This window comes from Ictidomys tridecemlineatus, unplaced genomic scaffold, assembly GCF_052094955.1.
Source record: "Ictidomys tridecemlineatus isolate mIctTri1 unplaced genomic scaffold, mIctTri1.hap1 Scaffold_174, whole genome shotgun sequence".
NCBI classification, from domain to species: domain Eukaryota; kingdom Metazoa; phylum Chordata; class Mammalia; order Rodentia; family Sciuridae; genus Ictidomys; species Ictidomys tridecemlineatus.
In genome coordinates, this window is record NW_027521507.1 from 277,730 (window position 1) to 349,818 (window position 72,089).

A 72,089-nucleotide genomic window follows, 5' to 3' on the forward strand; every position below is an offset into this window, starting at 1 on the left:
CAGGGAACCTCACCTTGTCCTTATTTGACATTTTGACATTTTGTCCATCATGAATTTTTTTCCTGCATTTATTATAATGACCTGGAGCTTGATTGCTAGTGTCTGTGACACCCCTTCACTACTGTGTCTCAAGGAAAGCCCAAGTTTTCTTGCCAATCCCAGCATCTGCTGTTCCCCAGCTGCTGCTGATGAGATGCACTGATCATGAGGCTCAGGGAGAAGCTGCCCAGGGCTGATGCTGGGCCAGGCCTATTCAATGTCCATTTACTCCTCACCATGGTACCTAGCAGGAAGAGCGCAGGCATATCATGTTGAAGATGCAGCAGTTTTAGTCTTAGAGAAGCAAAGTCACTTGCTAAGTGGTAGGAAAACTGGACTTTAAACACAGCCTTTAGGTTCACGCAGAATCCACCCTCCTCTACCCCACTGTCCTGCTGTCCCCACAGCTTTGAATGCAGAAGGACGGTCACCTGGTCCCAGATTGTCTGGGACATTTCTGGCTTTACCACTCAAACATTTTTATCCCAGGGAAGCCCTGAGTCCTGTCAGAGGGGACTGTAGGTCACCTTGTCAACAGGGCACAGGGACAGGGGTTTGCAGACCCAATTCAAGTCCTTGTCTCTGTGGCGAAGTCCCTTCGTGATGGGGCTTTCCTGTCCTCCTGCAAGGATTCTTCCTAGGATAGTCGTCCTTTCAACCCCTGTTTGGCTCTGATGCGGATTCATAAAAGAACAAAACAGGCAGGTTAATGTAACTGGAAAAAATAATCCAGCTTAGAGGAGAGCGACGCGGGGGTAACAAGTTTAGGATTTTTAGTACGAGGCATGTTACTGCTAATATGAAAACCGATGTCTGAGAAGGATGGGTTCTCCCCAGAGGTTCCCAGTCACAGGGGCTGGAAGGGGGAGCAGGGCGAGGAGGCGCTGGGGAGGTAGATGCTGGGCTGGAGCTCAGGCATCCTCTCCCCTGTAGCCAGAAGCCATGCACAGAGGCACGTGCAGAGGCCAGGGCCGGGAGGTAGATGCTGGGCTGGAGCTCAGGCATCCTCTCCCCTGTAGCCAGAAGCCATGCACAGAGGCACGTGCAGAGGCCAGGGCCGTTTAGGAGGAAGATAGGTTTGGTGGCCGTTGAAGACACACAAGATTTACAGGGGAACAGAAAGCACTGGGAATGGAGACAAAGCCTGTAAGGCCCAAGCCCTCGAGAGGAGCAGCACGGAATGGAGAGAGTGGGGCCTGAGCCTTCTGTGAGAATGTTCTGGAAGGTCTCTTGTTCCCATGACCCAAGCCTGACAAACCATCAGATGTTCCCAATATCCCTGCCACTGGCTGATCCCTCCAGTGGTTGTGCTGCTGTTGCCCCTGGGTGGGCCCTTGAGTGCCCACGCTTGTGGGGTCTGATCTTCAGAGCTGGCGAGTCTCGCCCCTCCCCCTTCCTGAGGTCCAGCCCCACCTTCAGGAATCCCTCAGGAGGGCCCATTGATCTACTATGACACAACTCGTTTTGTTCTTCAAAACCTAAGTATCAGGCTGCCCCCCCCCCCAGCCCCATACACTCTGGTTCCTAAGCAAGACCTGCTTCAGAATTCCCTGGTAGGCTGTAAAAACAGGGATTGATGTGTTACCTGTTTACCATCCGAGTAGCACGTGCAGTGCCCTCCTCTCCTGGAGGTTGTCAATTGCACTTTGCAGCATGTGGTGGCTTTGACAAGATGGCCTTTTTTCAGGTGTGGCCACACCTGGCAGGTGGAACCTGAGATGATGGTCAATTGGTACCTTGGGGAACATTCACTATGTTGAATGAAGATATTTTTCTTCTCTGTGTTTTTCCCTGGGGAAAAAAAATGGATTCAGACAGCAGCTCCTCCCCTCATTTAACCTGCCGCCAGCCCCCCTTGGCTGCCTGGTGGAGGGGGCTCCTTCTTGGCACCTGTTATTTGGGAGCCCCTGAGACCAGGAGCTGTAAGTGGAAGAACAGAACAGACCAAGGGAGGACTGTCAGAAAGCGACAGCCCAAGTCCCTGGCTGATGAGAGCTAAGCCTGCCTTCTTAAAAGGCAGAGAATCTGAACAAAAGAGCTCTTTACAAAAAAAATTTAAATGACTTCACAAATTTGGCAAGAAATTCCAAACTCTGTTCGAATGCCTAAGAAGCCATAGCTGCCCAAGGCTGTCCCTAATTACACTTCTGAAGTGGGCTTGAAACAATCCATTTCCATTATCTTTCTTTCTCAGTGGGTTCTGGGAGGGCCTGGGGAATCAATTGCAAAATTCAACTTCAAGTTTTCTTTGCAAGAAACCTGGTGACACGCAATTTAACTGAATTTCACTTGTTAGATACTAATGGAAGATCCGAGCAGGGGCTTGATAGACTGGGGGTTTTCTTTTTGCAGCTAACAAAAGCCAATTCCTGGGAGGTCACGAGTGTGAAGCATGGTTGGCATTCATCATTAGAGCCCTTTCAGTTAATCTTCGGTAAAACCTGGGTAAAACCACAAAGACCTAGAGTCAGCCTTGCAGCCATCATTGCTGGACACAGGAAAGGGGGAAGTGGCGTCTCCTTGGCGTCCAGGGACAAGAAGCCTCTAAGTCAATTATGAAATTGAGAATCCTGAACTTGGATTTACACAGGCAAGTCAGAGCAAGTCTGCTCCAGGCCTGGAGAATTGCCAAGGTGCGGAAGCTCCTGGAAATCACCTTGGAACCATGACCTGGTCCTGCAAGGTCAAGCTCCAAGGTGCCTCACTGGTTGGAAGTTTGGTAGCATGCTCATAATGCAAACCACTCAAGTCAGTATGGTTCAAGCTTATGGGTCTTAAGTCTTTTATTATAAATATATGTTTCATAGTAAATATATGAAATAAAAATTACTCAAGGACCAACTCTCTAAAGTCCACTGCCAAGGGCAACCAATATCATCACTTAGAAAGTATTCTACAGATTTTCTTTTGATCAGCCAAAAACATTTGGTCCTTAGAGCATATACATTTTAAATTACATAAGCATTTTGTTAATATTTATTATTAAATATGTACCACTTGACTCATTATTTCCAGCTCCATTACTATTCCAAATGGTACACTGAATTATAAATTAGAAAAATCTGCCTCTTTGGTAAGATACTTAGCAGTAATCTGCAAGAAAATCACATGATACATGTTGAATGTTGCATGGACTATCAATATGAATGATCATCCCCCAGAGTTGTAAAGTGGGAAACCTGCCCAACTGGACTGTGGTCATCTGCCAATGTGGAACCTGTGTCATGGCCCCCGGTGAAAGTCTCAGGCTTAAAGACCTTGGTGGGCTTCCCTGGGTGAAAATGTTTCTTATGGATTGCTGAAGGTCACGGCTAGATGAGAAAACCACTTCCCATGTGACTCCCTGAGGAAGGGCTCTGGAGGTCTTAGCTCACTCCTCCATGCTTGGTACACCTCTTGCTGTCCCTCCTGTCCACCTGCAGGCATGAACCTTAGCCAGGACAGTGACTTTGAGTCCTTCTAGCAAATCATGGTGAATTGGTCTTGTGAGTCCTTCTAATAAATCCCAAGACTTGAAGGTGGTCATGAGACACACTTCATTTGGAAAATGGAATAAATATCCCCCAAGGTAAGACATTTCTCCCAGAATTATCCATTGTCACACAGCCACCAGCTGAGCACACTGCAGACTTGCTTAACGTGGTGCTCTGTTGTGACACCACAGGAACCAAAGGGAACAAAGCCTGGTGGTGTTACAGCACGGTCCATCCTGACCACAAAGGCAAGTGTTGAAACCAGAGGTGACGGACAGCTGCAGCTTAGGTCCTCGGTGGGCATGACGAGCTGGCCCTTACCTCCTCTTTTTACAGATGAAGTGATGCAGGCGAGGGAGGAGTCCATGTCCCCATGCAGCCTGATCAGACGCAGCTGGAGGGCCCATGGTACACCAGGCTCTGGGCATCACCTGGAGATAGAAGTACCCATCACCAGGACATCCATGCTGTGTCCAATCCATCAGCAGAAGGACCCCAACCTCCCTTCCCTTGAGTGACCACTGACACCTCTTCATAGATGGGTAGCCATGTGCCTTCCTGTCATGTCCTGTAGTCCTATGGACCCAGTCACCTCTTGGGGGACCTCACTGCTGCCCTGTAGTGGCGCCCCCTTCTCCGCCAATGCATCTTAATTAAGCTTTTACAAAGACCCTCACCATAATTGTTCTTTTTTTTTTAAGAGAGAGTGAGAGAGACAGAGAGAGAATTTTTTAAATATTTATGTTTTAGTTTTCGACAGACACAACATCTTTGTTTGTATGTGGTGTTGAGGATCGAACTTGGGCCGCATCCATGCCAGGCCAGCGTGATACCGCTTGAGCCACATCCCCAGCTCACCATAATTGTTCTTGTTAACAAGATGCCAGAAAAGATATCTGCAGAAGAGTTCCATGTGTTTAGAACGATCTATTTCCTGTTTCTCTGTCTTACAAAAAGCTCAGTTTAACCATGGACTTGATGATGTTGCTCCCGCTTTTGTGGTAAAACATGTAAAACCTCTGACGCTTCCAAAAAAAAAAAAAAAATGAGACAAAACTTACTTTCTGAGAATTCAAAGAAAAAAAATTACTCTTATGTAGACTCTGGCAAAAATGTAGACGCATGGTCCAGAGAGTTTTAGGCAAGAGCCCCTCTGACCCGACAGCCTTGGCCATGTCCTTCCTCTCCCGACCTTGGTTTTCTCTGGCTTCCTGATCCTGCGTGATTGCACATCCACGGACCACTTTAAGAACCTGCCACCAGCCGAACACAGCAGGTATGGACATGGATGCTGGGGTAACCACCACGATGGCCTTCTCTCTCCTTCTTTTAATGTGGAAGCACGTCTTTCAGATGCCAACGCAACTTGGGAAAGAGAGCGGAAGGGAACGTCCCCTCCCATCAAGCCTCACCTGCCTCCTAAACAAATGCTCTGCAGAGCCGGCCCTGCGTAGCTCTGCGCCTGGTGAGGCCCTAGGCTTGCTGTGCAGGAAGGAGGCACACTTAACACTCATTGGTCTGTGCAAGACATTCGGCCAGTCCTCCAGCTAGGTGGTCACTGAATGAACAAGGAAGGAGACCAGGTTCCAGGCTTCCAGCTTTCTGTTCTGCTGAGATGGGAGGGTAAACTCTGGGGACAGTGCCTGAGGACAGAACCTCACCCACCACCAGGGCAGCACCAGAGGACGAGGTCTGGATCCCCGCTCTGTTGACAGCCCCAGGAAAACAAGTCCGGGAGCCTGGGCACCCTGTTTCCTGCTCAGCTCCCACCCCATGGTCTGTAGGACATGATGAGGGCTCTGGGCTCTGTTCTGGGTGGATAGAAGGTATTGGAGGGTCTGGAGCAAAGGAGTGAGGCTGTTTGTATGGCATTTAGGAAGCAGCCCTGTGGCTGCTGTAGGGAATAAAGGGGAGATGCAAAAGCAACAGCCAGGGACTGCCAAACCCAACCTTGAATTTTTACAAAAGAAAGAAGATCATATGTTAAGATACACTTAATGAATCTAAAAAAAATTGTATAATCAGTATAAGAATTTAGGATTCTTTTGTAATTTTAGTACTTATGGCATTAGGAATTTTGAAATATAGTCTGTAGTACTTCACTTTCACAGTAATGAAAAAAAGTAAATGTTGTATATAAAATTTAGTATTTGGATGTTTAATTTTTTCTTTTGAAAGTCTGGAAATTTAACCCATAATTTCATGTATTCTAATAACCGTGTGCTTTACCACTGGATTACACCCTCACTCCAACTTAATATTTTTGTCACTTGATTTGAGATAGTTCTCACTTGAAGAAATTAGGAATTAGAACTGTGTAATCATTGAATAATCTTATATTCATTTTTTTATTAGGGATCCTGTTTGCCCTTTTTATAATCATCAATTAAGAAGCAAGCACCTGGCCATCAAAAAAACGAAAGAAATTCAGAAAAACATAGATGGATGGGAAGGCAAAGATATTGGACAGTGCTGCAATGAATTTATAATGGAAGGACCATTGACAAGAACTGGTGCTAAACATGAATGACATATTTTTCTCTTTGATGGCTTAATGATCAGCTGTAAACCTAATCATGGCCAGACCCCGCTTCCAGGTTATAGTAGTGCAGAATATAGATTAAAAGAGAAGTTTATCATGAGGAAAGTACAAATCTGTGATAAGGAAGATACTTGTGAGTGCAGACATGCTTTTGAATTAGTATCCAAAGACAGCATAATATTTGCTGCTAATTCTGCAGAAGAGAAAAATAATTGGATGGCAACCATTATTTCTCTTCATTATCGTAGTACTCTAGATAGAATGCTAGATTCTGTTTTATTGAAAGAAGAAAATGATCAGCCACTGAGATTACCAAGTCCAGATGTGTATCGTTTTGTGGTAAAAGACTCTGAGGAAAACATTGTTTTTGAAGACAACTTGCAAAGTAGAAGTGGAATCCCCATTATTAAATGAGGAACTGTGGTGAAATTAATTGAAAGGTTGACATATCATATGTATGCAGGTATGTGAAACTCATTGTGAGTACTTACCTAGGGCCTAATTCCCAAAAGCTTTTAAATGGTGTTCAAAGATAATGTATAAACCCATTTATCCATCATCCAACTTTAATAATTGTCAACTCATGTTTCATCTGTTTCATTACAGATTTAAATACCTACTCCCAGAATTATTTAGAAGATCTCAGGAAAAAAAAAATGAATTGCCTCCAGAATATTAAAATACTGCAGAATCAAAAGGGATAAATAGCTAATTAAATATTGTTAACTTGATTAGTTATTAAATAAGTGCTCATAAAATTTGCATATTAATGCAAATTTTAAAAATTTGAAAACAATCCTTATTTATCAAGAAAATACCACAGTTGGCAGGAAGAACCAAACTAAAAAGGAAGGGAAATATGGTATTTTGAATTAATTAAACTGAAAAATTGAACATGAAATATGTTTATGCTCTACTTTTTCAGATCCCAATTTTGTTCATACTTTTCTTACTACATATCGTTCGTTTTGTAAACCAGGAATTGCTAAGCTTACTGATTGAACGGTGAGAAAAATGTATATTTTACTTGCATTAATATTTTATAAAAAAAATTAACTGTTCTGTACCTTGCAAAGTGCCTAGTAGCTGGTACCTACTCAGGTAGGTGTTGACATAATTTATTTGGCATTACATTAGATGTATTACCATACTTTTTAAGTAGTGTTTGCTGTTTGTAACATAGTTCTTTTCAGCTATTAGCAATATTCCAAGAGGTAATCTTAAATACCCAATTTAATACAGTTTTTGAAAATATTTTTTAGTTGTAGTTGGACACAATACCTTTATTTTATGTATTTATTTTTACGTGGTGTTGAGGATGGAACCTAGCACCTCACATGTGCTAGGCGAGCGCTCTACTGCTGAGCCACAATCCCAGCCCCTTAAAGACCCAATTTAGAGAGGAAAAAAACAACATTATAGTAAAATTTGTTCTGTTATTTAAGGAAATTTTCCACTTTTTGATTTTAAAACAAATTTGTTATGGAAAATTTCAAACATGTGCAAGAGTAGACAGAAAATATAATGAACCCATTTATCCATTATCTAACTTCAATAATTATCAACACATGTTTTATCTGCTTCCCTACAGATTTAAATATTCTACCCCCAGGATTATTTTGAAGTAGATCTCAGAAAACATATTTCGTCTGTAAATACTTCTATGTGTATCTCTGAAAGTTAAAAATTTTTATTTTAAATAAATCATGTATTATTATTAAGCCTAAAAAACAATTCCTTTATTAATATTTAAACATTTTTTGAATTGAAAAAATTTTTTTAACTGAATGTTTTTACTTAGTGATACTTTAAATGCTTTGTAGTTTAAAAAGAAGAACCTGGCTGGATGTCATGGAATGGGTCTATAATTCTGGTACTTGGGAGACTGAGGCAGAAGGATCATTTCAGACAGCCTGTGCAACATAATGAGATCCAATTTCAAAAAACAAAATGTACTAAAATACATATATACATACACAAATATGTATATGTATATGTATATACACACATGTATATGAATATGTACATATATAATCTGAACTACAAAATGATTTTTGTTTTACGTTTATAAACTTAACTAAAATTTTGTCTTGACCCCTATTTCCATTTTGTTCTATGAAATTAAACTTACAAGACTTAGTATAATATGTTCTGAAAATCTATTGTTCTATTTATGTGTCCAAAATAAGGAAAGTATATTTGCTAGACTTACATTATAGCTATATTTCCTAACTTACATTATAGCTATATTTCCTCTGGTTAGGCAAGGTTTTTGGTTTTTTAATTTTGATTTTTTACCTTACCCACTTAGGTTATGTTCTTAATTTAAAAGTTCATCTTGGGCTTCCTTTTTGAATTTCATACTCACGTATTTAAGGAAATTGATTAGTCCGCTTTCATTTTATGATATAAATATTAAGGATAGATGGTTAGATAAGTCCTTTCTTTCACATTATGGTACTGGGGATTGAATACAGGGACTCGCAGAAGCTAGCTAGAGCTCTACCACTGAGCTACATGCTCAGTCTCTTTTATTTTATTTGAGACAGTCTCACTGAATTGTTGAGTTTGACTTTGAACTTGCAGTCCTCCTGCCTCAACTCCCTAGTAGTTGAGATTACAGGCATACACTAAATCTCCCAGCTCTTTATGATCTTTAAAGAAGTTATATTCCTGTGGATTCTTTTCTTGGATCTTTTCTTGGATCTTTTCCATGAACCCTTTGTTGGTTGATTAATGCTAATCATAAAAAACTTTTTATAAAGATTTGATATAAAATCTTAGGATCATATAGCTGAAGGCAATTTTTGTACTTGTGTAGTATGGAGTACTGCAGGGAAGGCTTAACAGTAATTGCACTTTCTACAAAGTGATAGGAAAGGGGATTCTTTGGTCATTTTTTTTTGTTGTTGTATTTAAAATATCTTTCATTTATTTATGAACAAATTCCTGTCCTTTTGGTTTTCTTCTTAGATTTCAAATTCCAGAGCCAGAACCTACTGAAGCAGACAAATTGGCAATAGAGAAAGGTGAGCAGCCAATCAGTGCAGACCTTAAAAGATTCCGAAAGGAATACGTCCAACCAGTACAACTTAGGTTTGACCTGAATATTACATTTCTTATGTGCCATTTTCAGTATATAGTTAACACAAAATTCTTAGCTCTTAATTAAATATAAATATTATTGTTAATTTATGACTGTTAAATTTCTAAATTTCTTTCACTGTGAAACTATTTTAAATAAATATCCTGAAGAAATTTATATAAGTATACCATGTTATTTACATCAGCTCTCTCTGACATGTGATATATTTACAGATCAAAATAAATGTGTGTTATTATAAGTAAAACTTACATATATAAGCTTGCTTACTGTCAGCTTTCCACTTTATTTCCCTTATGTCCCTTTGTAATGGTACTTGGTCCTTGTTTGTTTTTTTATAATTTTTAATATTTATGGAAGTTCTACTGCTTTTTCTACTCTTTATCCTATGTAAAGTTACCTAAGGAATCATTGCAGTAATTTCTATAATAGATTTAATTATAGAGTTGCCAGTTAGGTACTTTCTGTGCTAGATATTACCCTAAGTGCTTTATCTTTTTTTAATCTCATCCTCAAAACACATTTTTTTTATGGTGCAACACAATGATTATTCTAACTTTGTATATGAAGAAATGGAAAACTTAGTATGATTAAGTAATTTGAACTTGGGTCATGTAAAGGGAGTGACAGGATGGGACCATATATGACCTCTTGAGCCATTGTGTTTTTGTTTCACTAAGCATTAAAAATTGGAAGCTCCTTTAACCTTCTTATAATCCAAATGAAAACTAAAGTATTATCTACCCCTTATCATTGGATATTGAGTTATCATATTAACTATATATGATGTAAATATTTTTTCTAAATATTGTTTCCTTGATTACTGTTAACTAATAAATTATAGTTTTGAACTGGATTTATTATTTTCCAGGATAATTACCATAAATAAATTTAATTTTAGAGGAATATTGGTGTTCCTAGCTATAAGTCTTTTAGCCAAAACTTTTAACATGTCATTCTTTGTATAAGAAAATGAGATTTTTTACCCATTACATTAGCAAGAAAGAAGAATAATTTTTCTCAAGTAACTGTAATGCATTTGCACTAATCTACTCAAATGAGGCATACATTTATGAGGTCCCTATTATAGGGCAGACAGGAAATAAGATCTTAGATCTCAGTCATGTGAATTCTTTAAATGTTTATATCTAAGCATGTTCTCAGTTGTATACTTGTCAACTTATGGTGAATACAAAAATAATAGACTGTCATGATATGGTTCCAAAATATTATGATTTTATTGGGGTAAAAATATACATGAAATAGTTATACATTATACTACTTTGAATAGTTCAATGGCTCACAAAAATATACCCCTATAAAACTTCAGGAATAGCTAAGATTAGACTCCAGTAGTTAGGGAAGACATCTTAGAAGAGGTAAAATCTGAGATTGTCCCGAAGGGATGTGTAGAATTTAGATATGCAGAAAGGTGATTGAAGGTATGGAGGGTACCTAGAAGTAGTATGAACAAAGGTTAAAAGACAGGATTGAGAATGGTGTGCAGAGGAAATAGGTAAGGAAATTGAACTTAGAGGAATGAAGACATTGTATTGTAAGTTGTAATAGAGGAGATTAACTATATTGGGGTAGAGTTGAAGATGGCTTTGAAATTCAAGCCAGTTTGTTAAACTTTTTCTGTGAGCATTGAAGGAATTTTAGTAAAATGTAAGCTAATATATTTTATTTAGCAATTTATTCTGACATTTTAAAAAAGAGAAAAATTGAGAGATTTCATAGTGAACAATGATAAACCCACCAGATCAACTGTTAACATTTTATTTTACTTACTTTTATCACATATATTTACTTTTCATTTTTCACTCAGTTCATTAATCACCTAATCTTTTGAATGTGTTTCAAAATACACTATTTCTTAAATGCTTCAACTTATATATCAATAACATTTCAGTATTTATTATTCATTTGTTCTAAAATGTTCATAACATGAAATACACACATTTTAAGTGTACTTTGGTTAAATTTTAATGTCTTTGTAATTCAAACTCCTTTCAAGATACAGAATGATAGACCACAACCCAGAAAGTTCCCTTGTGCTCCTTCTAGTCAATTTTTGTTGCTACTGCCCAAAGGCAGTATTCTGATTTATCCTGCTATTGACTCTTTTACTTGTCTTAGAATTTTGTATAAATTGATTTTTACACTTTTTTGTTTTTGTTTTGAGGAAAAGGAGAGAGAAGTTTTATTGCTTTGCTAGCAAAAAGGAAACACAGGGGACTCCAGTCCCAGAGGCTTTGATTCTGCTGATCAGGGGGAACAAGGGTTTTAAAGAAGCGTTCAAAGGCTACATTCCTTGCTCTCTGTTCAGGAGTTGTAATTCACTTGTTAATTTAGAAGATAATAATTTCTGAGATCTTTTGGTGCCATCCCCAAGTCTGAATTACTTCATTCCTGTTGTGGGTGTGACTCTGACTAGTATGGGAAAGAAAGGTATGGATTCTATAACTTTCATGCCTGACTCAACATGCTTTTAAGGTTCATCCATGTTGCTTGAATCAATGTTTTTTTTAAATTTTATTACTAAGATAGTTATTTCCTTATATGAATACACCACAGTTAATGTATTTTTTCCCATTGAAGGATACCTGGGCATTTTTTCCAGTCTTTGATTATGAGTAAATTTGCTATGAACTTTATCTTAGAAGTCTTAGTGTAAATGTGGGTGTGGGTGGGTGTGTGTATTTCTTTTTTTCCCACTTGGGTAAATAACTCAGAGTAGAATAGCTAGGACATAATGTAGATGTGTGTTTTCTTTTAAAAAGAAACTGTCAAAACTTCTTCTGAACATTCTCACCAGCAATATATGAGCATTCCATTGCTGCATATCTTCACCATTGTTTAGTGATGTTATTCTTCATACCTTAGCCATACTGTTGGGTGTATAGTGGTATCTCATTGTGGTTTTAATTTGTTCTTCCCTATTGACTAATGATGTTGAGAACATTTTACTGTCTCTTATTGGCTAGTCATTCTTCATCTTTGAAGAATAGGTTTGACTCATGTCTATCATTTGTTGAGTTATCTTTTTATTACTAAGTTGTATAAGTATATCGAGTAGGACTGGATATAGTCCTTTGTCAGAAAAAGGTTTTGTAAATATTTTCTCCCAGATTGTGGTTTGCCTGTTAGTTTTCTTAATGATACTTTGATGAGATGAAGTTTTTAAGTTTGATGAAGTCTGATTAGACTTTTTTCTTTTATCTGATTGTAATTTTAAAATTACATCAATACTATAGAAACTAGAAAGAAAATATAAGCAGAACTGTTTGAACTGATATAAGTGGAAATTAGAAGCTAACAATTTATGATCTTTTGATATATTTTCTAAGCTCCTGAACTTACCAGACCATAATGACTTAACGTTGTTTTAATATAAATAGCATGATGAAGACTGGTAATTAAATGTACTTGCATAGTCTGAGAGAAATATAGTTGTCTGTGGTAGGGAAATAAAAATCTAACCTGCAAATGGCCATTTGTTGAAGTAATGAAGAAAAGTAATATTATTAGGATGTCTCTGGTAGAGAGCATTTTATATTTGTATAGATAATTAAATACTTGCAAGATCAGGAGTAATCATTTTTGTGATATGCAAAACAAAATCACTCTCTTGACAAAAATATTTTTGTCTTTTAAAATGAAATAAGGTTATAGGCATATTTGTAGGTTACAGGGAAATTTGATGATAGCATTTGAATTTATTTATTTATTTATTTATTTGGGGGGGTACTGGGAATTGAACAGAGGGGTGCTTTACCAATGAGCTACATACCCAGCCCTATTTATTTATTTATTTATTTATTTATTAATTATTTTGAGACAGGGTCTCACTCAGTTGCTTAGGGCCTTGCTAAATTGCTTAGTCTAGCCTTGAAGTTCAGTCTTCCTCCTGTAGTCTCCCAAGTCACTAGGATTATAGACATGTGCAACGACACTAGGCTAGCACTTGAATTTAGAAATACAATAAATCTTAGTTAATTTTCCATTTTATATGAAAAATACATTAAAAATTTACAGCTTAAAATACTTTTTCAATTTAAAAACTTAAAATAGCTTTTCTATTATAGAGCATGTATTTTCTACATATGAATAAATAAAAGACACTTTTCCTTAACATTAATTGGTGATTAAGCACAGAAACCATAATCTTTATACAAATACATATTTTAAAGTATAACTTTTATGTTTATTTTTATTTTTTTGCAGTACTGGGGATTGAACCCAGGGGCACTTTGCCACTGAGCTACATCCTCAGCCCTTTATTTTTTATTTTGAGATAGGGTCTCACTAAGTTGCCCAGTCTGGCTTTGAACTTGCAATCCTCCTGCCTCGGTCTCCCAAGTAGCTGGGATTACAGGTGTTAGCCACCACTCCTGGCTAAAGTATAATTTAAAAATAATGTACAGTTTGGAGATTGATTTTCTTCTTCTTATTGAAGCACTTAAGGTATTCATTAAAAATGGAGACTCTAAGTATTATATTGATTGTTGCATATAAAACTATCGCCATGGCATTAGAAAAATGAAAGAAGTATAATGAAGAAGTATAGAAGTAAAAAATGTATAATTGAAGATTTCACTAAAATGTGATTCTTTTATTTTACCAGGATTTTAAATGTATTTCACCATTGGGTTGAACACCATTTTTATGACTTTGAAAGAGATGTGGAATTGCTTAAAAGACTGGAATCCTTCATTTCAAGTGTAAGAGGTATATTATTTAAAGTTTTGATTGGCTCTTATGTTGCATTTGAGCTTATTTTCAAAATTGTATGACTAAGAATGTAAATTGCTTTCCATTTTTAAAAAGCTGAAATAACATTTGGAATGATCTTTATAAACTCCAGTAAGCTCACATATATTTAGAACCATATAAAGTCTTAGAACCTTGTCTTCTCATATTTTTATTTGTCTGTGATGCTGAGGATCAAACCAAGGCCCTTGCACGTGCTAGGCAAGTGCTATACCATCGAGTTATACTCTTAACCCCCTTTTAAGTTTTTTTTTTTTAATTTATTTTTTAGGTGTAAATGAACACAACACAACACCTTTATTTCTATGTGGTGCTGAGGATTGAACCTGGGTCCCGCCCGTGCTAGGCGAGCGCTCTACCACTGAGCCACAATCCTAGCCCCCCCCTTTTAAGTTTTTAAGGAGAATATTGCTTTTAAAAATGTCAAAAGTCCTTTTTAATAAATTAAAGCTATTTAATTTTATGTCCCCTCAAGTTTGCCATTTGTTTCCATTAAATAAATAATATATATATATAATTTTATGCTTTTTGTTGTTGTTGTTTTGGTACTGGGGATTAAACTCAGGGGAAGGGCACTTGACTACTGAGCCTAATTCCCAGCCCTTTGTTTATATTTTATTTAGAAACAGGGTCTCGCTGAGTTGCTTAGGGTCTTGCTAAGTTGCTGAGGCTTGACTTTGAACTCATGATCCTCCTGCCTCAGCCTCCCCAGCCACTGGGATTATAGGTGTGCATCACCACACCCAGCAATTTTATGCTTTTTTATTCTCCTTAATCTGGTACTTTAATTTTAGATGATTATCAGCTTTTTAAAATAATATTTCCTCTCTTAGAAACATATTCCAGAGGAATACATTTTTTAAAAATATTGTTTTTTTTAGTTTTAGGTGGACATATATCTTTATTTTACATTTATGTGGTGCTAAGATCAAATCCAGCACCTGCGATGCTGAGGATCAAACCAAGGCCCTTGCACGTGCTACCTCTGAGCCACAACCCCAGCCCCCAGAGGAATACATTTTTGTGTCTAAAAGATAGGAATTTCCAACTTGAAGTTTCAAACATGGCCTATGTGATAAAATTCCAGGCTATAATATGTGTCATCAAACATATGTTATATTAAGAACATTTGTGTTTTATCTAACAGTATAAGATATTGGTTAAGAATCCTATTAAAGTATTCTTGGCAAGTATTCATGTAAAAACATTGATCTTGCTGGGCACAGTGGCACAAGCCTATAATTCCAGCACCTTGGGAGGTTGAGGCAGGAGGATCAAAAATCAGCCTCAGTAACTTGGCAAGTCTCCAAGTAACTTAAGAAGACCCTGTCTCAAAATAAAATATAAAAAGAGAAGAGCCAGGGATGAAGTTCAGTGGTTAAGTGCTCCTGGGTTCAGTCCCCAATACTAAAACAAACAAAAACATCAATCTCTATGTCTCTGGTTTTCAGAAAATAGGGGGGATAGAGAAACATGGCAGATGATACCACAGGGGTACAGTTGGCAAGACAGACTTGAGAATCACCACAATACAAGCAATTCCATTTCTTCAACAAATAAATTGCAAGCAAAAATGAGACATAAAGGGAGAACCTGTAGTCCTAAGGAAACTTAGGACATATGGACTAAATATAATTAAGTAAATGTTATTTATGTCCTTTTAAAAAATTAACTATAAGAAAAATATTTAAGAGATAGAAATTTGAGTATTAACCAAGTATTTGAAGATTTTAAGATCTCACTTTTTGACAAAGAAATTTAGCAGCTCAATTCAAAATAGCTAAGCTATGGAACCGACCTAGGTGCCCTTCAAAAGATTAATAGATAAAGAAAATGTGGTGTATATACACAATGGAGTATTACTCAGCCATAAAGAAGAATGAAAGTATGGCATTTGCCAGTAAATGGATGGAACTGGAGATCATTATGCTAAGTGAAATAAGCCAAAAAATCAAAGGCCAAATGTTCTCTCTTATATGTGGATGCCAACACACAATAACAGGGATGGAGAATAAAAGTTCATTTGATTAGATAAAGGGGAATGAAGGAGAGGGAGTGGAGATGGGAATAGGAAACAAAGTTGAATGAATCAGACATAACTTTCTTATGTTCATATATGAATGAATACATGACCAGTGTAACTCCACCTCATGTACAACCACAAGAATGGGAATTTATATTCCATCTAGTATGTCAAAATATATTCTGTTATGTATAACTAAAAACAAATTTTAAAAAAGAAAAAAATGATTCATTTTTTATATGTCATAATGACCTAATGATTATTTTTAAAAAGACTTAAATATAGACAAAATGATATGATTTTTGAATTTGTTTAAAGAATAACTAGAGCTGGGTATAATGGTGTATGCCTATAATACCAGCAACTCAGGAGACTGAGACAGGAGAATCACAAGTTCAAGACTAGCCTTAACAATTTAGTGAGATCCTCAACAACTTAGCAAGACCCTGTCTGAAAATGAAAAACAAAAAAGGTCTGGAGATGTAGTGCAGTGAGAAAACATCCATGGGTTCAGTTCTTAGTACCAAAAAAACAAACAACAGAGTGAAGAAATGGCATGATTTGGGTTAGATGAAGCAAAAATTTGCCATGAGTTGATAATTGTTGAAGTTGAGTGAACGTTAAAAATTATATGAAGATCTACAGTTATGTCTGTCAAGTAAAAGACATTCTAATTATGTGTTTTTTCTAGGGAAAGCTATGAAGAAATGGGTAGAGTCAATTGCTAAGATCATCAAGAGGAAGAAGCAAGCTCAGGCAAATGGAATAATCCATAATATTACCTTTGAAAGTCCACCTTCACCAATTGAATGGCATATCAGTAAACCAGGGCAGTTTGAAACATTTGATCTTATGACACTTCACCCAATAGAAATTGCTCATCAGCTAACACTTTTGGAATCTTATCTCTACAGGTAGGTAATTGTTATTTCTTGGTCTATTTTCAAAAACCTTGAGCATACCTCTTACCTATTTTTAAACATTTTGCTACATATCATGACAGCTTAAAAATATCTCATCTATTTTCCTGGGTTTGGAGGGAAGCTCATAGCAGTTTTAATCACAGTATGTCCTGTAGGTAAGTCTTCTAACATGTTGCTATAAAGACCTAGATTAAGGATGAGCAATCCTTCACAAGAGGAATGGTAGGAAGACTAATGCACTACAATAGTAACAACTATTCAACAGTAAGCCCCTGCCACTATCATTCCATTAAAATCTTTTCTGTATCCAGGAGCCCTCATTTGAAATATAAATATCTAGAGAAGTTATCCTAATGATAAGCAGCCATGTAATGAGTGCTCATGTATAACAAAAACATTACAAATGAAATTGAAATTCTATAATTCTCCCTAATTCATTGCTCTCCTTTCCCCGCAAGAAATAACAACTACCAACCAACAATAAAAAAAAAATAACAGCTACCCAGAATTTGATGCTTACTCTGTTTGTCTCTCTCTATATACACACACACATTTTCCTAAATAATATATAGTATTGGCTTGTACATTTTAAACATACTTATTCTGCATCATGTTTTTACTTATATTCTTTTTGATATCTGTTAAAGTCCATGAATATAGTTCTAGTTCACTTATTTTAGCCATTCTATGAGTATTCCACAGTTTATTCAGTCTCTTTTTGGTGAACTGGTAGATTGTTTGGCATTTTACCTTCTGTAAATAGTGCTTCAGTGAACAGTCTTGTGAATGAGTACTTGTAACTTTCTGTAAGAGTTTACATAGGAATGTACTTAGCAATAGAATTGTTGGGTCAGCTAGTATGTATATCTTTAGTAATGGAAGATCCTGCTGAATTGTTTTATAAAGTGATTGTATCAATTTTTACTTGCATATTGGAGTTGGAGATTATTTTATCATTTCTTACCAATTTGATATTATTAAGGTTTTGTGGCTTTGGCAATAATAAAATGGAATTTTATTGCAGTTTTTTTTTTCCTGAGAGAAAATATTTTTTCATGTTTGTCATTATCAGTTTTTAAATTAAGTTTAGCAGATCTTTAAATAATCTTGATACTAATCCTTTATAGATAGATTAGGTTGTACTGATTTTTTAAAATTTATTTCTAGGAAAGTCCAGCCTTCTGAACTTGTAGGGAGTGTGTGGACCAAAGAAGATAAAGAGATAAATTCTCCAAATTTATTAAAACTGATTCGCCATACCAGAAACCTCACCCTGTGGTTTTAAAAGTAAGTTTTGTTTATTCTTTATTATTGCTTCTTAATCATCATCATAATAAGTCCTATTTAAGCTTGAATTCTGGCTCTAAAGAAGTTTCTTATTTCTTAAGTTAGGTGGAGAAACTTTTCTAAGCCATGGATTTTTTGTTGTTGTTATTAGATGCATTGTGGAAGCAGAAAATTTTGAAGAACGGGTGGCAGTACTAAGTAGAATTATAGAAATTCTGCAAGTTTTTCAAGACTTGAATAATTTCAGTGGTGTACTGGAGATAGTCAGTGCAGTAAATTCAGTGTCAGTGTACAGACTAGACCATACCTTTGAGGTAAGTTTTAGGCTTAAATATTTCATCCTTTTGGGGAAAGATAAAATGAATATCAAAGAGATTGCTCCTACTGCCTGTCTTTTTGGTACCAGGGATTGAACTTAGGGGCACTCAACTACTGAACAACACCCCCAGCCCTTTTTATTTTTTATTTTGAGACAGGGTCACATTACGTTGCTTACAACCTCATTAAGTTGCTGAGGCTCGCCTCAAACTTCTGATTCTCCTGCCTCACCCTCCCAAGTACCTAGGATTACAACCACTCCTGGCTTGAATTTATCTTTGAATGAATCCATATTTTCCACTTAAATATAGAAATTTAAAGGTATTTTTAAAAATATATCAATATATACTAGTAAGTTTAGGATTTGTCAAAGAATATAGGACCTGTACCTCTTTTTAATGTGCTTAACCTAAATATAATAAAGTTTCACATGAATTTCTTCAATGGCACTTTGATAGTCTCCCATAAATGACAAATGATATTAAATATAATCACACAAATAACTTTTTTAAAAAATTTATTTGTTCTAATCAATTATACATGACAGCAGAATGTTCTTTGATTCATTGTACACAAATGTAGCACAATTTTTCATTTCTGGTTGTACACAGAGTAGGATCACACCATTCGTGCAATCATACATGTACCTAGGGTAATGATGATCATCTCATTCTACCATCTTTTCTATTCCCATGCCCCTTCCCCTTTGGCCAATCCAAACTTCCTCCACTCAACCCATCCCCCTGTCCCCATTATGGATTAGTGTCCACTTATCAAAGTAAACAATCGACCTTTGGTTTTGGGGATTGGCTTACTTCGATTAGCATGGTATTCTCTAACTCCATGCATTTACCTGCAAATGCCATAATTTTATTCTCTTTTACTGCTGAGTAATATTCCATTGTGTATATATACCACAGTTTCTTGATCCATTCATCTATTGAAGGGCATCTAGTTTGGTTCTACAGTTTAGCTGTTGTGAATTGTGGTGCTATAAACATTGATGTGGCTTTGTCCCAATACTATGCTGTTTTTAAGTCCTTTGGGAATAGACCGAGGAGTGGGATAGCTGTGTCAAAATGGTGATTCCGTTCTAAGTTTTCTGAGGAATCTCCATACTGTTTTCCAGATTGGCTGTACCAATTGCAGTCCTACCAGCAATGTATGAATGTGCCTTTTCCTCTACATCCTTGCCAACACTAATTTTTGCATGTTTTCTTGATAACTACTCTTCTGACTAGAGTGAAATGAAATCCTAGAGTTGTTTTAATTTGCATTTCTCTGATTATTAGAGATGTTGAACGTTTTTTCATGTTTGTTGATAGATTGTGTATCTTCCTCTGAGAAGTGTCACCTTTAGATATAGTCAAAAAATAATATGGAAAGAACCCTTTCTAAAATTTTATCTTTTAAATTATAAAATAATGTGTTTAGTGTATAGAAAGATTTTATGTCTTTTAATAACAAAATTGAGATTATATTGTAAGTAGATTTTTGTAGCCTACATATTTTTCTCTTTAACACTTTGTTTTAGTTTGTTGTCAAAAACAAGATTGTTAATGCCTACATAGTTTTCTGTCTCACACATAAACCATAATTTATTCCATCATTCTGTTGTGGAACAATTAAGTTATTTTGGATTTTATTGTTGTGACAAATAATTTATCATAGACCACCCATATGTAGATGTATTTTTAAGAATATTATTATTTCCTGGGGCTGGGGATATGGCTCAAGTGGTAGCGCAATCGCCTGGCATGCGCAGGACATTGGATTCGATCCTCAGCACCACATAAAAATAAAAAAAAGATGTTGTGTCCACCGAAAACTAAAAAAAAATAATAATATTAAAACTCTCTCTCTCTCTCTCTCTCTCTCTCTCTCTTTCTTTAAAAAAAAGAATATGATTATTTCCTTAGAAGTTTCTAAAGATGGTACTTTTGCCAAGTGTTTTCTAGCAAAAAATATGATAAATGATTCTGGGTATTACTGTATTGAAAACTTTAAAGACTTTATCAGCCAAAAATAAAAATTCTCATTTTAAACTTGTGTTTTTAAAAAGTGGTGAGATGTTAGCTATTTTCAAATGCATTTATTGGCTACTAGTGATATTGGATATTTTAAAATGTATTTATTGGTCACTTTTATTTTTTTATGATTTATTTAATTCATGTCTTCTTTCATTTTTTTGGATGTTTGCATTTTTACTTATGGACTTTTTAATATATTAAAGATATGAAGACAGTCAAACTATATCTTTTCAGTGTCTCTTTATTTTGACTGCTTTTTAATTTAAACATTTTTATACTGCCTTGATATATAGACTCATAAATCAATCCAAATTTATGGGGTCTTCCTGTGTTTTTACTATGAAAGACTTTTTCTAAGTGAAAGCTAACAAGGTAAAAACTCAACTATATTAATATTGCCTTTGGGAATATAAATTTGTAAAACCTTTGTGGAAAGCAACCCAGCAATGTATGTTAAAATTTAAAGTACACATACTCTCAGACCCAGAATATTAAATAAATAAAATCTTAAAGAAATAAAAGCACCACAGTATAAAGTTATATGTATGAAGATATAGTTATTTTAGCATTATTTTAGTAGCAGAAAACTAGAAATATTCTTCTTTCCATCAGCAGAAGAATGATTAAATACATTATCTTATACCTATAACATGGAATATTGTTCTATAGAAAAAAATGATGTCATTTTTGTACATTATCTTGCAAGAATATATGTGATATTTGTGGGGAAAAAATCATAAGGAAGTTCTGAATGACTATAGTGTGATTCCATATTAGTACAACAAAACAGAACAAACCCTAAACCTCTAAGTGGAGTTGCATGAATATTAAGAATAGTGTGGAAAAATATGTCTTTCTTCATTAATTCTTTTAGTGGGTTGTGATTGGAGGGAGAAGAAGAAAAAATATTTTTATGTTTGAATTTTTCTATTTGGGTATTCACATTTTATTTACTTATGAATTTTATATATTAAAGAAATTAACTATCTGTTCAGATTAATTATTTCAACTCAGATATTGAAAAACTCTGAGGCACTTTATTCATTTTACAGGCTAAGCATTCATTTTAAAAACTATTGGACAACAGTATTTCTTTTTTACTTTTTTTTGAGAGAGAGAGAGAGAGAGAGAGAGAGAGAGAATTTTTAATATTTATTCATTTTATTTTTTAGTTCTCGGTGGACACAACATCTTTTGTTGGTATGTGGTGCTGAGGATCGAACCCGGGCCGCACGCATGCCAGGCGAGCACTCTACTGCTTGAGCCACATCCCCAGCCTGACAGTATTTCTATAATTATATATAAGGTATAAAGAATAAAAATATCTGTGTACCTAGCATTCAGTTTAAGAGCCCCTCCATTCTTTCACTGTAATGAATCTTAGGCTTTTAATTCTCTTGCTTTTATCTAACCTATATTGTTTTATTTTGCATGTTTCTTAATTTTATAATTCTTCAATGACTCTTAGCACTGTATTCCTAAGATTGATCCATGTTGTTTATAGCTATAGTTCATTCTTTTTCATAACTATATCATAATTATAGAAATCAGTTTACCAAAATTTAATCATTTTTTAATTAGTTAATAATCATTTGGAATTGTTATGAACAATATAGCTGTTAACATTCTTTATATATATCCTGATATACCCAAATATATTACTCTAAAAGTAGAATTTAGGATATAGATGTCTTCAACTTTACTAGATAATGCCAAGTTGTTCTCTCAAGTAATTGTACCAATTCACACTCCCATCAGAAATGTATGAAATCCAGTTATTTTATATTCTCATCAATACTTGATATTTTCAGGCCTTTATCTTTTCCATTATTGTGCTTTTGTTTTATGTTTTCCTGATTTTTAATGAGTTTGAACCTCTATTTGGTTCTTCGTTCTTCTTGTGGAAAATTTTTAACTTTAAATTGTTATATACAAATGCTCTTATATTCTGGATTCTAAAATATCATCATTTATTTTTTTCCCAGATAAAAGCTCCCCTTTTCATCTTTTTTGTGGTGTGTTTTGATGAACAAGAATTCTTAATGTAGTCAAATTTACTTATTTTTTTCTTTGTTATTAATGCTTTTGTTCTCCACTTTAATTGCCCCCCCCATTATCCTAATGTTTTATCTTTCTCATTAAATCCTTACTCTAGGTGGAAATGAGTTTTGAATATGGGGTGAGGTTGGAATATTATTTCATTTTTTTTAAATAAAAATTTTAGTTGTAAATGGACCTTTATTTTATTTATTTGTATGCAGTGCTGAGAATTGAACCCACTGCCTCACATATGCTAGGCAAGTACTCTACCACTGAGCCACAACCCCTACTATTACATTTTTTTCCATAAGGCTACCCAGTTGTTTGCATTCATTTATTGTTAATTCATTTTTCCCCATTGACCTATAGTATCAGCCGTCATATATTTAGTATTCTTATGTGTAGTCCTGTTTCTGGTCTTTTTATATTTTTTTCTATTTTTAGTTGTAGATGTATGTGGTGCTGAGGATCAAACCCAGTACCTCAAATGTGCTAGGCAAGTGCTCTGCCACTGGGCTACAACCCCAGCCTACTTGTATACTAATTCTTGAAAAGAAAGTATAGCAGATCTTTTAGCAATCTTTCAAGGTTGACTTGGTCTTAGCCCTTTATTTTCATATATAAATTTTAGAATAATTTTAAGCTTCATTTTTAAAAATTGGATTTTATTATTATTATTGGTACTGAGGATTTAACCAGGGGGCATTTTACCACTGAGTCACATTTGTAGCCCTTTTTATTTTAAGACAGGGTCTTGCTTTGTAGCTGAGGATCTTGCTAAATTGCTGAGGCTGAATTTGCAGTCTTTCTGTCTCAGCCTCCTGTGTTGTAGGGATTACAGGCATGTGCCACCATTGCCAAGTTGAAAATTGGAACTGTAATAGAAGTTGCATTAGATCTGTAAAATCAATTAGTGTCAATTTACAGTCATGAGTCTTCCCAACTGGGAACATGGTATATCTCTCCATTTATTTACCCATTTAATACTGTCTTATGGTTTTCTTGATAGAGACTTCATACTTTTTTTGTTAGATTTATGTTACACTTTTTAAACAAATTATTTTCCTTATTGATGAAAGATTTTCATATCTAGTTGATTTTTGACACAGCAACATTAGTAAATTCTCTTATTAACACTTTGCAGATAGAGTTTTGGAGTTTCCTTGCGGATAGTCATAATCTCTGTAAATAGTGACGTTTTTCTTTCTTTTTTTTTTCCTTTTCTTTGCAATTCCTAGTTATTTATTTTGTTTCTTGTCCCTTTTAGCTAGGACTTTTGGATAGATTTGAATAAAAGCTATGGTGCACTCTTTCTTCATAACTTAAAGGAAATATATTGAATGGTTCTCAAGTATAATGTTTGCTCTTATCAAGTTATAAACTAACATCTAGTAAGAAAATCTAACAATGAAATTTAAAAAGAAATTCCTATGTTTATTACATTAACTAAATTTGTTAATCTTTCTTACCCTCCTGTAGTCATCTCTTTACCAAAACTCCACCCTTGTCCCCAAAAGACCTTTCAGTGGTAAAGTACTTAAATGCTGAACAATTATGATTCTCGCTTCCTACGTCTAAGACTTGAAACTCTGGCTAATCAAAATTATGACTATCAAGGTCCTGAGGATGAAATTTTTTGATTGCTTAATCTTCTAATTTGTTTTAGAAAAATTTAAGGTTTTAGATTTTATATTATAGATAAAAAGAGGAAAAATCACTTTAGGCAAATGCCCAAAGGATAACCTCTCTTATTTTAATTTTTTAAAATATTTAATATCAAATGTTTGCAAAATTTTATAATTTCTAAATTTCTGTATCCATACATTTGATTGAACTATAAACGGAGATTATGCTCATTTTATATGTTTTTAAGGCATTACAGGAAAGAAAATGGAAAATTTTAGATGAAGCTGTGGAATTAAGTCAAGATCACTTTTAAAAATACCTAGTAAAACTGAAGTCAATCAATCCACCTTGTGTGCCTTTTTTTGGTAAGTTACTAAAGATGGATATTGTATTTTGAGGCAAAATGTGTTATAGTCCAAAGAGGCCAGTCTTTAGAGGTCAGTTGTTCATATTTTATATTACCTTGTCTATTTTCATCTGTATTGATAAATAAAACTTAAAACTCTATTATTTATTTTCCTGTAAAATGCAAGTTATAATACTTACCTCATGGAGTTGTAAGAATTAAAAATATTTTATCTATACAACCTAATACAAATTCTATCAGAACAGGCACTCAGAGAGTGGTAACTATTGTTTTTATCTATTTATGTCATATCTACAGTGTTCGTTTTCTCTTTATTAAAGGCTTTTAAGTGATTTGTTAAAACTCAGAATTGGAACAACTTTTAACAAATCATATTATTGTGTGCATGTACAAACATGTAACAACTAATTCCACTACTATGTATAATTTTAATACACTAATAAAAAGTAAACTCAGAATTGTTATATATTAGGCAAAGTTTTATTAAAGTGAACTTTTCTTAAATACATTCATGCATTGCTTAATGACAAGGACATATTCTGAGAAATGCATCAGTAGGCAGCAATTCTGTTCTGCAAACAGTGTATTCACACAATTCTAGATGGTATAAATCAATTACTCAACATTGCCTGTTTGTTTTGTTTTGCTTTGCAATGGGGTCTTGCTATGTATCCCAGGCAGGTCTCAAATTCCTGGGTCAAGCAATCCTCTTGCTTCAGCCTTCTGAGTAGCTGGAACTTTAGGTGTGTGCCTCTGCTTTGATGTGATCTCTTGATGCATTCAACATAGATGATACATGTGAGGCTGCTGGTGGCATAATATTGAATACTGTTTTGTAGTAAACGTTTTTGTTGTAAGTAATGATAAAAAGTGTAGTATAGTAAATGCATAAACCAGTAACAGTCATTTATTACTATTATCAAGTATTAAGTACTGTTCATAGACAAACATGCTATACTTTTCTGACAGGTCTGTTTATGGAGGCTTGAAAAATGTGTTATGTTGGCATCATGACAGCTACATCTCTAGGCAATGAGAATTTTTCAGTTCTATTATAATCTTACGGGACCACTGTCGTATATGTGGTGTGTTTTATGTGCTATACTTTAATATGGTGGGCAGCAACAGTGTGTTTGTTTACAACAGCATCACCACAAACACTTGAGTAGCATATTGTACTATAATGTTACAGCAGTTTTTCAGCTTAATTCTAGTCTGTGTGTGTGTGTGTGTGTGTGTGTATGTGTGTGTGTGTATGTGCGTGCGCACGCGCACGGGCACACACACATTCATGCTGGGGATTTAACCCAGGGCATCTCACATGCTAAGAACCTGTTCTTATCACTAGGCTATATTCCTAGCCCCTCCATTCTAGCCTTATAGATCATTTTTATATAAATATAATAATGTGATGTATGACTAAACTGTTGAAATTGTATAATTTATTTAAATCAAGGTTTTCCAACCTCAGCACTATTGGCATATGAATCAAATAAATGAGTAAATGTCATGTGCTTGTAGGATGTTTAGTAGCCTCCAAGTTTCCTGTTTACTATATGCTGGTAACACCTACATCATGATAACCAGAAATGTCTCCAGACATTTCCAATACACTCTTAGGAACAAAATTATCAATTGATAACTACTAATTTAAATATATTAGTAATTATTCAAAAAAGGAGATTAAAGTTTCTATTGTGAAAGATTAAAATATAATTGGTTTTTAAATCTAAATCATGGGCTCTGAGAAAACAATTTAAGTCTGAACTCTTATTAATCAGCAGTGCTTATGATATTGATGATCACTTAAAGATTATTGAAAATAAATATTTAAAATCAAGCATTATTACAGAGGTAATAAGACCATACTCAATAAAAATTTGAAAGTGTTGTAATGTGAAAATAAATAAATAAAATAAAATAAAATCAAGCATTAAAAATTTTGGTTCGATTTAAAGCTTATAATTTAGACTTTATAAACACGGTTTAGGAAAGCTCAATTTGCTATTTCTTAGACTAGTAGCCTTTATTTTCTTTTTATTTTAAATTTTTTCTATGTTAAAAAAATTAATGGAGAATTAATCATAACCATAAAGTCTATCAGAGCCTTGCCTTATCAACATTATGGAGTGGAATTGCTAGTAAGTCTTTTAGTTTTACAAGATTGTTTTCCCAAATGATTGATTAAATGACCAATTTTAAAATAAATTTTCTTTAAATATTTTTTTCACTAGGAATATATTTAACAAATATTCTGAAGACTGAAGAAGGGAATAATGATTTTTTAAAAAAGAAAGGGAAAGATTTGAACAATTTCAGTAAGAGGAGAAAAGTGGCAGAAATTACTGGAGAGTTTTAAAGTTGTTTTTAAATGTCAGCCAAATCATTGTCCTTTCTTTTATTTTATATTTGGAATCACAGAAAGAAGAATTTGGAAGAATAGCCCTGTGTTTCATTTCAGGAGGCAGCTCATTTATGGGCTTGCTGTCCGTATTCTGCAGCTATATATTAGTGCCCCCAGAATTATGGGAAAGGATACCGAACCCAGAATGACCTACCAAAATTCAAAGAATCTGTTGTTACAATCTAATCCAGTTGTTTTCTCCAAAAATCTTTCCATCAGTTTCACCTTTCAAGGATTGATTTCACATCTCACATCTCAAAATTTTATACTTTGAAACATTCCTGATAAACATTTTTTCTTCCAAGGTATTGCATTACAAAATTGAATATCATTCAGTTTTATAGTCACCAACACATATGAACCCGAGGAACTGTCACAGTATGTAACTCTACATGTTTTCTTCATGAATTCTTTCCAGCAGATTTAGTTTGTATAATTAATGTAAATTTTCACAATGAAATATGGAGACTGCATTGTCATACATACCACTTGTAAACAAACTTCTATGGATACAATAGCTTCTTAAGAAGGAAAATAGAGGGTAATTTTACTTTTTAAAATGTATTCAGATATTAGAAATTCTTATCTTTTAGATACTAGACATCCTAATTCTATCTTATTATGGCTAGCCTGCTAAGAAATATCAAATATCTTTATTTTTTCTTAAGTACTAGAATTCTTCAAAATCAGAACAAATGGAGTTGTTCTGGGCTTTATGATGGACTATTTTTTTTTTTTGGTAAGCAAGTAAAGTGTAAAATCATCAAATAGTAAGTTATAGGGGACAATGCTGGTGAATTGTAATTGTAAATGTAATTGAGTTATAATATTTTTCTGAATTCTGTTCATCCATGAAATTATGGATAGAAAGAGATGTTGAAGGAAAGTACCTGTTGTCTGCATTGTAGAAGGCCCTCCATCAACACACTCAATATTTTTTAGTCTTTTTCTGTATAATTCTCATGGCAACAACCTCATACATGCTAAGGTAGTTCATTACTGTGCCAGAAAACTAAGGTTTTAGAAGGCTTTTCCACATATTAAACCAAATTGCACCTGTAGCTAGTTCTGACCTTTTGAATCATTAAAGCCAATTTATAATTTTGTATGCAACTAATAGATTTTTAGAAATAAAAAGATTGTATTAATGTAGATTACTTCATTTGTTTTAAACTAGATACTAAACTATGAATTAATTATGAATATTCTTTTTAATTTTATTATATTTAACAGAAAAGATCTTGAAACTGTTTTTAGAGAGCGTGTAGTGAAGTTGCTTATTTTATAAACTCTACTGGCAGTCTACAAACTAAAAGCATGAATGATATGACTGATATATTTTTTTTGAGGAATTAAATAGCAAAATCTAGCTATCAATAACCTATGCAAGACACAAGTAATATTTTTCTTTCAAGAATAACTTGTTTACTACTTTACATCTATTTTCAAGTGGGTCCCTTTCTCTCTCATTTTGTTAGTTATAATTTCGCCCTTTCCCTTATGTTTGATCTAAATGTAATCAGAATTATAACATTTCCCTTTACTTTACTCTACATGATGAATTGATAAACACCCAAATGGATTAACTAATAAATGAGGTTTATGAAGGCACATAGAGAGGGTCCTTTTTTCACTTCTCTTCTATTCACTTTTATCCCAGGATAACTTTTTTTTTCTCTCCCAAATATGGTAGTTTGGCAACTCTTACATGTCTTTCCTTTGAAAATCACCAAGCTAGTCTGAATTCACAGTAACAAAGATTCCCAATTTCTCTAGAATCCCCCCTGATAGAAAGCCACTGCTATTTGGTTTTTTAATGTCTTCCCAAAAAGCCCAGTAAGTTGAAGGCTTAGTCTCCAACCCACAGCACCACTGCAAGATAGTGAGTTGGTGCCAAATGGAAGGAAATTAGATAATTGGTGGCAAGTCCTTGAAAGGATATTGGAACCCCCAGACCCTCCTTTTATTATTTTACTTCCCAGCCACAAGGAGGTGAGCAACTTACTCCACCTCATGCTCCCATCAAAATGTATTGTCTTGCCACAGGCCCCAAAGCAATGAGCCATGGACTGCCACATCCAAAACTGTGAGCCAAAATAAAAATTTCCTCATTTTGAGTTCATTTTCTGTATTTTTTTCTTTTGTTTTTGTTTTGTTTTAATAATAATAAAAATGTAGACCAATACAGGCACTCACTTGGATACCATTAAAGCTGAATATTTCCAGAATTTTGACTAAGACTTATGTTCTTGGACACTGACTTCTGTCCAAAATCAGCTTATATAGCTAGGCTGGGTTACTTGACAATATACTAAAAGGCATAAATTCTCTGAGATACTTAATGTGCTTTGTTTTTGTGATGCCACAATCATGAATTTAAATTTTGTAAAGCTATTTGAATCAAGGGAAGAATCCATTAGACTCAAGTATCCTGAATGTTTTTCATTCTTAGTGAATTTCAAGAATCAATAATAGAGGACTATCAGTCTGCCACAATTTATGGTTATTAGATCTTTTTGTATGAAAAAGAAAAGATTATGAACATGAAACTTCTCACTCATTGACTTCAAACTTGTTAGGAGGATATTACCATATTCTAGGTAATATAACATCTCTTAATATAAACTGGATGACATTTTAAAAGTGCTTTCTTTCTAAATAAAATTTCAGATAAAGATGTTACTACTAATGTGAATTTGATCTTTTTTAACATGTGTCTCTTGGTGGTGGTCATTCACTGACACAGTTTTATAAAATATTTTACTGTAACCTTGCATAATATGTTACATTATCAAATTTGAGTCTCCCTTCTGGGTACACAGTCTCCCAAGACATTTTATGCACCCTGTCAAGATTATTAAACACTGACATTCCATATTTATCCTGAAGACTGATGCTTCCATTTCTGCTTATTCTTTTATTTGAGAATTTATTATAGCACACACAGAACAGTTGATTGTCATCAAACATCTTGCAAAAGGATTAATTTGAAAGTTAAAGGAAAGGACACAGGAAAAGATGGATCAATGTGACCATGAAAGACATACTGGGAAAATAACAGCTGTGAAAATCTCTAACATTTTTAATGAAGAAACTACATCTAGCTAAATGTATGTTTTTAGAACTTTTAAAATTACATTTGCAAAAAGAAATGTCATCTTAAAATGCAGACAAGATGTTATTAAAATCCTCAATCCAAAATCCAGTCCTAAAAAATTTTGATCCACTAGTAGCTTAAATTATTTGATATTTTTTGAGAAACACAGACTCTACATGGCATTTAATAACTTTCATGAGTATAGGTCTTAGAATGGAAAATTTTACTAAACCCAAATATTAGGACAAAGGTAGGCAGAGAATAAGGGGGTTTCTGAATTGAAAGACCTACATATAAGACTTTATGCCAATCTTTGTTTTTAATTATAGAAACAACTTATTTATCATTTATCAATTCTATAAAAAATTAAGAGACTTTCCCAACTGTTTGCAATTTAGGACAGCTGAAAGCATTTCCATGTTGGTAAACAGGCATGGACATGCTTAAGATTAAAGATTTATACCTCTTCATAATGTCAATAGACATTTTTTGAATACCCTTAAACATTTTTATAAAATGAACTTATTTAGCATTTCTCCTGGAAATTTTAAAACATTAAAAGTAGACAAAACTATGTAAGAATTCCAGATTCTCAAAACCCAGCTTTATTATTTATCAACTCCTGAACAGTCTTGGCTCATCGTTAGCCCACTTTTTTTTTTTTTGCCCATTTTCAATTGTGTCTCCTTCTGCCAGTTGGATTCTTTTGAAGTAAAATCATGTATAGAGATTTTCTTACCTGTTATTTGGTTGTTATTGTAGAGGACACATTGTTATCCTTTAACAAAGGGCATCATACAAATAACTGATCATTAGAGATTTTAAAATGTGTGTTTCTTGGAGGTAGAAATGAAGAAAAGCAAAGCTTTATGGTTTTCCCACTCTGGTACATCATCACCTACCTACTCAGGAGCCAAATGCAAGAAAAGAGTCATCAGGAGACTTGGTCTTGTGTCTGGTTGAGAAAATATGGGTACATTTTTTAAAAAGGTCAAATATTCCTGGAAAAGTGGGTTAAAAAGTCCCTAAAAGTCCTCCATTTATTTAATTCTAAGAAAATGCTGGGAAATTACACTTAAGATGCACATAATGTTCTAATTGCAGGAATTTTGTAAAGAAACTGGCTTAAACAGCCTGAAATTAAAGGATCTGGTGGGAATCACACTGGATCAAATTCTAACCTTTGGGCTATGACTCAACTGCTGTTTAACCTCAAACCAGGCATGAAGTCTATCCATTCTCCAGTATCAAATAGAGGTGATGATGATGATGAGGAGGAGGAGGAGGAGGAGGAGGAGATGTAATTTATGCATGCTTAAAATGAATTGAGTTATTATATTGAGTAATGATTTCTACTATTATTTATAACTTACAAAATGTGTTTATTTTCTTTTCAAAATCACTGCAAATAAGTAACATATACTTTTTCCCCTCTGTGAGTAAGGTAAATGAGGTCAAAAGATTATATAATTTTTCTAAGGTCAAGAAGGGCAGGGGCTACAGAGCTAGTACTTGAATTCATCTCTCTCAGTCGAGTTCAGGATTTAAGAAAGCACACTACTGCTCTCTCCTCTAACTTCAGAAGGATAGAAAACCTCTGCTTTTCACCTATTTCTCCTGCCATCACTCATCATGCTGTTCTTGTTCAGTCCCAAGACTCCAACTTGAAAGATTTACAGTGATGGCCACACATGTGACCATCATCACTCCACCAAAGTAGGAATCCCCTTTATAGAATGTACAAATAAGAACTCAGTGGGAAGATTTGCAAAAAGGAAAGGAATAAAAACCCTATGTTAGAAGCAGGTTGGAAAATAAAAGTGTCTCTAAGAAATACATTGGGGTTTTGTTGGTGCTCGAATTTGACTGTTACTGGTGCATATAATGCAAGACAGTACCAGATATCTCTGCCCAGGTTATCAAGACTTTTTTAAAAGTCATCACATAAGCCTACATTTTCTTTTGTTGAATAAAAAGTGTTTCTTTATTTTTATTTTTTTAGCTGTAGGTGGACATAATATCTTTATTTTATTTTTATGTGTTACTGAGGATGGAACCCAGTGCCTCACACATGCTAGTCGAGAGCGCTATCACTTGAGCCACACCCTCAGCCCATGTGTTTCTTTAAAATGCATAAAATTCATAAAAAGGATCTCCAATTCTTGGATAAGGGATATGTCTTGTGGGCTCTCAAAGAGAAAAGTGTCAATATACCCATATTCTCTCTTTCCTATCTTTCAAGGAAATTTCCTTATTTTTCAAGAAAATTAGTGGCCATATTCTCAGCAATTTTGTTTGCAGACAGTTCATTCTGTTTATGCAAACAACCCTAGAATAGAAAAGCAAGGCACCCGCCAGATCAAGAGACCATGTATTATTGAAGAGAAAATGTTGGATTAAGAGTCCTATTCTAGTTCTAGTTCGACATTTCTACCTTTATTCACTGTGAAACCCTGAGTTATTCCATTCAAAACTCACATCCCTTTAGTGTCCCAATTCAATCACCCATTAAAAGGGTTAAAACTATGGATAACTATCAACAGAAGGGTGCTAATATTGAGTAAGAAAATTAAGGCATGGACATAAATGACTTTAACATTAGTGAGATAAGGGAAGTACCAGATGAAAGATACTGAGAGAAGAGAGCACTTTGTAATGCAGAAGAGCTTGCTTTGGATGGTTTTCTGCAAAGATAGAATTTTGATCCCCATGACCTTCGACTTCAGTGCTATGTCTATGAATATTTCACATTACATGAACAAAAGAGACTTTGCAGATGCAGTTAAGGTTGTTAATCAACTGCTATAAAATTACAGAGACTATTTTGGATTATTCAGGTGGGCCCAATGAAAACACATGCACTATTAAAACCAGAGCTTTCTTCCAGCTAAGGAGGACATCAAGGGACGCACTGGAGAAGAAAGTCCCGGAGATTCAGTGTGAGAGAGACTAAATTCCCCATTGCTTGAAGGGACCACTGAAAATACTTGAATGCTCTTAAATGTTGGGGGCCTCTGGACAATAATCAGTGACAACTGACATGCATCAAGGAAATAGGGACCTCAGTCCTTACAAAACAAGAAAATGGCCTCTACCAACAACCTTACTGAAATTGGAAATGAATCCTTTCCCAGAGACTAAGTGAGGAACACTGTCCTGCTGACACAATGATCTCAGCCAGCACTTCAGGAGAAGAGAAAACTCTTCCCCTTAACCTCCAAGACCTAGATGAATAGAAACTTTGCTGTCTTCACATGTGATTTTTAAGTCATCCGAAGTCATCATCTCAGAATTCCAGTCAAAGGGACAGGAAAAGAGCATGGAGAAACAACTGTGAGAGCTTTCATGATCCAGGCCAGGAAGTAGCACATAGAGTGTATATGACATTTCATTCAAGAGTGTCATTTCATTTCATTCAAGAGTTGGCTGGGGATGCAGCTCAGTGGTTAAATGCCCCTGGATTCAATCCCCAGTACCAAAAATGATATATTAACTAGGAACATTTATTAATATTTTATTATGTGCCAGCTATTGTGGTGATTTAAATAATTATTTATTTACATCTCACAACAGCTCTACAATAGAAGTTTTATTATATTATTAGCAAAATATTTAGCTCACAAAGGTGCTCTCTTATTATGTGTTTCATAAATAATCAATCACTAAATTCCCATTTTACGAATGAAATCCTGAGCTGTGAAAGAAAAGTTGTATAATATAATTTTACTCATTGTATTGATCATTTAAGTTCCATTAAAAATTATGTTTTGAAATGAAGCTTTAGTTTCATTAAAATAGTTAACATTTAAATTCATTTAACATATACATTGTTGAAAAGACCATAAACTTTTGTTCTGTGAGATAATACCTCATAGGATAATAGCAATAATCTTTAAGAGTAACTCTATTTAAATATATTTTGCATAGAGAAAGAACAATCATAAAACCACTACTTCTTATTTCTCACTTGATTACACCAAAGTGAGTCTGTTGCCAGGGATGATCTAAGCTTATCTACAGAAAAAAAGTAGCATGATGATATTAAAAGCTTGTTTCTATAAGTGTTTGAATACATTAGATCAACCTCAACAGTGTTTTATAAAGCCACTTTTCTGATTCACTTTTCTGATTTGTCTCTTCTTGCTCAATCTCTTTCCCTAAGTCATGTGTCACACTTTTAATTCTTCTTACACAGCTTACTCAAAGCCCAGATCTATCAAGAAGACATTCCTGATTCTTCTGCCCAAAATGGACTTTTTCTTTTTAATGTTTATGACCTTTAAACTCTGATTTGGGGAGGCACACTTCACCATCTACCTTGTTTGCTGGATAATTAATCTTGAAGCCCAAATACAAGTCAACTTAATTTCAAAACCATTTTTCAGAAAGAAAAGCAAATCATACTGAAGAAAGATAATATCATCGAAAACCTCAAAGTAGTTGTTTAATTTTCTTCCTCAATTTCAAGATCTATAGCAAAACAAATAGCCATACAAGAAAGAATTAAAAATTAAGATAAAAAATAGAAAATGAAAAAAAATTCACAAGAAATTCAGGCTTTTAAAACTCAGAATTATATTTTAAAGTGCTTGATGTTTGATACTTTAAATAAGATGGTGAATAATGGGAGGTAAGTGGAAATTCTATATAATGCTTTATTTAAATGATTTAAATATCAATGCATGACTTTAATAATATTTTATGGCCAGATGAAGATAGAAATTTGTGACTTGGAAAATAGATCAGTAAAAAATCAGACAATAAAAAATGTGGAAAGTACAAAAAATAAATAAAATATAAATGGAAAATGAAAAATAAATGTAATATATACATAATTGAAATTTAAGGAAAGATGGAAAAAGAGTCAGAAATCAAGAACATTTCCAAACTGACAAAAGATATATCAAGACAAAATGTAAGCAGTGAAATTTAAGTAGGATAAATGTAGAGATAATAACATTTAGGTATATAATAGTAAATCTTCTGAAAACCAAATACAGGAAAGAATATCATAAAGCAGCCAGAGAGGAAAACTTCCATCAAAAAGAGAGCAAAAATTTACAAATGATTTATTTAAAAAAAGGAAAATAAAAAGACAATGGAATAGTATCTTTAATAGCTAAAAGAAAATACCTAACAAACTGTAACTGCTTTCTTGATAAATATAGCATTTAAAAAATGAAGGCAATATAAAAGATATTTTTCTGACAAGAAATAATTTATTACCAAAAGAGTGTTCTAAAGGAAATGGCAATGGATTTAATAAATCATTGTGAAAATAATAGATTAGTCAATAAATGGTCTGATTTTCTATTCATATAAAAATAATGGGAATATCTCTACTACAAACTCTACACAGAAATAAATTTCAGATGTCTAAAGACTTGTTGAAAAAAAGAAAATTATTTTTAGGAGGAATATGTGGTAGAATATCTCTATGACTAAATGAGAGGGAAAGATATCTTAAGATTCTTTAAAAACTGATAAGTATGATAATATTAAAATTTCTCTGAATAGACATCCCTTATGAACAAGTGAGACTATGGTAAACCTTATACTGGAAGAAAATATTTATATGACATACAATTGATTAAAGGTCATTTTTCAGAACATATGAAAACAATATCTAAAAACTAATAAAGAAAAGAGACAGACTTCCCAAAAGAAAGACCATAATTGAAAACCTAATTAGTTGAAGCAAATAAAAGGAATAGAGTAAAAGATGTCCAACTCTATTAGAAATTAAGCAAATTTACTTAAAAATGATGAGATACCAAAGTCTGCCTGCTTCTAGACAAGATGGAATAATAAGAACTTGATTTATACTTCCCCATAAAACAACCAAAAGAAAAAAAAGACAAAATACATGAAATCATGGCGTTCAAGACACTGAACATGAGCTAAGACAGAGCTCTGAATCCTGAGACATGAGAAACAAAAGGAATAGTCCTCCATTTATTTTAGTTGCTAGATACTTTATATTTTAAAAATAGAAACAATAACAAAGGATCACCCGTTCATTCATCATATCGCACAAAAGATTAAAAATGTAAAATGGACCATTGTTTTGGCTTGGATGGGAGGTGATCCCTGAAAGCTCATGTGTGAGACAATGCAAGAAGGCTTTGAGGTAAAACAATCAGGCCATAAGAACTTTAATCCAATCAGTCAACCATCCCTCTGATAGAAAGGGTTGGGATTAACTGAATGGTAACTGAAGATGGTAGGGTATGGCTGGAAGAGGTGGGTCAATCTAAATCTTTGAGGTTTAGATTTTGTCTCTGGCAAGTGGAGTCTCTGATTTTTGATCTTTGTGTGAGCTGTTTTCCTCTACCACACTCTTCTGCCATGATGGTCTGCCTCATCTGGAGTCCCCAGATGAGAAAAAGTTAAAAGTTCCCTAAATGAACTTTTCCTCCTTAAAATTTTTCTTGTCAGGTCTTTTGGTTGTAGCAACAACAACAAAAAAAGCTGACTAAAACAATCACCAAACTAGTTAAGAAAACTCAAACCATGAAATTTCTAGAAGAAAATATGTGAGAAAATTTTTGTTAGAATATTTTTAACCATGATACAAAAAGCTGTTCCATAAAAATACAAACTAAGGAATTTGAGTTCATCAAAAATAAAAACTGTTCTCTGCAAATCACTGTTAAATAAGAAAAGCCAAGGCAAAATCTAGGAGAAGATACCTACCACTTGTGTTTTTGATAAAACTTACTTTCAATTTGTAAAGTGGTGAAAATCTCTTTGGAAAACAAAATTAAACATAGTTTACCTCACGATCAAGCCATTTCATTCCTACAAGTTTTCTCAAGAAAAAATTAACGTGTATGTCCATACAAAAATTTGTATGAATGTATATAGCAATTTTAGTATTAATAGCCCTATTTCAGACAGCTTTTTCACTACTGCAACCAAAAGACCTGACAAACAATAATAGGAGGAAAAAATTTATTTGAGGGCTCACAGTTTCAGAGGTCTCAGTCCACAGATGTTTGACTCTATTCCTTGGGGCAAGAGGTGAGGCAGAACATCATGGCCAAAGAGAATGATAGATAAAAGTTGTCCAAGAAATCATATCAGGAAACAGAGAGAGAGAGAGCTCCACTCTTCAGTTACAAAATATATAATGCAAAGTCATACCCCCCAATGACCTACCTCCTCCAGCTTACCCTACTTGCCGATAGTCACCACCCAGTTAATCCATTTCAGGGGATTAACACTGATTAGGTCAAGACTATTATAACCCAGTCATTTCACCTGTAAGCTTTCTTGCTTTGCCTTACACATGAGCTTTTGGAGGACATCTTTATCTAGACTATAACAAGCCCCAGGCTGGAAATAACCCAAATGCCTATAAATAGATGAATAGATTGTGAAATATAGGAAAATTATTATGATTGATTAAAAAATAACTTTTACTGGCTGGGGCTGTGACTCAGAGGTTCCTCACTTGCCTGGTATATGTGAGGCACTGGGTTTGATTCTCAGTACTGCACATAAATAAATAAAATAAAGGTCTATCAACAACTAAAAAAAAACTTTTAAAATTGCATTTCAAAATAGAGTTGAGAGGATATTAGGGGACCAGAGCCTTTGCACATAAAAGTAAAGTTCCCTTTTTAACTGTACATGAGAAATAACAAGGGATGCTAACTTTGACCCTTCAAAACCATTAACACCTTTTATGAATGGTTACAGCTCAGAAGTTGTCACAGTGACCAACTTTACCCCTGCAGATACTCCTGGTTATCAATCATGACTAGTAGTCCATTGATGTACAGCTTGGTGTTAGGCTAATTTCTCTGTACCAATCTCTTTTCTGCTTATGCAGCTTGTAAAATTTCCTTTATCTACAGTTTCTCCTTCTCTTTAAAATATTATAACTTTTCAGGGTCTTCAGAGCACTTATTCAGAAATGTCTCAATCTGTTTTTTCCTAATTTACAATTCTCAGGTCCCAAATAAAGTTGTTGTTTTTTGTTTGTTTACAATTTCTGATTTGACATTGACAGGATAAAGCGACTATCCACTCAACAGTATAACTTTCAATGATAAAAAGTACTGAACTCTTCAAACAGGTTACAACATAGATGAATCTCAAAACAAATAGACTGACCAAAATAAATAAGGGGATAACAAGAGGATGCATGCAGTATGACATCCACTTATTTCACATTTTAAGAAGTTCCAACTAATTTATAGTAAAATAAAACATCAGTATTTGGGACAGTGGTAGAGGACAGGGATATAAGAAGGGAAGGCTTACTTAGGAGCCCAAGGAAATGTTTGGAGGTGATGAATGTATTCTTTATCTTGATTGTGGTTATTGTTTTACAAATCTGTGTGTGAATTTATGTTTTATTTGCAGACAGAATATCAAAATATCAAGTTGTTCACTTTGAATATGTGCAGTTTATTATAGATGATTAATGTCAATAAATCTGTTAAAAATCTTAAAAACAAAAACACAAATATTGAAGTCTCATATTTTAATCCAAACCAAGTGTTGGTGAGCATGTAGAACAATGAAAGTGCCATGCTTTTTTAGTGGGAGTGTAAATTCTTACAACAAACTGAAGATGAAAGTCATGTGTCTCCCCTCCTTCAACAGTTCTTCTCATGTTATTCCTTCACAAACTCTTGTACGTATTCACAGGGAGACATGTTGTACAAAATTGCTTACTTCCATATTATAATAATAAAACTTTGTAAAAAATGTAAATACCCATCAAAAAATGTTAAGATAAATAATCCATGACATGAAAACCAAACAATATGTTGTTTATGAATCCATACACATGTAGTAAAATTAAACACATACATAAGAATTATCTGACCAAAGTGTAGTTTAATGTGATTAAGGAGGATTATATATAAATCTCAATTAATAAATGAAAGGGCAAGTGATTGGGGAAGATTATATAGAAGCTTCAAGATTTGTTTTTGTTCCTCAGAGCATGATAAGTTGGTATTTATATTATGCTCTATACGTAGGTATTTTTTGAAATATCTCTAACATATATGGGAGTCATTCTCCATACTTATAGATATGGTAATTTAGATCAGAAAGGTTCTGAGATTTACCAAGGTCACATAACTAGTGAGTTGAAAATTTAACCTAGAATCTAAACCTTCCTTCTCCTAGTCCAGTGCTCACTCATTCACATCACTGTTTCTATCTTAATATTAACAAGTCAGAAAAGCTAAGAAATTACTTGGTCTGAGATCACAGAATGATTGTAGCTTAAATTTTCTTATCAACACAAGCTATTAAAATAATTACTTAGAAAAAATGTGAAAAAGAAACTCTGGTGCCTCAATATTGTAAGAAAAATGAAACAATTAAATATGTGGAAATCTGAACTAACAGGAGCTTGTGGGAGCAGGGAGAGGAAATACCAGGACACATAGGTAATTATAAAGATCTTTGATTTTTTTAACGAGAAAAAAAAACATGATCAAGCAAAGGAGATTGCTATGCCATTTTATACAGTTTTTAAAAGAATATATAAACAAAAATTCTTGTTAAAAACATTCAATATTGGTTGGGGATGTGGCTCAAGTGGTAGTGCGCTCGCCTGGCATGTGTGAGGCAGTGGGTTCAATACTCAGCACCACATAAAAATAAAATAAAGATATTGTGTCCACCTAAAAAAAAACTAAAAAGTAAATATTATTTTAAAAACCCCATTTATATTGGAAACATAGTCTTATCCCCAAACTCATCAATATGTATACATTAATTATGTTCAACTCTCTACATATTTCTCATACCTAGATAAAGTGGCTTAAAAAAAAGAAAAGAAAAATAGTCCCTTTGTTATCCTGAAAAATATTATATAATTTCTTAATCACATTTTAAAAGTTTTGGTAAATTTGTTAAAATGTACTTTTGTGTTACCCTTAGAAACTTAACTTTTCCATATGGAAATTGAAACATATTTGTGTATTTGTTCATAGGCATAATTATTTGTATATGTATAACATGAATTAATATTATATGCCTAACAATATCACATAATGATATGTATAATTTAGTTAAGTATTATTTAAATTGAATGAATTTAGACTTTGACACTTTTTTTAACAAAAGAGGTAATATTTGATAACATTTTAACTTTAAATCTTGAACACAAATATATTCATTTCAGGATGAAAGTCATAGAGGAAATGCTCTGTAATGCTGACCTCAACTGTCACTGGTCTGTTTATCCTTCTTTATGGATAAATTATCAGAGAAGATTTATTCAAGACACAGTTCTAGTAAGTAAATATATATTAGCATAGGTAGTCATCAGATTCTCTCCAAGCATTGGTATATACAGAATCCCTGCACTGATGGAAAATATTAAATAAATTATTCAAAATACTCTTATGCATGCTTTAACAGGACTATCTTTAAAATGCTTCTGAGAAAAGAGAGGAAATTAGCCCACCATAATTGGCAAAGCCTTCACAGATGTCATTATAAATAAATGGGATGATGTCTGGGAAAGTATTTTTCAAACAGTAAATATTTATTGCATTTAAGAGATTATTGTTGTTATTATAAATTCTTCCATCTCCATTTCAGTAAATAGGACATTTCACAGCATGATATAACTTTGCACATGCAAAGCATTAAAAATATTGCATGGACTGCTAAGGCCTATCATCCCATTATCTTTTCAAATATTTATTCCATCTATTCATAATACCTCAACCATAAGAAAAAGTAAACTATCCTCTGCACAATTCATTGTCCCACCAACATATCTTCTTCTTCTTCTTAAAAAATTGTATTATCTGGTAGGCAGAAAAATGACCTGCCACAGATATCTCTACTGTAAACCCTGGAACCTGTGCATATGTGAGATTACATGGCAAAGAAGAATTGAGGTTTCGGGCAGGTTTGATATTGTTATGTACTTGACTTTGAGGTGGGTAGATTATTTTGTATTACCTGGGTGGGCTCAATGTAATCACAAGACCTCTTAAATGCAGAGGAGGCAGGTGGTAGAGTCAGTGTCAGAATGATGCATTTGGGAGAGACTTGCAAAAGTGTTGCTGGTTTTAAAGATGAAAGACGGGGTGAGGGGCCAGTTGCTGCAGGTGAATTCTAGAATCTGAAAAAGGCCAAGAATAGAGTCTTCTCTGGAATTCACAAAGGAATGAATGTAGCTCTGCCTGATTTAGCTCAGTTAGAGCCATTTTTTGATTTTTGACCTTCTGGACTGTTAATATAAATTCTTACTGTTTTAAGCCTTTAAGCTTTTGATTGTTACAACAAGAAACTATTACAATTAGTCCCTATTCCATTTTCATAAAAACCAGTTCCACAAATGCTCTATTGAAAGTTTCAGCCACTGCTATTGGATTTTTTTATTATTTCAATTTACTGCAAATAGCTTATGACATCTATTTTTATTTTACACTTCTATAGGTCAGAAGCTCAGGTGTACTCTATTGGGTTCTATGCATATGCATGAAATCTCACAGAAATCAAGGTGTTGGCCAGCATGGGCCCTTATCTGAAGGCCCTGCGATCTGCTTCCAGGCCTATCCACTTGTGAGTTCATTCATTTCCTGGAAGCTGCAGGCAAGGTCTCCATTCTTTTATGACTATTAATCAGAGACATTTTTCAGGCCCTATGGCTGCTTGAATTTCTTCTCATGTGGTGCTCATAAAGCCATAACTACTTCAGCCATTTCTTCTCCCACTTGAAATCTCTTACTTCTCGTTAGTCATCACTTGGAAAAATGCTCTACATGTAGGTCCTTATGTTATTATGTCAGACCCAACTGGATGATATCCCCATGTAAAGCCACATCACATAATTACAGGAGTGACATCTCACCATATTCACTGATTAAGCTGATCAAATAGGACATATTTGGGGGTATTTTAAAAATTACAATAATTCAATTGCCTTTACATTTTTAATATATTCAAATCATTGATACATTTATTTCTAAAGATTGCTTCTGTATTGCCCTGTCTTCTGATGTACTTCTTTTACAGAGAGAAATTTCCACTAATGGATAAGAAACTCCTCAGCACAGATATAATATTCACTCATTAATTGGCATTATGTTAGAAGCTAGAGAGACAGACGAAAAACACTCCGAGGAAAGAGCCTAATGCAACAATATTCAGAAGAACTAGAAGAAGTATGGACAAATTTGAAGAATGTTTAAAAAAATACAAAGAGAAATCTCATGATTTGGATAAGACTTGGATGATTTAAAGACTGTGTGACCATGAATAAGAATTCTTAGCATCAAATCATAGTTAGTCATTTCTGAATGCATTCAAAATTTATTCAGTGAGCCTTTAGTCTTCATTTTAAGAGAGAAAAAAACTATTAGCCTATCTACCAAAAGAGGTTTTGGGGGGTTAAATGAAAAAAAACTGGATGAAAATTTTTATAAAGCCATAAAATGCTATTTAAATATGAATTACTGAAATTATTAGTAGAGGTTCTTGTTTGTTGTCTCCTACATTTACCTTGTTCAGTGGAGAATAATTCATATTATGGATGTTCAATGAAAATACTGAACATCTTCATTATTTGTAAATAAATATATATAACACATTTTATTTTTCTTTTTAAACTATCAATATCTCCTATAAGAGGTCAAATTTATTCCCTGTGTTGCTTCTTTATTCACCTTTCTTGTACCTAGTTTACCCTTAGGCTTCAGAGGGCTTTAATTTTACACTTGCTTAAATTCTTTCTGATGCAGGAAAACTGCCACAGGTAAAGTGATTCCAGATGTGACAAGTTGGCAGATGCCAATAGCACTTCTGAGAAGAAATGGCTGCACTTGGGCTGGGGATATAACTCAATGTAGAGTACTTGCATATAAATAAACAAAATAAAGGTATTGTGTACAACTAAAAATAAATATCTTTTAAAAAATATGCCATTACCATGAAAAATCATGCTCAAATTCTCTGAGTTAAAGCCCTGATTCTTTAGCATAAACTAAGAAGTCTTATCTAATATGATCCCACTTAGCTCTCCGCCTCATCTTTAGCCATGTAATTTTTCTCCCTCCATTTTCGTGCAGTTTCACTTTTAAATCATGCTTGTCATGCCCTTGGGCCTTTGCACAAATCAATTTTTTTAAACCTGATCCTAATTGCAGAACAGACTACAGTCCAAATGATTTTCCTCACCTAAGGACCCTGCAAGATCCAGCATCTGCTCAATTGCCCTGTCAAATCTCAACCTACTCTTCTTTTATGTGTGTTTTACACTTCTTGTTTCATAGCTATAGCCACATCTATCCTTCATTCTGCAGGGGACACCTAGTTCTTTACCTCCTCTAGGTTTTCACACAGGTTATTCTTTTTGTTTAGAATTATGTCTCTTTACTTCACTCTTTACTTACTTAAATACCATGTATCCTTCAGGTTTCACTTGACATATCTTTTCTCAGGAAAAAACTTAGAGTCTCTATTTCAGTAGAGAAATAGTATAGCAGCGACTCTGTTATATGGTTTTCAAAGCACTTTAGACTTTTAATTTATAGTATTTTAAATCACATTTTCTGATTGTGTATATTTACCTGATTTAAAAAATAAATGTCCATCATCTACACAGACGTTGAAAATCCATGGAGGCATGATGATTTTTCCTTGACAAGAAATTAATTTTTTTCATCTAACTATCCTGGCTGGCTATCCAAACACCTGACATACCAGTCACTGGATAAACACTTGAATTTAATAAAAATTGTAGTTATGGAAATTATTATCTAATGAGCAAAAATTGCCACACTTTCTATCTTCTCATCACAAAGTTGTACATAATGTCAATACAACCACAAAATTTATACAATTGCTTTATACAGAAGCTCAAAGACAGAATGAATGAACAACACATGCAAACACTTTGATTAGTTCAGTATTTAGCACATAATTTCAATTCAGTTCATTTCTTTTGAGTTATAGCGTCAAAAATTTAACATGATAATGATTTAAGTAAAATAGTTCTTCTTTTCATTGTAATTGCATATAAAAAGCTGTGGGTTAATAACTGAAAAAGGAATAATTTAGAACACCTTAATTTCTTTTTTTTTATTGGTTGTTCACAACATTACAAAGCTCTTGACATATCATATTTCATATATTAGATTGAAGTGGGTTATGAACTCCCAATTTTACCCCAAATGCAGATTGCAGAATCACGTCGGTTACACATCCACAATTTTACATAATGCCCAATTAGTAATTGTTGTATTCTGCTACCTTTCCTATCCCCTACTATCCCCCTCCCCTTCCCTCACATCTTCTCTCTCTACCCCATCTTATTAATTTCTTTCAATGTTTTTCTTCTGAAAAAGTAAAGGTCATATTCAGAACATGATAAAAAAATCAGAATTTTGGTCCCTAGAATCACCAAATATAATTTTAGCAAAAAATCTTTACACGATTGTCAATTTCTACTACATTTTAAAGGTGATCCAACCCACAGGTCTAGATATAATTATTCTCCAGTTAAGATGTGTACTAAGGTACATACATGATTTCTTTTATGTGTGTTTTACTTTTTGGTTTTCTTGTGAAAAATTTATAGAATTGCATGTATGCACAAAAAACACATTCCTTATTTTAAATTCAAAGTATTGTTTCATTTTCAAGGATAAAAATGGCTTTTTTTGTATCAGTGTTGTTGGAGATTAAGTCTTCCCATTTTCATGTGAGAAAATTAGTATATTAATGTAAATCTTATAAAATATTTTACTTCATTTATTTTTGAGGCTTCAAATGTATTAAAGAATTGTTGGGAAGAATATATTTATATATGATAGATGAGGAATCTGAAGCCCAGAGACTGATTTGCATAAGGTTCTTCATGCAGCATTAAATACAAATTTGAGATATTGTCCTATTTTCTCCTCCTCTAACATGATATGTACCCTAGGTTGTATTACAAGTTATAAATGCCCATGTTATAAATGTAATATATATAATACATATATATTACAAATAGTACAAGTTCCCTTCTTTAAAGAGGATGGGTCTTGGAAAACAAAAGTCCTCCTTTGAAATTAAAGAGAGAGATGATGGTATTGCGGTGGGAATGTTTTCTCTTTTTTGTACTTGTAATAAGTGTTTGTTTTTCATTTATATGTGGTTAATCTGTGGCTTTATTCTGTACATTTTATTTTTGCCATTTGAGTTTTCTTATTGGGGATCCAGATGGATGATGATCCCAAGTAGGCCTCTACGTTCTCTTGACACAGTAGTGAAGGGCAAGAGGCAGACAGTAATTGGAGATATTGCTATGATCTTTGATTATCTGTGGAGTGTATCATGTTTGCTAATAACCATTGACCAAAGAAGCAAGATATAGGGCTAAACTCCTATAGATGCATTTGGGATACAAACACCTCCCATAGTAGGCACTGGCAAGTAACAATGTATTTGGTGAGCAAGTACAGTCCTCCCAGAGAAGTAGAACTTATTCAGTGATTGTGAAAAAATAATGTGATGTACCAAAGATTTCTTTCTTGATCACAAATATTTACTTGTCTCCTTCTTGCATACCAAGTATTCTATTCCTTTACCTAAGAAAGATATTGCAAATTTTACACAATCAAACTCTCAACCAGGATTTAACCAAAGTCTTTACATTTTAGGGAGTTATAACTCCTCTTGACCCAAGGATCTGTAAACTAAATTTTTCAGGCTACCCCAGCCATGCACACACTTGTATATAAACCAGTTTTAAAAGGGGAAATGGAAAGTACTCAGGAACAACCGGACTATACAAATTCTTAAGTTGTTTTGGGCAAATGTTATAAAACTCTTTATTTAAAAGTAAGTAATGGACCTTGATTGTGCACAAATTCTACTTCCTATAATAGGTTCCATGGCTCCTTATTGGCCATAGGTACTTAGTTCGTCTCTGACTTTTTTTTTTTATTCTCCTTGTTCAAATCCAAACAGAGCAGATCATGACCTATTTGATAATTTAGTGTTTTTTTAGCCTACATTACTCCTGTGGACATATTATAAAACAATAAACTGTTTTGCACCCAGTTCTTTCGATTACGTGTATAGTCAACTGTACTCTATTATTCACAAGTTCAATATTTTTAAAATTTTTCACCTCTCCTTGAAATATTCTTTGAGAGAGCAATTTATACTCCTATTCTTAAGCTACTAGATCCAACTAAAAACATACATCAAATCCATATTAATCCATAGTGTTTTCTTTACAGAGCTACAACTTTAATTTTAGCTTATGTCTGGAGATTGAATCTGATTCTTTGAATAACTGCTTACTTATTTTTTACACATTGAACATAAGAAGAAATTTCAAATCTCATCCCTGGAAGTTTTAGGATTACTGGGTTTTTGATTTTACCTTACATCTTTCCTTGCAAATTGGCCAATTCTTTTCTGAGCCCATATAGAGGTACTTGCCTTGTTGTACTTCCTCAATGCAAGTACAAAAAAAGTCTAAGAATTAAAAAAAAACTATTTTACTAAATCATATAAATGTATTATGCTGATTATTTGCATCTCCAAGTTCTTAAAACTTTCAGCATACCAGATGTTTACTACTGCATGAGACCAGTTGTCTTTATTTTCCACCCTCCAATAAAAATTTAATTGCCAACATATTATACATTTCTAATGACATAGCTTAGGTTATTTTGTTGGGAGAGCACCCCTTCCTGGTACTACTTTTTGGGTAGCAATCAGTTTCATTGCATAACAAACACCACCAAAATTTTTGTGGCTTATAGTAATAAACTTCCTTATTCATGTTATATGCAGTCTGACTCTGGTTGATACCACTTTGCTTGACTTTACTCCATGTGTGTTTCCATACTAGAAAACAGACTGTAGGAGCAACCTCTATATAAATATACCCAATCTCACATCAGAAGGGAAGACCAAGGGGTGTGGTAACATTTTTAAGCAGAAATCAGTATCTTAATTTTCAGGATCAAGTGCCAAAGCTTTTCTTGTTTGTTTTGTAAACAATCTTCTTTATAGTAATTGAGGTCCCTGTGGTAATATTCCAATTATTCCACTGCAGAGAAACTCCACACTGATGACTGTGAGTTATACTTTACTAGTATTTATGGAATCTTAGGTTGGTTGTGGCACATCTTCAGAGTTTCTATAGTTAGACTCATTACCATAAAATTGGGAAACCTAAGGGTAAAGAGGTAAGTGTCTTTCAAAAGGTCATACTATAAGTTAGTACCTAAACAAGGGAGAGAATGGTACATCTCCTTACTAGTGTAGACTTTGGCCCACTCCATGTTGTTTCCTTCATAATAAATGTGAACTTGTTTTGCAAGACCAGTGTTTTTCTTTTTTAAATTATAGCTGTTCATATCATTGTTACTAGGCACAGTGATGGACTCCACTGTCATCTTATGTTCATACATAATTATCTGTCATCTTAGGCTAAGTTATGTAGCATGTCTGTGCAGGTAATTTAGGCTAACTTACATTTTAAAAACAAACAACCCCACAATCTTAGATATAAAGCATCAAAGATTTATTTCTCACTCATGTTCATGTACATTGTAGGGTGGCTTGACTCTGCTCTATGCCTTTGTTTTTACAGACTAAGAATAAAAAGAAAATGTTATTAAGGAAATAATTGTTTCATGGCAATAAAAAGTAAGATAGTAGGGCTATGGATTAGTTTTAATTTTTTTTCATTCAAAATCACACACACACACACACACAAAACAAAACACCTCTTACCCACAGAGAAGCATGGTGATGTTGGGGTAAATTCAATAATTCTTCTGCAGTTAAGGGTTGAGAGCAGAAGGCAGAGCAGCAAATATTTTCTCTATAGTTTATGTATATATATTATACACACACACACACACACACACACAAGCTTAAAGAAAACTAATGGATAGTCTTCAGGACTTTGTTTCATTTGGGCAATTGATTTTAAAAGATGTTTTAGCCAGAAATAGAACAAAAATATGTAGAAAAGGGAGCCCTTGTTAGCTTTGTGGTGCTATGTATACTGGGATGCTGTTTCCAGAATAGAGGAGTAAGCTTCTCATAAATGGATCTTCCTACAAATAAGAGTTATTGCATCTCAAATAAAAAAAAAACCACAAAAAAACAAAACCTACCTGAGGGTGCTGGAGATGGAAGCTGAGCATGCATCATTTGAAAACAAATTAAAGGTTGGAGCACATGACCAGCAGAGAGTCAGTGTGTCCTTCCTTAGCAGCTTTACGAGGAAGTTAATCACAGAGTGGTACTGGTCATGCGTGTCTGTATTTTTGAGAGGAAAAAAAATTCACCCTCCTTTTTGCAAAAGAATCAGAGAATGGAGCACAGAGAAACCAGTGCTTCTGGAAAGGGGACCAGAAAAGAGGAAACACTAAAACATGAGTTACTGACACCTGAAGCATTCATGCTCTGACAAGTTCAAAACAATCAGGAGCCAAGCTTTCAAGAAGCCAAACTATAATTTAAGCTGCCACCACCACAGAAGAGTAGTGTAGTGGCACTCCCTCCTCAACAAAAAATCTTAACTGGGCTTCTCTAGAAATTTTTGCCATGGCTGATTTTAGGACTGTCAGCAAAAGAGTCTCTACAAAAGAGTTCAATGTAGAAAAACTTCTTATTTTCATGTTGCCCTATTTTACTTGGCCACTAGCCTGGAATAAATCAGGAATCTGGGTGCTTGACACCCCCTTACTAGTTTTTTACAAATATTTATTCAGTATAGTAGTTTGTAGAAATGTATAAACAAGGCCTCTGACCTTGAGCTCCAGCTTCACAGAGATGTCTACATTCCTAAGATAAGAAAGTTACCAATTAGGCTCCATGGAAACAGCTGGCAGGGGGAGGAAAGAAAGGGGAGAAGCAGCTCTCCCCTTCTCAGGTGTTGTGCTTGAAGGGTTAGCTTGCCCAGAACAATGAGAGAAAAAGCTGCTTTTATGTGAACTTCTGCAGACAGTGAACTTCTGAGCCCCTCCCCTTACATGCACAGTGAACTTCTGAACCTCTCCCCTTACATGCTGGGTATAAAATTCTGAAATGACCTGAACTCAGGGTTCAGGGGATTAATTGGTTACAGCAAAAGCTGTGCCCTCTGAGCCTGGCTGCAGCCAAATAAAAGTTCTTCCTGCTGTCTTTTGGGTCTTGCCTACAATAGTAGTTTTTAAGTTAAATAGTAGTTTTTAAATATTTATTTATTTATTTTTTAGTTTTTGGCGGACACAACATCTTTGTTTGTATGTGGTGCTGAGGATCGAACCTGGCCGCATGCACGCCAGGCAAGCACGCTACCGCTTGAGCCACATCCCCAGCCCTTAAATAGTAGTTTTTAAGTTAAATTCTAGGAAAGAAAAAACCAACCCGTTTTAAAACAATATGAAAAAAAAAATCTCTAACCTAGATTTTCATTGATAATGTCCACAATTAAAATACAAAATCACTGTTGTTACAATCAGCTAGGAAACCATTATTCTTTTTGAAGGCAAAGGAAAATCAGTAGATGTCAACTCTTAGATGACCACATGTTACAATTATCAACAAGGACATTACAGTGATAATTATGCTCATTGAGGTAATGAAAAATGTTTGCAAGAAATAAAAATATTGGCAATATCAGTATAGAAATGTAAATTAGAAAAATAATAGAAATTTAGAATTGATAAAATATAAGGCATGAATTATAAACTTCCTGCGTCATTTTGATCATTAAAAAATAGGTGGCAAACATTCTAAGTGAAACTGAATATGGAGCAATATAACCTTCTAATTTGAAGATGAGAGAGGAAAATCTGGAAACATATACAAAATGGTCCTCAGAAATCTTCAGTCAATTTCAAAAGATCTATCACATTGGTAATTGTAGTCCCAGAAAACAAAGAGAAAATTTGGAGAAAAAACTTATTTGTAGAAATCATGAACAAAAATTTAAATCTGGTGAAAAACCTAGATTTATAGATTCTCAACAGATCATCAAACTCCAAATGTTATCTTTTAAAAGAACCATGCCCGTAGACATAGGCGCATTGTAGTTAAAGAACCGAAAGCTGAAAGTGAGGAGAGATTCTTCAAAGCAACCTGAAAATAACATTTTGCATACCAGGGAGCAATGATTGAAATGATAGTGGATATGACCTCAAAAACCATGAAAGACAGTCAACAGTGAAATAGCATAGTTAAAGTGTTAAAAGGAAAAAGTGTTAACCTGAAATTCTGTATTAAGTAAAAATAGAATGGAGTAAAGTAAGATATTTTTAGATAAAGCAAACTATGAAAAATGCAAATGAGATTCTTTAGTCTTGAAGAAGGAAATGATACAAGAGGAAAACTTAGATTTTTAAGAATGACTAAGCTTAAATGAATAAAGTTGAAAGATAGCAAACATGGTTATGTATACAAGTAACAATTTTATAATCCCCTCAATATATAAAGGTTAATATAGAAAATAAACAGTATTTTGTATGCCTATAGTGAACAAATAGGAAGTGAAATTAAAAAAAAATCAATAGGAATTCCCCTAAACCATAAAATGCTAAACAAAAACTTCAAAAAACAGGTGCAATTTTTATATGTAAACAATAGAGATGGAAAAAAATTAACAAAAATCAAAATAAATGGAGAAAAATTACACATGCAAGTATTGGAAGAATCTATATTATTAAGATGAAAATTTACTTCAAAGTGATCTATAAATTCAATGCAATTCAATACAGTGTCTACAAGTTCTTTTAGAGAAATTGACATGGATTTTTAAAATGTATGTGAAAACATAAGAAATGAAATAAAATAGTGAGAATAATGTTAAACAGAAGAAAACCTGTAAGACTTAAACTACCAAACTTTAGTAATTATAGTAACACTGTAGTAATCAAAACAATGCACTATTGGCTTAAGGACAGACAGATGGATGGAGCAAAATAGAGAATCCAGAAGTAGAACCCACATATGTGGTGAATTGATTTTTCAACACAAATGCTGAGGTCATTCAATGGTGAAAAAAAATTTATTTCAAAAAACGGAACTCATCAGTATGAAAAAAATAAAATAACAATAATCTCACCTTTAACTCACACAAAGTTACTCTAAATTGTAGACCTCAATAATAAAAGGTAAAACCATAAAATTCTTATTTCAAAACAAAACATAATCTTGAGGATATATATATATATATATATATATATATATATACACACACACACATATATATAATTATATATATATATACACATACATATATATACGTATATATGTATTCATTAAATAGAACATGTAAGGCAAAATTTTATAAATTAGACTTCATAAAATTTTAACACCTTTGTTCTTCTAAAATATACTAGTAAAATAAAAAGCACAAAGTTATAAAACTACTAATTAAGTTAGATTGAGACTGAAAAAGTAAATAAAAGGCAACTCAAATAAACATAGACAATGTTTATAGTAAATAAAATTTGTTCTATAATATATAAAAAATTATACAATTCAATAATAAGAAGTCAGTCCACATTTTAATGTTCAAAACATTTTAACAAGCATTTACAAAAGAAGATATATGAGTAGGCAATAGATAGTAATTATAGCAAAAGACACTTGTCATCATTAGTTATCAGTGAAAAACAAACTAAAACACAATAATGTAATAACTACCCCAAAATATCTAAACTTAAAAAGAACAGGCAATATCAAGAACAGCCTAGAATGTTGAGCAACTGAAACTCCCATAAATCATTAGCAGGAATATAAAACAGTACAATCACCATCAAAATGTTTATCATTTTCTTGTAAAATTAACGTGTTTACCATATGATTTAGCTATTTCACTTCTAGGTATTTACATGAGGCAATATAACCAGATGCCAATGCAAATACATGTACATGAATGCTAATATCATTTTAATTTTAATAGTCCAAATAGTCTCCATTAAGTAAATCATTAAAGTAAAAAGAATATGTTAGTATTCAAGGGAATATTATTGAATCATAGAAAGGAATAAATGGTTGATACATACAATAATATAGATGAATCTCAAAATTATTTTTGCTGAAAGAAAGATGCTGAAAGTATGATATGATTTCCTTTATTAAAAATGCAAACACAGGAGGCTTTGGTTGTGATTCAGAGCACTTGCCTCTAACATGTGAGGCATTGGGTTCAATAATCAGCACCACACAAAATAAACAAAAATAAAAATATTGTGTTCCTCTATAACTAATTTTTTTTAGAAAAATGCAAACAGAAAGACATAAACACAGAAAAATATTGCATGATCTCTCACATGGAAGTAAAATATAAAAGAGCTCATATATACAAGTGATTGAGAATGAAATAGTAGTCACCACAGCTGGGGGAGGAAATGAGGAGAAGCAGGTCAAAGGGTACAAAATAACAGATGTGAAGGATGAAATTTAGAGATCTAATGTACAAAATTGGTACTAAAGTTGAAAAAATTGTGTTTGGGATTTTTGTTTAATAAGTAGCTTTTAGCAGCTCTTATTACCAATAAAAGTAACCATGAGATGACAGATGCTAATTGGCCTCACTAAAGTAATCATGTTACTGTCTACATGCATCCCCTAACATATTGTAAACCTCAAATATACACACATAAAACTGTTTTAAAAAAAAACCCTAAGTATCTACCAGTGAAATAAATGAGAGTATATTGAAGTGGAAAAAAATCTATTGTGACAAAAAATAGTGGTTGCTTGCAATTAAAGGCTAAGTGTTGGGGGCAGGCTGTAAAGGTATAGGTAGGATGTTTTAGAAATGATGGAAATATTAGATATCTTGATTATGATGGGGATTTCATGAGCATTTATGGTTGCCAAAGTTATTGATTACAAATTTTAAATTAATGCAGCATCTTTTTAAAAATTTGTTTTAATTAGGTATATATAACAGCAGAATACATTTTGATTAATTGTACACAATTGCAGCATGACTTTTCATTTCTCTGATTGTACATGATGTAGCGTTGCACCCATATGTGCCTAGGGTAATAATGTCCATCACATTCTACCATCTTTCCTGCCCCCACACAACCTACCTTGCCTCCTTCCCCTTTGCCCAATCAGAGTTCCTCCGTATTTCCCATGCCCTCCTCCATTATGGATCAGCATTCACTTATCAGAGAGAACATTTGGCCTTTGGTTTTGGGGGATTGGCTTACTTCACTTAGCATGATATTTTTCAACTCCATCCATTTACCTGCAAATGCAATACATTTTTTCCCCTTACGCTGAGTAATATTACATTGTGTATATATACCACAGTCTCTTTATACATTCATCTATTGAAGAATATCTAGGTTGATTCCACAGTTAAGCTATTGTGAACTGAACTGCTATAAACATTGCTATGGCTATATTCCTATCGTATACTGATTTTAAGTCCTTTGGGTATAGACTGTGGAGTGAGATAGCTGGGTGAAATGGTGGTTCCATTCTAAGTTTTCTAAGAAATCTTCATATTTCTTTCCAGAGTGGTGGCACTAATTTGCAGTCCCACCAGCAATGTATGAGTGTGACTTTTCCCCCACATCCTCACTGATACTTGCTTGTATTTTTGATAACTGCCATTCTGACTGGCATGATATGAAATGTTAGAGTAGAGTAGTTTTGATAAGTAATACAACATCTTTCATGGACTTTTTTCTCAAGAAAGTTTATATGAATAAACTTCTGTATGAATATCTGATTGGAGCTTTGTTTTGCTACTGTAAAGCATATCAGTAATAATTTATGATAAGAGAAGAAAGACTTTGCTTGTTACAGAAAAAGCATTATTCTGAGAGAGAAAACATGAAAATGATATTGAAAAGAATTTAATTGAGTAGGTTCCATAATTTGTAACGTCACCAGACTGAAGAGGCTAGCAGAACACAGAGAAGTCCAAAAAGATAAGTACAGCCCTAAGCTCACTTATTTTTTTCTTCCTTGAAAAATTGGTTGATTTGCAAGCTACATCTGAGAGGCTGAGAAACCAAACAGAATTTCTGACAATCTAATATGAAAATGAAAAAATAGAATATAGAACACTGAAGGAAGAAATAGAAGAAGACCTTGAAAGATGTAAAGACCCCATATGTTCTTAGATAGAAAGAATTAATATAATTAAAATGGCCATACTAACAAAAGTGCTATACAGATTCAATGCAAATCCCTAGGCAAAATTCCAATGATGTTCTTCATGTAAATAGAAAAAAAGGACTTATGAAATTCATCTGGAAAAACAAGACTCCCAGAATAGCCAAAGTAATCCTTAGTGAAAAACAGTATAGGAGGAAGCATCACAATACCAGACCTAAAATTATACTATAGAGCTATAGTAACAAAAACAGAATGGTAATGGCACCAAAACAGGCAAGAAAACCAACGCAACAGAATAGAAGATAAAGAGACAAACCCACCAAAATACAATTATCTCATATTAGACAAAGTTGCCCATAGCATACATTGGCAAAAAGATAGCCTCTCAACAAATGGCGCTGGGAAAATTGGAAATCCATATGAATTTTAACCCACATCTCTCAATCTGCAAAAGCTCAACTCAAAGTGGATCAAGAACCTAAATATTAGATGAGAAACCCTGCACATACTAGAAGAAAAGGTAGGCCCAACACTTCAACATATCAGGTCAAGAACTTACGTCCTTCATAAGACCCCTAAAGCACAAGATGTAAAATTGAGAATCAATAAACAGGATGGCATCAAACTAAAAGCATCTTCACAACAAAGGAAACAATCAAGAACATGAAGAGAGAGTCTACAGAAAGCTAGAGAATTTTTGCCACCTGCATCTCAGATAGAGCATTCATTTCTAGAATACGAGAACTCAAACTTAATACACACACACACAAAATATATAAATAAATAAATAATCTGTCAGTAAATAGGCAAAGGAACTGAACCAGCACTTTACAGAAGAAATATGAATGATAAACAAATACATGAAAAAGTGTTCAATATCTCTAGCAATTAGAGAAATTCAAATTAAAACTACACTAATATTTCATATCATTACAGTTAGAATGTCAATTATTTAGAGTATAATTAACAATAAATGTTGTTGAGGATGTGGAGGAATGTACACTTACTTGTACATTGGTAGTGGGACTGAAAATTGGAGCAAAAAATCTGGAATAGAGTATGGAGATTCCTCAAAAACTTGGAATGAAATCACCATTTGGCCCAGTTATCCGACTTCTTGGTCTAGCCCAAAGGACTTAATATCAGCATACTACAGTGACACATCCACATCAATGTTTATAGTTGCTCAATTCACAATACCTAAGCTATGGAACCAACCTACATACCCTTAAATAGATGAATGGATAAAGAAAATTTTGTATATATACACAATGAACTGTTACTCAGCCGTAAAGAAGAATGACTTTTTGATATTTGCCAGCAAATGGATGGATCTGGAGACTGTAATGCTAAGTGAAGAAAGCTAGTCCCAAAAAGCCAAAGGTCAAAATTTTCTCTGATATGTGGAAGCTATCAGAAAGGGGCAGGTGAGGGGAAGAATAGAAGTGAAGTAGATTAGACAATAGGCAATGGAGAAAAGCAAGGGAAAATGAAAGACAGTGGAATGAGTCTGACATAATTTTTCCATGTACATATAAATTTTCGAAACAACACAGTGAATCCCACCACCATGTATAATGCTTATATAATTATACCTAAATTACAATTCTGTCATCTATAACTAAAAAGTACCAATAAATTTTTTAAAAAGGTGTATTCATAGCCTATGAGTTTTAAAGACTCTGACAGCTTTCAAGGATACAAATTTAGTATTTCTTGCAAAACACTGTACAACAGAACATATAAATTCCACAGGGAAATGAATAAATAAATAAACACAAATATTCTACCTAGTTAAGATCTATGTGGATAAATTATCCATTAATTTCTAATGTATCAATAAAAATTCTGAATGATTCCTACTTACATAAAGAAAAAGACATTACTACAGACATAAAAGAAAAAAAAAGGAAGGAAAGGAAGAAATACAATTTGGTTAGGAGAGAGTTAACATAGGCTTTTTACTCCTGAGTTTGTCACCACAAATGAGAGGTTTTCATAGATCATAAAATTAGCTTCCTCCATTGCCAATTGCCCAGTTGCACAACAAGACAACCTACATATCTTTGCTAATTGGATGCAACAAGCTTGCTATGTTTTTCTTTCTTCCTCACTAGCCACACATGCTGTGTGAAGTTCTTCAAAGGGAATACCCTCCTTGATAAGATATACTCCTGACAAGCTGTCAAAGTAGTATAAGGCCAAGGTACCACAGAGTGAATATAAATGAAAATTGCTGCCCTAAATATATTGTGCAACCAGGAGACTTCTGGTCATAGATATTTGAGCAGTGTGTTTCATTGATTTTTTTAAAAAACTCATTAGTATTCTATGTATGAAAATTATTATGGGGATAAACAATCTTTATTCTACAATTGTCCAGGGAGCATCATACATTAAGTATAATGGTTCTAGAATATTCTCTTCATGGTCACTGCTTCAGACTTTGATGTATTATCATCAGAGAAATAAGCACATTACACTAAGTTTTCAGTTTGAAAATGTATATCTTTGCCCATTGTTGAAACTTTTATTAATCCCTACTATTTAAAATATTCTATGTTAGATACCAAGGAAAAGACAGATAATTCTGGTTTTCTTCCCCTCGTGGTTATGGTCTAATAGGAGCAATGAGACCTTATACATATAACCACAGGATAAAGAAAAAAGTAATAATTCCTGTAAAAGATGAAAAATATTGAGTTTGGGGATTTGGGAAGAATGGGTTTTATAGCTAGAAGGCAGTTAAAGATTATGTAATCCATTCTCTTCATTTTAGATAAGTGGAAATCATAGCCCTGGTAGAAAAATAATTTGCCTACTTTATATAGTTAATTAGCAACAGACCTATGAGCAAAAGAATTTCTTTGAGTTCCCCATCTTTTGACACCTTTTGTAATGGATGCTCACAATGGTTGAGAATAACAGTCAGCCTTGGGGCTCAAGAGAAGTGAACACCTGCATGTAGTTAATAGCAGGCAGCAGACCGATTCACCATTTAGAATCTTGGCCAAGTTCATACTGCATCTGATTTCATTCCAGAGGGAGCTCTTCAGGGAAATAGGCCAGGGTATGTAGAAAAGAAACAAAAACCAACTCTCAACAATCTAGCTCTTAAATTGCATTGTGGCTCAGGATTCTGCCTTTTCACCACTCCATCTGCAATCTTTAATACCAGTGCCTTGAATCACTGCCATTGTAACACGTCAATCTCAACATTCCTGATCAGTTGTTATCCAGTACCCAGGTGCATGCTGCCTATTGGATGGCTATTCCTGGATGTTATCTAAATGAAAATATAAATTAAATGGAAAATAACTAAAGCTGTCATCATTATCACAATTTCTTTGACATATTTCTGCTGTGCTATGACCTCTCTCAGGGCAATTAGGCTGTAAAACCTTAAAATAATTTGTCATTTGTAGTTCCTTATTACTGATTCTTTTTCTATCCCTGGATTTTACTTTCTGAGAACTTTCCTGTCTCTTCCTTCCTCTATGCTGTATCACTTACTAGAGTTAATAACTTCCTCAAAGACCCTAGGTATTAGCATCTGAAACTGTAAAATGAGGATACTAATTTCACTTACTCTAATAAAACTATTATGGTGGAATCATGGGAATTATTGGATGACATTTTTTTTCTTATTTATTTTTTGCCTTTCAACATTTTCTAAAAAGAACATATATTTTCTTTAATAATAAAAATTCACAAATTGAAGCCAAAAAATACACATTATAAGCAGATTCTCATGGTGTTTTGTGATTATTTTTACTTAAAAGTGATACATACACATGGCTTTACATTCAAACAGTAATAACTGGCTACACAATGAAAAGTATGTTCCTCCATGTATGACAAAAACTTCTAACCATAAAAAAATTCATCACCTCTTCTTCTAGATCACACAACTAATCAAATTATTGGACTTACTGGCACCTAACTATGACTATGTGACCATTTCCTACTCTGTATGTAAAAGTGGTAAGCATCACCTCCAGGCTTTGGAACAACAGTTCCCCATGTGGAATTCACCATGTTCTTTCTCCTTCATTCAGCTGAATTTTTAAAACCATAAAAACCATGGACCCACTGGAGAATATTTCTACAAACTTGAGAACTCTAGGTCCCTGGGTGACCTTATGGGATGAGGATTCTATTATTACAATTAATCCAGAATTTCCATAGAGCAGTATGAAAAATACACTTCTATTGTGTTTGAGCCATCATAAAATTTGGAATCCATCTTCTGTGTTAGATTTTTGTTACTATGATTTAGAGAAAGAAAGGGTTAGTTTAGCTCAGTTTTTGAGGTTTAGTCTTCAGTAGGCTGATTCTATTGCTCTTGGTCAAGGTAAGGCAGATTATCATGACAGAAAGACATAGTGAAAGAAAGCTGGTAAACTCAAGGCAACCAGAAAGCAGAAGGGGGGGAGTGGGTAAGGGCCACAGGAAAGCTAAATTCTTCCCCTTGTGACCAAAGTCTTCCAGTTATCCCACCTAATTATAGCTGTCACACACTAAGTCCATTCAAAATAGGATGGGCTGAGTAGGTTATAACTCCCACAATCTCTGAACATTCCTGCATGAACATAGGAACTTTTGGGAAACACCTCATATCCAAACCATAATATTCTGCCCCTGGTCACCAAAGGTTCATGTTCATCTCAAAATGCAAAATGCATTTATATCTTCTGCAAAAGTCTCCATAGTCTTAAAATTTCCAACTTTTCCCCAAAGTACAAATTTATGCTCATCTGAGATTCAGGGAAAATTATTGGCTGTTATCCCCCTATAAAAGTTAAAAGAAAGTCATATATATCCAATATACAGTGGCACAGAAAATAAAATTCCATTCCAAAAGAGGAATAGGGACTTAGAAAGAATGAATGGTACCAAAACCCCTCTGGGCAAAGAGGTCCAATACCTAGGATACATGGTAGCATATTGTGCTCTCCAAAGGGCTTGGGAAGTCTGCACCTTTGGCCTTGCCAGTAGCATTGCACATGGTTCTTTCCACAACCAGCAGCTTTTCCCCCAACATTGCTAGCATCTCTTATTTCCTGTGGTCTCCATTCCAGCTTTAACTTCACCTTCAAAGCTTTATGCACTGTTCTCTCAGGGGTACCCTGCAGGAATTCTGACCCTGCTACACTTTGTCCATATGTCCAGGCCTCTCTTTGAAATCAGAGTGGAAGCTTCCATCATCCGTTAGCTCTAGTTTGCTGCATTTCTGCAGAATCAGCAACATATGAATGACCCCAATGTCTGCTATCAGGTTGCACAGAAGATGAGCCCCTCTGAAATCATGGCTGCAGTGGCTTCTGAGTGGCTGAGCATGGTGAAAAAACTTCCTAGGTGCCCTTTTCTAAAAAGAGTACCCTCACAATCTCTTCTCAAAAATACTTTCCTTCCTACTTCTGTGAGCCTATAATGTGTGTGATTTTGCAAATTCTTGAGATGCCTTCAAGTCATCATTTCTATTGTCTGTGCAAAGCACTTTGCACCTCTTTAGTGGCTGGAATCTCCTCAACAAAAACACCTTTCTTGGCCCCAACTTTGCATGCCCTTTTCTAGCCAAACTGAAAAAAAAAAATAAATAAATCATTTAGCTCTGCTTTCTGGTCATAGTTCCCATAGTATATCTGCCTAAAACCTCTCAGCAATATCCATGACACAGCCTGAATACTGTGCTGCTCTGAAATTTCTTCCACTATACTAATTAGCTTCTCACCGTAAAATTCAACCTCACATGAAATCTCAGGACATGAACAAAATGTAGATAAGTTCTTTGCCAGAATGTAACACGAATTGACTCCATTTGAATTGATTCCATTTGAATCCTTATTCCCCTTTGAAATGTCATGAGCACAATTTTTATTGTCTACATTCTTATTGGCATTTTGGATTTCTGAATTCCCACCAGAGTTTCCTACTAACCACTGCTTACAATATTTTAAGGATTCTTCAGCCTGCATCTCCAAAATTTTCCAAATTTCCCCCAACAAACCACCTCCCAAGGCTTCTGAACCATATGGTCAGGTTGGTCACAGCAATGATTCCACTTCTTAGTACCAATTTCTATGTTCATGATCTTTATGTTACTAGAACCAAAATACCCAAGAAGAACAACGTAGAGGGGAAAATATTTATTTTGGCTCATAGTTCCAAAGCTGTAATCCAAGGTCCACTAAATCTACTGCTCTTGGCCCAGGGTGATGCAAGACATCATGGTAGAATGGCATGGCAAAGGAAAGCTGGTCACCTCATGGAAATCAATAAGTGCAGGGAACTCTTTAATGTATAGCTCTAGTGACCCAACTCCTCCAGACATACCCTACATGCCTATAGTTACCATCAAGTCAGTTCATTAAAACTAGGATAAATCAATTACTTATAGCCCTCATAAATCCTGTCATTTCACCTCTAAACATTTCTGCACTAGCACAGTGGCTTTTGGGAGTTAATTCATATCCAAACCATAGCAATACTACAGCAGTAAGCCAGTTTGAAGTACTTCTGGCTTCTCATATTAGTCATTTATAGTAATCAGAAGAGACCAAATTTATTCTGTGATAACAAAACACTAAATCCATAACAAATTGAGACAATAAGTTTACTTCTTGGTCCTGAAAACTCCTTGTGAGTCCTGATGATCTTTAGACTTCATAGATAACTGTCCTTGTAACTGAATCAACCATCCAAGCTGCTTTTATATTGTAGTTCTACACTTTCAACCCAAGATCTTTCAATGAATACTGTAGGAGAGGTGATATGGCCAGAATTTAAATAGGGCTTTTTATTTCTTTCATCTCAAAAGTTAGTCACACTCACATTTTATTTGCTAGAAATAGTTTCATGGCTCCAGGTCACCGTAAGAAGTTGGGAAGTACATCTTCTGGACAGTAGTCATGTCTACAATGTACACATATTTCTTATATATTTGGCAGGAAAATTCTATCACTATGCAAGCGTATTTATATATTTGTAGATAAATGAGAATCTCCTATAGATAGTGTTGGAAGATCACTTTTTACCTAATATATTTTACAGATAATACAAATTGTTCCTTTTTAACTGTTTCATTTATTTAATAGGTCCATTATTGGTGTGCGTTTTGCTTATTTCCAGATACTTTCTATTATATACAATTTTGATATGAACATTACATGGGTAAACACAATAATATCTACATGATAAACACCTAGAAATTCAATTGCTAGGTCATATTTGCTTTTTAATTTGATATATATTTTATTGATACATTATGAATAATTTTCTTCTAATGAGTTTGCATAGATTTATATTATTAACAACAGTTTATTAAATCAGTTTTTCCATTCAACATTTCAAACACTACCAAAATTATATGAGATTATCTGTTCACATATTTATATTTAACTAAATCAAATTTGCTCAACACTTTATTTCTAATATTCTAATTACACAAAATGTTGCACATAAATATGTATCTACATTTTTATGGCTTTATTAGAATTTTCTTTTAGAAGAAGACTCATTGGCTCTAATAACATGAAATATTTTAAGGCTGACACATTATTAAATTGCTTTACACAGTCTCTACCAGGTTAAATTTCTACCAGCGTTGTATGAGGACCCATTTCATTTTGTTTCTATCAAGGGTAAGTTTTATAATATTTCAATCTCAGTAAGTTTGTAAATTTATATAAAGTCCATAGTGGAAAATGGTATGCCATCTCTGTAAAAACTAAAGCATAAAATATTAGCATAACAGATTCTATTATCCAAAATACTCTAGGGAACATACAATCATCCTTTCATCCTTTGATATCCAGAGAGAATTGGTTGCAGAAAACTTCCCAACCCCCACAATACCTAAGTCAGTAAATGTTCAAGTCCCTCACATGAAATGCCATAGTATTTGCATGTAACCTGCATACACACTTTCATTGTCCTATATACTTTAAATTACCTTTAGATTATTTGTAATGCTTAGTACAATGCAGATGTTGTACAAATAATTGTCATGCTATATTATTAACAGTAAAACAATAAGAATTCTATACATGTTCAGTGCAGACATAAAATCTTTTAAATATTTTCTATCCAATATTGGTAGAATCCACAGTGTGAAACACAGAGATGTGGAGGTCCAACAATAAATTTTAAAAAATATGTATCCTTTTAGAATTTGGAATCATTTTCAGGAGGTAATCGATCTTTTTCAGTTACCTATGGTTCTGTGAACATTTCAATCATATAATTCTGGTGCAAAAATCCCCTCTCGCTCATCGTGGCCAAGTACCTGAAGTTGTGCCAATTCAAGATCTTCCTTAATATTGATCTACGGAACCTGGAATAAAAATGATCTCACGTTTTTTAGGGGTTGCTAAACTGAGAGGAAATAATGCTGGAGCTTCCAGGGCCCATATCTTATTTAAAGCATGAAGAAAAACTCTGTAGAATGCTAAGCATGAGAGGTAAAGAGAGAATTTTAGCAGTTCTGTACATAATTCCAATTCTAGGTGTGTTGTTTTTCTTTCTTTTGCTTTAAGCTACCTTATTTTTCACAGCCAATGAGCTTCTTTTGTGTAATCTAATTTGAGTAGAGATCTTGCCATTTGCAATTGACTAAAACATCTGCACACACTAAAGCAGTTCACATACATTCTCTGCCACTTTACATTCAGATAATCAGAATGTGTTTATCACATACATCATAAGTTTCATAAATAAAAACAATATTAGATTCAAAAATGCCTTCCACTATTCAGAGGTACATTTTTAAAGGATTGATGATTTTTTAATGTTATTGATTTGATCACAGTATATTATTATAAATTGACAATCCTTTTTTTTGACAAAAATAGGAATTTAAAATGTGATCACCTGAAACCCACCAGCCTCCATTCTCATTGAGTACTTGTTTCAAAATTTTGCTATTTGGTGCTCTTTGAGATAAAATAGAAGCTGGTAGACACAATTTTGGAATAAGCATTAAATTAGAAACGGATGCTTACATTTGGACTTCTATCCAAACTTCAGGCTTTATTTAGAGTAGCTAACTGTACAACATTGAGTAAATTGGTATACTTCAGTTTTCTTCTCTATAAATAGCTCATGTGAATGAATTCTAGAGTCCTTCCTGGTCCATACATTTTAACTAATATTAATTTTCTAGTAAATTTAATTTTAAAGTAGCCAGTCTGTTGCTCATTCAGCCCAAGTCATTTTGTAGGAACAATACATTGCTTTAATTCTTGGATTTATGAAAAAAATGAACTAGTCCTTTCAAAAATATTCTACTTTTATCTACATAATATATGCCACAAAGCTATTTTTCTGAACAGATAATCACATAAAGAAAGAAATAACATTTGGAACTCTCAAGTCATTAGTAGGAAAGTAGTATTACTAGTGGGATGACTATTCTGTGATTGGGCCAGGTCTATGAAGAAAATCCCTCAGTTATATTCACAAATTTTCACTCTATGTACAGTTAGCAAAAACACTAGGTTTAGATATGTTTTTATTTAAATAATTGCACCGTTTTCTAGATAGCCATTGAATAAGATACAGGCAATTTTTTAGGAAAAAAATTAAATTAAGTTTTCTATTAGGAATGCAGATCCTTTGCCTTTATATGGATTTTTTTAAGTTAGCAGCTAATACTATGGGATTCCTTTTCTTTACTTTTTATCTAACCAAGAGCTCTTGAAATGAAATCATATTATAATAGAAATGACATTTTGCAAATAGTGCGAGAGTAGCAGCTCCAATTTTCTACTGATTTTCTTTTAAAACACAAGAACACAATTATATTAAAAATATATACTGAGCTTTTCTGGTGTGCAAGACTGTATGACAGATATTGCAGAAGATAAAAAGTGAAACAAAGAAAAACCTATCTTCAGGTTCATGTGCTATCTTAAAATGGATAAAAGGCTTGCATATGAAAATTTGTCAGTCATTATTTATTTATTGAGCATCTGTTGTGTCCATGCACCTTTCTAAAGTGCTATGAATACACTAGTGAGCAATCTATGTTAGGTATCAGCAAAGAACTTCCCCTTTAATAAGGCAGACATACAAAAACGTAATTTTAAGTTCTAGAGGGAATATTAATCACCAAAAACTCCAATAAGAGATGGTTTGGGGGTTTGAAGTTTTTCACAGGGGTTACTCTGTAGAACATTGGAAAGACTGATGGGGCAAGAAGCTGGAGGGAAACAGCCCAGATAAGAAGGTATTGTAATAATTCAAACAAATAATACTGAGAGCTAGAATTAGGGCATCAGAGTAGGAATGAATACTAAATTAGCAACTTTAAGAGCTGTTTATTAGGTAAAATACATAGAACTTTAGTGACCAAAAACAAAGATACAGAAGTCAATTTCAAGTTACACCATCAATTAATTTACCTTTGACCACTCCAGTTGAAGTCAGGAGTTCTTTTTGCTCCTGCCCATCCTGCATCCCCTCATAAGGGGAACCATGTTTATGAATATTTATCATTTTCTGTAACCCCATCTCTTGTAAACTATTTGAGAGAAGAGACAATCTAATAAATTTTTGTAACCTGAAAAGAAAAAGGTAAATCATGACAACAGAATGACCAAAGAATAGGAAATTACTTTACATTTACAGTCAAAGATCTCTTTTGACTGTAAAATGTATAGAAGGCTGACAAGGAAGAGCCAAGAAATATCTCGAGAAAGTATTTCAGGATGAGTGAACAATGAGTGCAAGACCTGAAGAATTTTGTACACACACACTCACACACACACACACACACACACACACACACACACACAGGAGGAGTTCATGCTAATGTACCTAAGATAAGGAACTAGAAGAATTCAGAGGCAAGACCATAAGTCAAAGTGGCTATAGAACATTTTTGAAAAAAATTAAATAAACATCAAGTTCGAGTTTGTTTCCTTCAAATGGATATATGTCAAGGACAAGAAATAAAACTGAATATACAAGAGAAAGCAGAAACTAAGAATGTTTAATGCACCGTTACAATTTTATATTAATTTATGTAATGAGGTTAATATTAACCAAATAAAATGAAAGAGTCCCATCAGAATATCTTTAGTGGATTATCTCAAAAATATCCTAAAAGAACACATAGTCACTTTTTCAGAATCTCTGAACAAGTATTTCTCTTTAATATCCAAGATATTAATGCCTTAGGAAAGAAATCTCATTTTAATTCTTATGGTTTGCAATTATATCTTTTCCCCTTGTCCTGCATGATTGATTATTAATATTCATTTAGAAAATCCTTCTCTCTCTCAGAGTGTTCTCAGGAATAACTGTGATTACTTGAGAATTACTCATGAAAGGATTTGTGTAATTAAGATCTGAAAGAAACATTAAAGCTTGCCTAGTTCAAAACTCTCATTTTACAGATGAAGAAGAGATCCACAGAAGTAGATCTTGTGCAATATCATAAAATACAGAGAAATAACCAAGACTTAACCCAATTCTTCATCAACTCCCAATGCAATGCATTATTTTATTATTTACTTATTTTTAAATTTGTTTTAGTCAGTCTTTTCTCTGCTGTGACTAAAAAACTAGACCAGCACAACTATAGAGGAGGAAATGTTTATTTGAGGGCTCACGGTTTCAGAAGTCTCAGGCCATAGAAGGTAGGCTCCATTCCTCAAGGCTTAAGGTGAGGAGGACATCATGACGGAAGAGTGTGGCAGGGGAAAGCAGCTTACATGGTGATCAGAAAGCAGAGAGAGAATCCACTCTCCAGATACAAAACATATACCCCATAGCCACACCCCCAATTCACTACTTCCTCTAGCCACACCCCACCTGCCTCTAGTTACCACTCAGTTAATCCCACCAGGGATTAATTCACTGATTATGTTAAGATTCTCATAACCCATTTCCCCTCTGAAACTTCTTGCATTGTCTCAGATGTAAGATTTTGGAGGACACTTCATATTTAAACCATAACAAATTTGGAAGTAAAATATTTATATATACATATATGAATATATAGTAGAATGTCTAAGTTAAGCTATTTAATACACGTATTACCTCACATACTAAGGATTTTTGTGGTGAGACAATTTTGTTGGTCAAAATAATCACGATTTCAGCTAGACAGGGGGAATAAATATATGACAATTATTGTTGACAAAAATCTTTGAATAATATCTTTAATAGAATCTTTGAACAATATCACTTGTACTCATATATGATTTGTAAAGGGATCATTTAAAAGGTGGAATCTGTGGAACTTGATGCCACACAGATGGCAATCTATCTGAAATATCATAGTCTCCTATAATTAACTTAGTATTTTTTAAATTTAGCCTTATTTTTCCCTAAATACACAATATAAAAATGTGCAAGTACAATTTTTGAGCATTTTTTGTACAAAATGTGAAGATTCATAGAAGTTAAAGAAGAAACTGAGACTCTTTTTCAATTCTTTTCAGCTTGACTAAGAATGATTAAGAAAACACATGATTTTTAATGAATTTTTTAAATGTAAAGATATTTACATAAAAAGCACAGCAGGTGTGTTCTTGAAAATAATGTTGGTTGACTTTAAAACTGCATATCTCCTTTAATGCTATTTACATTGTGAAATTTGTACACACCTACTTAATTTTCATCCTTTTTTTTCCTATTATTCATCTTATTAGATTTTAATGAGTCTTATAAAATTCTACTAAAATATAAGACAAAGTGGCCAAGTGCACATACATATGTATTTCATTTATTCAGCTCATAAATTGCCTTAAAAAATGAAGGTTGTGTGTGAATCATCTCATGCATCACTTAACGATCAATTACTGTTAGGTAGAATGCCTAAGCCCAATACGGGCAATGGCATCAGAATTTAATTTAATGAGAATGCTTTTGCTGGGTGAAGGAGATGAAGGAAAACTAATAATAACCTCACCAGGGCCTAAGAATGCATACTGTCTCCTCTCAATGCTTGCTAATTGCCAGTCACATCTGTTATTCCATTAATTTGATTTTCCATTTCTCTCTCCTTTGTCAGATTCATTTTTTTTATTGTCAGTACCATCATGACGTCATGACAGCACTCAAAATGAGAAGTACTTCCTAGGCCCTTGCGCTCAGTTGATTTTGGCACTGTTTGTTCAAAACTATAAGAACTCAGGAAACGAAAAGAGATAGATTAGCTAAATGGAATAACACCAGATGGGAAAAGGACAGGCTCAATGGACGGAAGAACACATTTAAATTCTTGAACGTTCTACCATCACAAATCTAAAATTAGAATGTTGGATTTTTTCCTTTAGCTCCATCGTTGTTTGGAACTTCTGATGCTACACTCTTGTTGTTATTTGTTTTTCATGGTATTGGGGGTTCAATTCAGGAACACATAGTGATGTTCTACCACTGAGCTACATTACAGTTCTTTTTTCTAAATTTTGAGAAATGGTCTCACTCTTGTCCAGGCTGGCCTTGCACTTGGAATCTTCCTTTTTAAGCCTCCAGTGTCACTGAGATTACAGGAGTCTGACATCACTCCAGACTGGACTATATATACACTTTTGAAATTTAACTATTATATTAACTTAGAGATCATCTGGGAATCCATGAACCCCAAAGTGGTCCATATATCACCTGAAATGAGTAAAAACCACTGTGCATTTATTTCTTCTAAGTGGATCCTTGGAAGTTTATACCAAGTACTTAACAACAACAACAAAAAAAATCACTCCTAGTCTTTCAGTGGCTAGGAAATGATGTTCCATATAAGGAAAAAGCCTCTTCCAATTCAACCGCAATTGGAAACTTCTGAATCATAGGCTAATGTTCTTTGTATGATCTCAGAAGATAATATCTAGTTTTTCAGTTAAAATAGTTAGTCAGTGATATTCAGACACCTTAATATCAATCCAATGTGGTTTAGGACCTCTGGCAGACTTGGGATTTAAAAACAAAAGCAAACAACAACAACAACTACAAACCTACAGGGGTTTTCTTTCAGCACAGGCCAGTTACTGGAGCTTAGAAACATGGTATGCTGAAACTGTTGTCATAAACTACAGCTCAATGCTTATGCTTCATTAATAACAGCTCTTCTATACCTGTCCCCAGATCTGTGCCTACCTATTTTATTTAATCACCAACAAATCAAATGCCAACAGTCAGGTTGGCTGTTGAGTGGTCTTGCTATTCTGAACTCAGTCAGTGAGGTCCTTTGCAGGATGGAAGCCAGTACCTAGCATAATTTCTGAGAAAATGTAGCATATTAAATGTTTTCCTGTGTCCCTCCTTTACCACTAATTTCTTGTGCTGATTAGATCCAGTCACAAGATCTCCCTCCCAATTGATAAATATCTGAATTATCTGGCTTTAGAACTAATGGGAAAGAAGAATCGAAGAGAATGAGATTAGGGAACAACCTTATATTTTATTTCTAAAAAAAAGAATTATTGGGAGATTAATATTATTATTCCTTTCAAACAGAAAACTCTTCATTGAGAAAGAAAAACATCATTTAGTTAATACCCACTCTTGACTAAGCTAAATGAAAGCTTAGAAAATCAAAATAAGGATGATGTTGTCCTAACAGTTTTTTCTTAAGGACAAAGAACAGTATGCCTGGATCTTTCGGTTCACGTGGTGACACTCACATGCTGTCCTTACTGAGTTCAATAAGCCTGACACCTGTCCCACTGAGCTGATATAATCACAGCTCTCTTCAATTTGTCTGAATTTTTTTGATCACAATTGTCATACATTCTGATGCTTTTATTCATAACTAAGAAAAACATTTTGGATGCTGCCTTTGGCTTTCTTCAAAAAGCACAAGATGACACATTTTAATCCAACAGCCAACCCCTTGGTGGCTTAACCATTTCAAGTTACATTTTGACATTTGGTTTTGAATATTTTAAGTTGTTAATAATTCTCTACCTTTGAAAGAAAGTCACCATTTTTCTTCCTGAAATCAATTTGCCTGTTTTTTTTTTTTTTAAACTATGCTTGAAAGTGTCATCCATTCTCTTATTAAGCAAGCAAATCAAAGCCAGGAAAACCAGGGTAGAATTTTGATTACACACATTGACATTTGAGATGCATTACTCTGAAATATAACTTTAAAGATCAGATACCTCAGGTGAAGCCGTGAGTGAAAAGGTCTACTCCTACTATTCTGTTAAGCAACACATTTTCCTCTTTGTCCTTAATCTTTTAGATACTGTAGGAATTTAACATTCTGAAGTTTTTCTGTTCTTGTTATTGGAGGAAGATATCTTCATAAGTCTGTTCCAAAAAAGTATGGAAGTTTAAATGGCTAGAACTAGAAATTGTATGATCTAAGTGAAGAAATACCAGTGTGACCAAGTGATTCCTTGTTTAACCTCAGGTAAATTACTTCAGTTATTTTGTCCTCATCCATTTTAGTTTTCTGTCTTTGTTTTAATTTTAATTTTTTCCTCTGGATCAAATGGCAATTACACTTACCTCTTCTGTTCTTTCATAGAATAAACTAATAGATTCATATGATAGAAACAGCTTTGTGGGTTATTGCATGCCTCAGTCTCATAAGGGACCACTGAAAAAGGAGAATGCAATAGAGAAAACACTAAGAACATGAAAAACCTAAATAGTCTCCAACATATGTGTTAAAAATGTGACTGTGTAGGGCTGGGGATGTGGCTCAAGCGGTAGCGTGCTCGCCTGGCATGCGTGCGGCCCGGGTTCGATCCTCAGCACCACATACCAACAAAGATGTTGTGTCCGCCGAGAACAAAAAAATAAATATTAAAAAAAATTCTCTCTCTCTCTCTCTTTCTCTCTCTCTCTCTCGATCTCTCTCTCTCTCTCTCTCTCTCTCTCTCTCTCTCCTCTCACTCTCTCTTTAAAAAAAATGTGACTGTGTAGTTTCAGCTGAGTGTAATGTCTGTGATTATTAGCTGTGAAATGAGACATTTCTAGTACTTGATTGATGTCCCTGCATCATGTTGAGCAAAATATTAGGTTATAAAAGTTTTTATTAACATGCATAATTATTGTTTCTGCTTCAGAAACCAGATTATGTTTCAGGAAAATAAATAAACCAGACCTAGATACATCCTAAGACATTTTGATAATAATTAGCTAGCATCCTTAATTTTGACATGCTGATATCATTAGTGTTATACCATATTTAGTTAGCAAATAAAGTCATATGTGGAGGTTTTCTGTCCTAGCATCTGTAATAGTATTTATTGGTTATGTTGATTGTCAGGACAAGATACTACATCAGGAACACTCATGAAGAAATTTTAATTCACTTTGAAAGTAAAATTGAATGGTACACATAATGGCCATTTTCATTGTAAAGAATTTGAGAATGGTTTTCTCCAACTTTAAAACACAGTTTTCTGAGTAATATTGTAGCAATTTCTTTATTAATTATTTTAAAAATCATTACTTTCATATGATGGCAAAGTTCTATGTAATATGCCATAATATAAATGTTTTTACCTACTGTTATTGTTTGCTAGCTCTCCCTAAAGAGCACTATATATACATTAACTTAAAAATATTTTTTAAAAAAACAGAAAAAATATAAAAGCTTCTAGGCTTAGCAATATAGAAGGGTAATTTTAATTGAATCACTCCCCACAACTAAACTTATTTATCAACTAATGTGAAAAATAAAATACAGAAAAAATCTTATTCACAGAATTGGATAGGATTCTATGAGCACAGAGCTTGTATTAACCTGGGACCAAGTGTATGGCCTAATGCCTCCATTAGATTGTCTCAGTGTGCCTGAGGGAGAAGAGAAGGGAAAAAGGCTTAATAAAACACCAGTTCATTTAAGAGAAATTCAGAGAAAAATAGAGCCTCTGAACAATCATCTTTTCAAAGTCAGCTAAAACCTAGCTGGATAGAGTTTACCTAGAGATGTTTACTTGTCTTTATTTGATTCCAAGTAAAACCAAAAAATAAACTAATAGAAACCTCCTTTGAGAATTCTTAACAGTGGGCCTGTGTTTATGTGAATCTGGAGACAGATTTCCCACTGCCTCTGGCACTAATTTTCCCAAGATGAAAATTTCCTTTGAAGTGTCTTCAGGTTCCTATTACCACAGACTCCTGGAAAAGGTTAAAAAAAAGGAAAGTCTAGATTTCATTTTAAAACCCAAACTCAAAGAATTCATATAAAATTCTAAGTATATGATGAATCTAAAATTTAAAAATCTGCATATATGGATGAATAAAGTGAAAATATTTAAATATTTTCCTCCATGAGCAAGAATTGATAGGAATAAAACTAAGTATCAAAGCATTAGTGGCTATTGTTATTATAACTGTCACACAAGAATATAATACTGGTATTTTTAATGTTTTGTAAAAATGTTTCGAAAAGTATGGCCAAGAAAATTTTTTTTCCTATGGGGATGTAAAATCCTGGAGTATTCAAGATGTTAGCCTAGAGGAAGGCTGCATTTCCAATTGTTCCATGGCTCAAGATTCAAGGAGCAGTAGTACTGCTTTTCAACAAAGTAGGTGACAGAGGGGAGTCACTGAAATTCAGTATCAGGCAAAGTATCTTATAGACTCAGAAATTCAGGTGCATTTTACAAAGTACTAGAGTACATTGGAGTCAAACTGTTGCAACTACAGCAGCAGTGCCAATTCACTGAAGACAGAGGAGAGGAATAGCACAAGCAGAAAGAAACACAATAGACACACATGGCATATGAAAAATATATACAGCAGGAAAGCATCCTGAACTTAGCTGATCCAGAGGCTGCACAGTGAGCTGGTGTCTGAAAAATGCTCTGTGTTTCTCTACCTCTCAGTAGAAAGCTAGACAGGAGCCATCGTGAGGTGCTTGCAGCTAGAGATGATAGCAAATTTTGCCACACTGTCCTGGCAAGTGCCTAGCACGTGGCCCAGGGTGTACCTAGCAGAGTATGATTGAAACAGGCACAAAAAACATTGTGCCTATGGGGGGATTCAAGTTAGAGCCG

General features: G+C 33.9%; 1 pseudogene; it reads left to right on the forward strand.

Moving 5' to 3' along the window:
• The first annotated feature begins 5,426 nt into the window (after window positions 1-5,426).
• Window positions 5,427-26,903, forward strand: LOC144372852 (son of sevenless homolog 2-like; annotated as a pseudogene).
• Window positions 26,904-72,089: the final 45,186 nt, after the last annotated feature.